General features: G+C 39.7%; 1 protein-coding gene across 1 annotated transcript; it reads right to left on the reverse strand.

Annotated features, from left to right (window-relative positions):
- Window positions 1-2,424: 2,424 nt before the first annotated feature.
- On the reverse strand, window positions 2,425-54,204 carry GMPS (guanine monophosphate synthase). The gene is made up of 16 exons (XM_081301442.1): window positions 53,781-54,204; window positions 45,502-45,683; window positions 42,671-42,785; window positions 28,466-28,563; window positions 26,519-26,622; window positions 23,761-23,954; window positions 23,343-23,508; window positions 20,371-20,522; window positions 19,739-19,912; window positions 17,037-17,142; window positions 14,906-15,021; window positions 10,036-10,161; window positions 9,206-9,321; window positions 4,600-4,730; window positions 3,520-3,692; window positions 2,425-2,547 (listed from the first exon to the last, which is right to left on the reverse strand). The coding sequence occupies exons 1-16, from the start codon at window positions 53,805-53,807 to the stop codon at window positions 2,446-2,448; spliced, it is 2,082 nt and encodes a 693-aa protein (XP_081157568.1). The 5' UTR covers window positions 53,808-54,204; the 3' UTR covers window positions 2,425-2,445.
- Window positions 54,205-72,089: the final 17,885 nt, after the last annotated feature.

Below are 72,089 nucleotides of genomic sequence, written 5' to 3' on the forward strand. Positions count from 1 at the left end.
GGATGTGGCTCAAGCGGTAGACTCGCCTGGCATGCGTGCGATCCGGGTTCAATCCTCAGCACCACAAAGATATTGTGTCTGCCGAAAACTAAAAAAAAAAAAAAAAAATATATATATATATATATATATATATATATATTAAAATTCTCTCTTTAAAAAAAAAAAATTCTTAACTGTATTAGGTAACCATTCCTGAGTTGAGCTTATTTCCTCAGCTGTAAATGGAACTGCAACCTTTCCTTTTCACAGTGGCTTGGTGAATACCGTGGAGGTCTGGGGAACACTGTACGCCATGAAGTAAGGTGTTGTGCAAAGGAAGACAGACATCAAACATTAGGAAAGTTCTGAATTCCAGGAAATATTTTCAAAAACTAAATCACATCACATGAAGGTGTTTTGGAGAAACCATCTTTCTAGTACTGAGGGTTACACAGGGTGGGGCGCAGCTCAGTGCTAGAGCACTGGCCAAGTGTGCGGGGGCCTGGGCTGGATTCCCAGTACTGCGGGGGTTGAAGGCTTTATATAAAAAGGTGTTTAAGAAGAAAACATCACAAAAACACAAAAGTGAGACAAACTTAAAAAACTATTTTTTTAACTTCAAATTTCTCAAGGGTTCTGAACATCATTTACTATGAATGTACAGGATCCAACCTCTGTGGTCACTTGGCCATTTTCACATCACAGTGGAACAGCGTTCTGTGGGACCAGCAGGGGAGGTGATCTTATTATATATTCTTTGTAATTCCCACTGTGTGCTTGAATACAAAAACCATAGGACATGTCTGCAATAAGAGTTTTTTGTGTTTTTTTTTCTGAAAACATCAACATGTATGAATGCATGCTTGTGAGCATTTGATATCTGGTCTATTCTAGCTCTAAATTCATTGTTAAAATTTCTTAAGACCAGGTCACTATCATATCCTCCCTTCTGGAAGGCCACTATGACCGTCTCCTCAGCAGGATGGAGAATGACCCTTCGTGCTCTGTAGGAGATGCACACTCCATTGCCTTGGGCAAGGGTGTCTGCTATGACAGACAGAACCTGCCCTTGTCGGTCCAGCAGCAATTTGGCGAGGGCCTCTGGACCAGCCAGAATGAAAATCTGACTTCTGCCACACAGAAGTTTTTTCTCACTCTGAATCTCAAACAAAATTTGTACCTGATTATTAGACAAGACCTAAACTAGGAAAGAGGCAGCAACCCAAGGTGAGACTATAAAGAAAACATGGCAGCATCTTAAGCTAAAAAGTAAGAGAAATAGTGGTAGAATTGAAGTCTATGACTGTAGGTTTCTGTCATGCTTATATGAATGCTATAAAGGATCAGTTTAACAGCCGGCAGCAATGGCCATCAAGCACACAGATTAGATGGGAGAAAGGATTACAAGGTTTGGCAAATAGCTTGCATGGGCCAAGAGTGGTCACAGACTGAGCAGCAAGTATTGCATCTGTTTAAAGAATGGACCTAAGAGGTCATTTTACAACTCTTTACTGGATGATGAAAGCATCTTCCTCTCTCCTCATGGGCTGCAGGCATGCATCACGGCTTCTGTGCCCTGGGACTCCTCTGACCAGCAAAACAAGGGTTTCAAGTCTCCTCGTGAGCTCCACCTGTGTTACGCTGGACACCACAACATCATGGAAACAGAAGACTCTTCAGGAGATGGAGTAGAAACTCCATGCAAGGCTCTGGGAGCAGCTGCACAGGCTGGGAGAGAGTTCCTTATCAGTTAACAGGCTGGCATGAGGAACATGGCACTGACGTGGAACAAGGGTTAAAAACAATTGAGATCGTTCATATACATTTGAGAACATTCAGAGTTTCTTCCTGCCCATAGCTGGGATGTCATAAAATCCTAATGTGCTTCCGTAAATTCCAGGTGGTTTTCCCATCTCACCCACCGTAGCTTACGTTCAACAGCTCCAGTATCTTGTAAAAGTGGCTGCTGGATCAGCCCACTTATGTCTTTGAGGAAGTTTGTTTTATCTCTTCCTCACCCTTTACAGACATAATGTCACAGGGAAACCCAAATTCTCCAAAAGGTACACACGGTCACACTGATAATCACTGGGTGTTTCTAACTCCTCTTAGAAACTGGCAAGGAGACAAGAGGCCTGCTGCCAATCACCCACCCTCATCCACCTTCGTAGATAGAGACATCATAGCAACTGTGATTCTATACTAAGAATGCACAAGGCAGAGGCAAAAGCAGCACTGGCCTGTCTAGGTGTGGGCAGCAGTGCGTTGACTATCTGCCCAGCCACACTCTTCAGTACCTTTTGGTTATCCATAACTCTGCACTGGAGCTGCAGATCTTTGCTGTGGAGAACTTGGATGTGATGGAGCTGCTCCAGTAACTTTTTTCACAGTACTGAATGTTAATAATGAGAATGATTTCTAATCAATTTAAACTGCACACAGTACTTTAACAGAACAAAAAGTTTATTACTCCCACTCAGTAGTTCCTGGGGGCTTTGAAGTTAAATCATACATAATTCGAGAAATACCAGGAATCTTCTTAATTTCAGTGACCATCTTTAACACCACCTGTGATAAAAAGAAAGATTACAAACACAAGAGTCAGATTCCACTGCACATCCAACAGTTCTAGAGGGTGTGCTTTGCAATTTAACATTCAGATGTCATCTAGTTTTACTACCATCCTTCATGAGCATGGAATGATCTCTGAATAATCTTACAGAGTGAACCTATCTCTATAATAGATATTAGTGACTTCAAATCAGTACTACTCAGTGTAGTCCACGGACAGGTACTGGAAGACAAGAGATGCCCGCCATCAGTCCACAAGTGCCTACATATACAGTGACCTGACACTGCCACGGCACCCAGCATATGGCTCTACAAGTCACCTGTGGCTTACACGTGCAACTCTGAGCCATGCAGGGGACACTGATGCACTATCATCAGTCACTGTAAAGTGCACAGGAAGAGAGGATGGACTGGTCACTTGACTGGCCAAAGATTCAGCAAATTTAAGCCACATTCCCCACAAGCCAGCTATTTAGCTAGAACCAGGACCTCACATTAAAGTCTGAGTTTGATTTTCAGTTGCTATTATGTAAGGGGCTCCTTTGGCCCAATGTGGTGGAAAGACAGAGGGTGAAAGAAAATGATCAAAATTGGAACTGGAAGCATGACAGGCAGAGCCTTAGGCAGTTCACACCTGGCCATGCACCATCAAACCTCATCCTTACAAACTCCTCTTCACTCCCAGGGTTTCCTGCACTTGGAGAAGTACAGGGGCTGGCAGGATTAGATAAAACTGTAGATTACAGTTGGTGACTTTCTACATAGCAATCAGACATCTGCAGGGCATATTAAATTTAAGGGCCTTTTCTGCTGCCAAATATTAAACGGTCAAATAAACGAAGACAGGAAAAAAACCCAAAAAAACAGAGAACCAATCCCAAAAATATCAACTTCAGCACAGCCTATTCAAGTCACTGTATCATGGAATCACGAGGTCCTGAAATACACATTAGAAAGAAACATGCATACCTCCACAGGGATCTCGTTGCCAGGTGTCGCAGGCACACCAGTCATGAAGTCACTTGTGATGAAGGTTCGAATGACCACAGACCTCTGGCATGAAGGCTGCTTCTGAAGTGGGTCTCGATCGAAGTGCAAGGGCGTCAAAATCACTGGCATCTGGCTGATTTTCCCAGAATACCCTAGGGAAACAGATATGCAGAACCAATCCACACATCAGGGAAAAGAACCTAGTTCTGTGACTCCGCCCAGACAAGGTCAGCATGGGCACCCCCAGGCAGGACAGTCATCAGGCACTGGGTTCCTTCCACAGGGCTGCAGACTCAACCACAAATACAAATTCACCAAATTTAACCCCTGCAGCACAGTTCCAGAGAAGGGACATCTAGAGAGGGAGAGTGGATTCTCATCCAAGGCAGTCACGCCATGTCCCATTCTCAAATCCTGAATCTGCAAACAAGGACTTGGTGCTCCTGGGAAAAACCAGGAGGTGCCTCCAAGCTGCTGGGCACATCTCCATCGACTCAGGACACGCAACCACGTTTTATGTGTGTTTCTGTTTGAAGACACCTCATTATTGTAGTTTAAAACCAATAGCACTGTAACTCAGGCCTGACTGACCCACCTAGCACAAAGGTTTTCTCGTAGGGTACATCAGAGCTTCATTGGGTTCAGGACCATGACAGTACTCAAGCAACATGCTCAAGGGTGACTTTACATAGCAAAATCATTTAGCAAAGCACGAAAATGTAAAAAGCATGGCACGGTCACAGTGTAAAGGACACCTGTTTACAGCCTGAGAATGGAGGCAGGCAGTGCTCTGCCTCCATCACACCTTGGCTGCTCTGGGCATGAGCAGGCAATTCAGATTTTCAGCTGCTCTGGCTGTGTCTGCAAATAGCCACAAAGGTAAACACATTTTATTTAAAGTAAACACATTTTATTTAAAGGCAACATCAATGAACTATCAATAATAAATCATAAAACAAAAGTATTAAAAATCAAAAGCTACATCCTTCTGCTAGATACCGTAAGGCCAAGCTTCCCAACACAGTGGGAGTGCAGCGGCCAGCAGAAGGAGCAACTCACCAGACTCCCTGAGGATGTTGTGAGCCTCAAAGTCAGCCTGACGCAAAGTGCTGAGCACCCCTGTTGTTAAGAAAGTGGGCGTCACGTCGGTAGGAGGTTCCTTAACTGGTGGGCCAAAGATGTAGACCACTCTAGAAGGAAAGGGGAAGTTCATGATCAGAGTTCAGTAGGAGAAGGGAGGCACAGTCCACCACTTTTCCACTTGCCTATGACCTCCGACTGGCTTCAGCTCCCAACAGCCAGGACCAGGACAGGCGCAGGATTGTGGGTGGATCTTCAAATACACCTCCCTCCCAGTGTGCCGCCTGGATACCAGCACTCCGTGTGCACAGGTTTATGTGACCACTACAACCTTTTCACATAATGTACTGGTTTGAATGTCCCCCCAAATTCATGACCAGTCAGAACCTGTGGGTAAAAACAGGTATGCAGATGTCATCAAGACGAAGTCATATTACACTTCAGTGGGCCCTAATCCAATCACCAGTGTCCTATAAGAACAGGGAAATTTGGTTTTGTGTTGTTTGGGGGGGTTTTGTTGTTTTGCTACAATGCTAGGGATCAAACTCAGGGCCTTCCCCATGGTAGGAGAGCATTTTACCAGTGAGCCACCTCCCCGCCCAAGAACAAGCAGTGTGGAAACAGACACACACAGACTAAAGTGTGCCACAGGAATATGGAGAAAGACACTGGACTGTACTGCCACAAGCTGAGGACCAGCAGGACACCACCACATCCAGGACCACTACAGATGCTTGGAAGAGGCAAGAGTGGATCTTTCTCTGGAATCAACACAGAGAACATGGTCCAGCCAGCACCCTTATTTCAGACTTCTGGCCTCTAAAAGGATAGGTATCTGCTAGGTTAAGCCCACTCAGTCTGTGGTATTTATTACAGGTAGCATCAAGAAATCAATACACATAGTTAACAAATAAATAGGTTTGTGGGAGACCAACCTCACACGTAACTGAGTCACACTTCCCAACTGGCTGCTGAGGCGCTCAGTCACAGAAATGTGGCAGAGCTTTCCCCACCCTTCTTGGGTTTGAGGGTCAATGTCTCGTGCATGGGTGTCTCTTGCTACAGCCTCATGAGTGAAGCTATGTTCACCTGTTATAATATAACCCCTTGCCCTGTTTAGATAGAATCTTCCATGGAAGTGCCTTGTGTGTGTATCCCCTTCTCTTACTGTGCCCTTGGGTGTGGCCTACCCAGATGTCAGTCAACCTGCTGACACTGGACTCAGTCCCCTGGAACCTGACCCCCTTGCCTCATTTGAATACCTTCTCCTCAATAAAAGGGGTCAGCCCGGGCTCTCGCTCTCTCTTCCTATAGACCCTTAAGGTCAGAGGAGCCGTCACAGCGACCTCAAAGAAAAAGGTATTTGTGTCTCTTGTGTGGTTATTTTGCGCAGCCCAATTAGCCCAATTTAACTGGAGTGACCCCTGAGCTTTTTAGTCGAGTGAACAGAAACCTAGCATAAGTTCTTTATGGTAAGACTTCAGAAATTGTAACATGCTAACATGCATTGGAAAAGCTCGAAGGTAAGACCAATTTCTTCAACCTAGTTAGCCCACGTTTTTTAACCCCATAATGAGAAGAAGTGCTCCTAGATTTTTATTTCCACACTATTAAAAAGTCACTCAAATAGTACTTAGTATCCTGCTACAATTTTCTCAGAAGAGCATCTTACTGACACTTTAAGGAAATATCTGTTTGAAAGACATGAAGACGCTGCAAGTGTTTTAATAAGGGTTTGGAGCATAACTTGAAGAAATCGGGACCAGAAAATTGTAACAGCCCAAAGTGTGCCTTGCCAAGTCACAATCTTTACCAGAAAAACAAGAGGGAATCAGGCAGAGATCTGAGTGCACCCAGTTTTCCCTATGCCAACCACAGCCAGCAGGTAACTGTCGCTGGTCCTCAGGCCAGTCTATCATTAGCAAAGAAAACAAAAGTCTATCATTGCTTAATATCCACATGCAGCAAAATATACAAAAGAAAACTTTAGATGAAAACTACCGCTACCCAACTACTTCACTGACTCCCTCCAAACACACTGTAGAAGAAGGTTTTGTCCCTAGAAAGTAAGCCATACCTCATGTAAACACTGTCACTCCTAAAGCCCGTAAACCATCACAAAGGAGAAGGGAACTGGTTGAGAGCCTCGAACCTGCACTTTTCATCTTCTCCTTTCCTACAGGAGAGGCTGCAACAGCGGACATGAAAATAGATACCCACACTGTGCAGATGAGTAAAACTAGAACAGTCCCTCCATGGGCAAAGGTTCCCTTTCCAAATTAGGAAAAAAACATCATGAAAACAGAAAAATATTTTAAAATTCCAATTTCCAAAAAGGAACTTGGCAAAACATGTAAGCCCACTGAGACTCAAGGGCTTGCTGGGTTCATGTTTTAAGATCTAGTTGTTAACTTGCTGACCTTTTTTCTTTTTCTGAGGGGTGAGGGAAGAAAGGTCGAGAAAGGAAGAAATAGATAAGGGAAAAAGTAGCACCTGAAAGGATAAAGCTTATAAGTAAAAGTGAATGTGCTTTAGCAAAGAACATAAGCATGAGAAGAAGACTACCACTAAATAGGGAAGAGAGGTGGGAGGGAAAAACAGGGAGAAGGGGAACTGCACGGAAGATGGAAGGAGAACCTCATTGTTATTCAGAATACATATATGATGTTGTGATGATAAAAAGAAAAAAAATGTGTGTCACATTAGATGGGATAGAAAGAAATGATGGGAGGGGAGGAATAGGGGGGATAGGAAGGGCAGCAGAATAGAATAGACATTATGATTGATATATGTATATAGGTGACTCTATGACCAGTGTGATTCTGTAATCTATACAATTATAAAAATGAGAAATTATACCCCAATGATATGAATTGCCAAGATCATTGTAATGTCATGTGTAGATAAAAAAAAAAAAGAACACAAGACATAAATAAAAAACATGCTACTTATTAAAAGCAATCAGAAGACACTTAGAAATATGTTCCCCAGGCGCAGTGGCGCACACCTGTAATTGGTAGGCTGAGGCAGGCAGATCGAGAGTTCAAAGCCAGCCTTAACAAAAGTGAGGCACAAAGCGACTCAGTGAGACCCTGTATCTAAAAAGAATACAAAATAGGGCTGAGGATATGGCTCATTGGTCAAGTGCCCCCGAGTTCAATCCCCAGCCCGCCCCAAAAAATAAAATGTTCTGACATACAAAGTTTATGGAAGCTATTAGCATGCTTCAGAAGATAAATTATAATGTCCCAAACAACATTCCCTATAACTCCTCATAACTATGCAGACTCAGCTAAGTTAATGCTAACGGGGAGTTTTCTCATTTCTATAGCAAACTTGAGGAAAATGAAGCCCCAAGTGATTATTTTGGGTTGTTAACTGCCTAATACCCATAAAAAATTGCAAAGTGCTAACAACTGTGAAATAAAAACATTTAATTAACAATCCAGCACTAAACAAGTGACAATTTTAAACTGTAGGAGTATCGGGAATAGTCTATAAACCATCTGTTGGTATTTCTAATGTAAGACATTGATGTAAAATGAAAGGAAAAAAAGATGTGAAAACTGCCAATCATACACTTCAATGTTACTATTTAATGATATCTGCCACAAGCCTATTTCTTTTAACTTTCCAATCTGGTATGTAATTCTAGAACCCAACAAACTTTTTTGCAGTCTCCCTGGAAAACAGCATGTTACCATGAAACTGAGTTCATACCACTAATATGGAGACCCATGTTGTGGTCCACACATAAGGTGTCCCCCAGAAGCTCATGTGTGAGACAATGTGACAATGTTTGGAGATGAAGCACTCACTGGGTGTGCAAGCCTAGATACTCAGCAGTTAATCCACTGATAGGAATGGACTGGGCAGTAGCTGTAAACAGTTGGGGTAGCTGGAACAGGCAGATCACTGCAGGGTGTGCCGCTGGCAGTTATGTCCATGAGCAGAACTCTTGCCTAGTGTCATGTCCTGAGCTGCTCTCCTCCTCCACCCTTGTCCACCATGATGTTCTGCCTCACCTTGAGCCCAGGGCATTGACCATGGACTGAACCTCTAAAACCATGAGCCAAAATAAACTTTTCCTCCTCTACATTGTTCTTTTCAGGTGTTTTGGTCACAGTGATGTAAAGCTGACTAAAACAACATGCTTTAAAACTACCTTTAATATTTTATACTAAAATTAAAATCCTTCCTATTTCTACTTTAAATAACAATAAATGAGGGCTGGGGCTAGGGCTCAGCAGTAGAGGGCTTGCCTAGCATATATGAGGCGCAGAGTTCGATCCTCAGCACCACTTAGAAAATAAATAAATAAAGGTATTGTGTCCAACTACAACTAAAGAAAAATATTAAAAATAAATAGATAGATGATTACAATGGGATGATCAAAACAGGAGATAATACTCAATATCTACTTAACCCTAACCAAAGCATATAACTGAAATATAAACAGAGTCACTAGCTTTTCTTTATCTACACTTGAACCTTTTGGTCTTTCATCTAATAAGACGACCTTAAAACACTGTCCTTCCACGTACATCTCCGTGCTTCCCCCAACCCCACCTCCTGCAGAAGATACCTGTTTATGTTGTGACACATCCGAGGAATGAGCCGGGCAAGGAAGATGAGCGATTCCCAGTCAGGTTCATCTTTACTGGAGATTCCACAAACATAACTGTAGGACCGACAGTCACCCTGAAAAGAGAAATGTAATCCATCATTTCTAGTAGCTTTATAAAGCCAAAAAGTAAGCCAGAAAATGTTTCATGTATAGTGACACTAACAGCATTTTTTGGTTTTGTTTTTTAAGAACATATTTACAAATAAAAGTACATTCTAGATGGTTCTTTAAAGATATGAAGAAATCTGGGGGCTGGGGATATAGCTCAGTTGGTTAAAAAAAAACAGTGCTTGCCTTGCATGCACTAGGCCCTGGGTTCAATCCCCAGCACCACCAAAAAAAAAAAAAAAAAGAAAAGAAAAGAAAAAGGAAAAAAAATGATGTGAATAAATCCCATATTAAATTCCACCAGTTTAAAGAGAGCACCATGGTAATTTCAAGAATTTAACTGAAATATGCCAGAGGTCCACTGGGATTTAATTCCAAATGCCTGCACAATTATGGAGAGCCAGCTTGCTTAATCTAGAAGACAACATCTACCAACATTTATTAGGTAGATTAAGAATTTAAATGGTAGACCAAAAAAACCTTAAACTTATTTACTTAAAAATAAAAAGTTATGAACATTTACTTAAAAAGTTCACATCACAGTTGAGAGTAGAACAGTGGTTTCTAAACCTGGTGTAATACTTTCACATTTCATTTTCCTAAGCAATTCCTACTCCACGATTAGTATAAGCAGCAAATGGCAGAAAAGTTCTGCCAGTCAGGGAACTTGCACAACTCACCTGCACACCCACAGTTTTAATGGGCAGCAAGAAGGCACTCAGGGAATGCAGGCTTGTAATCTGCATCAGCTTCTCCTGATCCTCCTCGGTCGTGCAGGCCTTGACTCTTTGTAACAGTGTATGAGGCTGAGAAGAGCAGACACAGATTCAGGCTTCCATCAATAAGGCATCCATCCCTCACGCAGCTACACTGACCAGCTCCTAACAGGGCCCATGCGGGGCGTCTCCTGACCTGCACATGCCACACACTACACCAGAAACTCATTCCTGAGAGCTGGGCCATGAAGGAGGGAAGCCTCAGGTACGAAACACAGACAGAATTTACACCCCTCAAGTCACCAGCAAGTGAAACACCTAAGTCCAACTTGTATCTTATCCCTAATAACTTTTGCAACAAGATCAATTTTTTTTTGAAGTATAGCTCTGTCCAATTCTTTTATTTGCTTGTCTTTCTCTACTTTTTAATTTCATTCCTCTCCAGAAATTAGTAATATCTTATAAACACTATACTTTTCAGATTTATTGCCCATAACTGACTTAGTAGAGATTAATCATTCATTCAAGCATCTATCCTGCAATTCACATTTGTCCCATTTTTATGTCTATTTTCCCTTTTTTCACTCTCCTTTGAACTGGGGATTCCTCTTGGCTGATTCCCATTCACTGCTGGTGTGCGTGGGTAATGGAGATCAAACCCTGAGCTTCGCACCCAGCAGCCCTTACTGGTTAGGTTTAACCCACCAAGTTTTCAATTCTATAAACATAATAAATATTCAAATATTACTTCACAGTTGACATAAGTAGCAGATTTGTTGCTTGATTTATGTTTCTACAGGTGTTCTACATCTGGGACAATGGAACAAAATGAATTGAGGTTAATTCCTCTATTTTAGTACTTTGTCTCAAGTGTTAACAGTATATTGAAAAAGAGAATCATCTCAGTCCTGGCAAATAATTCAAGTATTTTTTGATGCTTTGAATATTGTTACACACTTTTAAATCAACAACAAAAAGGAGAGAGATTTTTATTTTTACACAGTCCATGTTTGTTTCAACTTTCCCATTTTCCAATTTCTTTGCTTACCAATCCTTTGCATATCTAAGACCTTTCTACTGGAATGCATCCCTCTGCTTCTCCTGTACTCAGTTACTTTAGATCAGTTGTTCCCAACCACCACTGCAGAGGCAAATTACATGGGATGTTCAGGTCTCATCCCAAACCAATCAAATAAGAAATCATAGGGAGATTGGCCAAAGAATACAGCAAAAGTTCTCCCCAGATGATTCTAATATAAAGCCAGGGTTGAAAACATTGCTTTTAATTCCTCAACTAAGGGACTATTGGTAACAAATTCTGCTTATCTGAAAATGACTTTACTTTGCTCTCTTCTTACAAGGCAGTTTAGCTGCATATCAGTTAATAAGTCTTGCTGTCACTCTGGCTTTCAGTAAAGGGGTCTTGCCTTTGTAACCGTCTCATCTTCTCTGCAGCTTCTTCCCTGGCAGCTATAATTTCACTAGGACACGCCTCCTGGGTGTCACCTCTGCTTGAAATGTGTTATGATGCTGAATCTGAGACAGTGCCTTCCATCAGCTTGGAAAAATTAATTAATTCTTGTCTACTATCTCCTTCTCTCCTACCCATATTTCTTTTTAAGGACTAATCCTACTTTGGGGCAACTTCCTAATATCAACCTTTGAATTCATGAATTCTGTTATAATCCCAGTTATTATTTTCACTCCTGGAACTTGGGTTTTTGTTTTCTTTTTAATCTGCCCATATTTAGTAGCCAACCTCTTATTCCCTCTTCTTATCAGCAATGGGTTCTTTTATTTCTATTCATTTTATACACTGTTTGCTAATTTGGTATCATTTATTCTGCTAGTATTTCTGCTCTTATTCATGATGCCTTACTTCTATATGTATTTGGTAGTTTTTTGATAAGCTCATAAGTATGGATCTCTGTCTATGGGGATTTTTCAGCGACTAGCTGAAGATCATTTCAAGGAGAATTCAAATTATTACCAATCTAGGTCCGCTTCAAATTAAAATTCTTATCTTGCAGTTTTCAGAACAGAGGTATAAATTAACACCCTAAAATTGCAGGACTAGGAGACTCTTCCACTCGCCCTCAATTTGGAGCTGAAGTGTTGCTCAATGTGAAGACCTGATTCATTTTCCAGCCTTCATGGAACAGTTCTCCCATTGAGACGCCAATTCATAAATGGCAGCGATCAGCCCAAGCCCTAGATCACAAGGGATTACTGGCTGCCTTCAGAGAAGGAAACAGCTCTGGCTTGAACTGATGCTTCCAATTCATTCCTGACTCAAAGTATTTTCCTTACTTTTTTCCAATACACATGAAAGAATGTTTTAAAATGCTTCAGTGTTTCAGAATATCATTTTATCTGCATCTAAGTCTCTGTAGAATACTTTCTCAGTCATTTCAAAGACTTATATTACTCTAAATTTTCTTCCCATTTTTATGATGACTATAGACATAATGAATTCGTCTTTATATATTCATACATGACAATATAATTTGGTCAAGACTGTTCTCAGTAATTCCCCTTTTGCTCCCCTAATGGCCTTTCCCTCTGTGCTGTTCTTCCTTCTGTTTCATGAAAACCTAACCTGCTCCTGCTCCATGACCTTCCTTCCTTTCCAGCTTCCACACAGGATAGAAAGCATACCACCCTTAATTTTCTGAGGATGGCATATTTTGCTTAACATAATGCTCTCTAGTTCCATCCACTTTCCTGCAAATGCCATATTATTCTTGAATGGCTGAATAAAACCATGTGTGTACACACCACAATTTCTTTAGCTATTCACCCACTGACAGACACCTAGGCTGGTTCCACAGTCTGGCTACTGGGAATTGTGCTGCCATAAACATGGAATGTGTACATTCCTTAGTGTGATGACTTGGATTGTTTTAGATAAATACGGAGAAGTGGGAAGCTGGGTCACAAGGCTATTCCATGCTAGGCTTTAGAGGAAATTCCATACTGATAACCACAGTGGTTGTACGAATTTACAGACTCACCCGACAGTGTAAAATGTTCCTTTTCTCCACATGCTCTCCAGCACTTATCATTGTATTGGGTATGGATGGGACAGGAATAAACCTGAGGGTATCATATTACCACAGAGCTTCATCCTTAGACCTTTTCATTTTGAGATAAGGTCTTGCTAAGTAGCTGAGGCTGGCATGGGACACACAATCCTCTCGTGCTACCATATCAAGCTGTTTTTTTGTATTCTTGACAGCTGCCATTCTAACTGGAGTGAGATCAAATCTCAGTGTAGTTTTGTTTTGTTTTCTTTTACTAGAGATTGAACCCAGGGATGCTTAACTACTAAGCAACATACCCAGCACATTTTTCTTTTTTATTTTGAGACAGAGTCTCACTAAGTTGCTGAGGTTAACTTTGAATTTGCCATTCTTCTGTCTCAGACTCCTGAGCTACTGGGATTCCAGGCATATACCCCTACACCCAGCTCTGGCTGTAGCTTTGATTTGCATTTCTTTGACTCTCATGTAAGTTGGTCACTTCTATTTCTTCTGTTGAAAATGTTTAATTATTTCATTTGCCTACTTATTGACTGACTTGTTTTTTAGTATTAAGTTTTTTTAAATTTTTTGTATACTCTAAATATTATTATTAATACTCTACCAGAAGAGTAGCTAGCAAAATTTTCTCCCACTTGGTTATGTTCTCTCTTCACTTTTTTTTTTTTTAGTTATAGATGAACACAATTCCTTTATTTTATTCATTTATTTTTAATGTGGTGCTGAGGATCAAACCCAGTGCTTCATATGTTCTAAGCAAGTGCTCCACCACCAAGCCACAACTCCAGCCCCACATTCTTGTTTCTTTTGCTGTGCATAAGCTTCCTAATTTAATGCCATCAGACTCACTAATTCCTGATATTATTTCCTCAGCCCAAGTCCTATTAAGGAAGTCATTACCTGCAACCATACTTTGAAATGTTGACTCTACATTTTTTTCCAGAGTTGCAAACTTTCTTGTCTAATTTCTAGGTCTTTGATATATTCTGAGTTGACTTTTGTGCAGGGTTAAATAGGAATTTAGTCTTATTCTTCTACACATGGATATCCAATTTCCCCAGTACCCTCTGTTTTAAAGGCTGGGTTTTATCCAATGTATGTTCTTGGCACCTTTGTCAAGGATCAGATGAACAGATGTACGGATTCCTCTGTGTCTTCTATTCTGTACCATTGGTCTACATGTCTGTTTTTATGCCAGTAGCATGCAGTTTTTGTTACTATTGCTCTGCAGAGTAATTTGAAGTTGGGTATTGTGATGCCTCCAGCATTGCTTTTTTGGCTTAGAATGACTGTGGCTATCCCTGCATCTTTTATTCTTCCAAATAAATTTTAGGACTATTTTTCCCAGTTTTGTGAATTCTGCCCTTGGTATTTTGATAGTAATTGCACTGTATATAGCTTTTGGTAACATGGCCATTTCAACAGCATTAATTCTACTTATCCATGACATGGGAAGTCTCTTGGTCATTTTTCCAGTGTCTTCTTTAATTTCATCAGTCTTTTAACAGTTTTCATTCTAGAGATCTTTCACCTCTTTGGTGTTGTGTTGCGTTTTGTTTTTTAAATTCCTAACTTTGGGGGGGGGGGGGGGGTTGAGGCTATTGTGAATGGGACTGTTTTCCTGATTTTTTTTCTCAACAGATTTGTTATTGGTGTATAGGGAAACTATTGATTATGTATGTTGATTTTATATCCTGTTGCTCTCAATTTCCAAATAATGAAACTCCACTTAATTGTAAATACAAGAGTATTGACATTCATTTCCTTACCATATAGATATGTCAAATTATTACCTTCTTAACACTTGCAGAAAAATCAGCTACTATTTTTAAAATATTGTTGGTTTCAGGGAAGTCCTTACAAATATAAGGTTCTTCAGCACATATCACTCTGATTGCCAGGCCAGGACCTAGGAAATAACAATAGTATTTAATATAAATTTTTACATTTAATATAAAAACACCAAAAAAATTAAAATTAAAGTGCCATTATTCCAAAAATATAAAATTCTTATAAAATGAAAATCATAAGGGAGCTGGGGTTGTGGCTCAGTGGTAAAGTGCTCACCTAGCACATGTGAGGCGCTGGGTTCAATTCTCAGCACCACATAAAAATAATAAAATAATTATGTCAAACTATGACAAAAAAATGAAAATCATAAATTTTTGTTTTGTTTTTCAGTGTTGGGGATCAAAAGCAGATGCTCATACATGATAGGCAAGTGCTCTGCCACTGAGCTATATCCCTGGCCCAAGTAAAGTTTTTAAAGAATTTAATTTCAGGATTGGAGGTATAGATCAGTAAAAGAGCCCATGCTTAGCATTTGTAAGGTCCTGGGTTCAATACCCAGTTCCAGAAAATAAATTTCAAATCACAAAAATTTTTAATAAAGGAATTCTCTAACATACACAAAATTAAAGAGAACAGTGTAAAGAACCACATGATATTCATTATCCAAATTCAACTACTAAAGAAAAATAGTATGCTCTTTAAAATAAATAATGACAGTGTTTAATTCCAAGAGTTGTTAACCAGTAGTATTTCTAGTTTACCAAATACTTTCTCTTTTTTCTATTTTACTAAATACCAAATACAGGTGATTAAAAAAAAAAAAAGGTACACATGAATCTCATAAAAACTAGATTCTGTTGCTTTTCTACAACAGAAAAAAACATGACTTAAGGTGTCTGGTTGTAGGTGAAACCATAGCAATTAACTATCAATCATCCTTACTCTCATTCCTCAGCTTATTTTAAGTTGTTTTTAAAGCAGCAAAATCCTTTTGCAAGAGAAATTTTATAGGACAGAAAACACAAAATATAAAGTAAATTTGGAGAAAATCAAATGATCCTACATGAAATGACAACCAAGGACACAGGACCACTTGACTACCCTCCACTAACATTAACCAACCATCTTTCACCAGCCTACAAGTTGGGGACTAAAGATGTAAAATTGCTAAGCTTGATAATGTGCTATTCACCACATAGGTTAGACACTTTAATTACTGTTTGTGGAGGCAGTTCAGTGATTAAGAACAGAAACTTTGATGTAAAGACTATTGAGGATATAACCCTGACACTAAACCTTCTATTTTGTGTAACTTAGGGCAAATTAGCCTCATCCCTACTGTCCTCATCTGGAAAACAAGGTAATAAATACTATTTTCTATTGTGAGGATCAAATAAGAATGTTTAAAGTATTTAGCAGAGTGCACAGCACATCAAAAGTACTCATGAAATAGTAGCTATTGCTATGTTTTTAATTAGACCATTCTCCCAACTTACCACCTACACATGACTATAGAAAGCTAAAACTGAGATTTCAAGACTTGCCCAAGCTCAAAACAAAAATAGGTTAAGACTCTCAGTCCTAACAAATACCTCTAATGTTTTTTTGTGATGACAGTCAAATGACTATCTAGAATTTTGTTATTATTCATGAATTAGTTACACAGAGCATTGTGCAAAGAGCTTTGCAGGTGAATGAAGCAGTCCAACCATTCAGACAATTCAGACATGGATAATAATGTAAGAGCACCAAGCCAGCCACAGTGGCATATGCCTATCATCCTAGCTGCCAGCCTGGGAAACATGATGAGAATCAAGTTTATTTTCACTTCTGTAGTACACATCAGGATATATCGTATGAAGAACATATAAATCCTACCTCAACCATTAAGAATCGAGTGGCAATGTTATTAAAATATGCTGGACTCCCAAGGATCATTTAATATCTAAATACAAATATAGTAGAAAATGAGAATTTAATAAAATAAATTTAGTAGATATGCAACAGAATTTGTTCTCAATCCTTTTCTTCCTCATATTAAAAACTCCTCAAAATGATAAATTATTCAAAATTGATTTTTCTTTATCATGAAGATCTAAAGACAAATCAAATAAAATCAATTCTGTTTTTTACCTGGAAATGGATGTCTGGAAACTAAATCTTCTGGAAGTCCAAGTTCTCTGCCTAAAATTCTCACTTCATCTTTATGAAAATCTTTCAGAGGTTCTATTACTTTTCCCTAAAGGAAGGTGGAAAAGCCAGTCAACATAGTTAGGAATCAAAATGAGACAGAAAACAATGGGAAATAAGTAAATAGTGTTCCTGTTGGCATTTTCCTTAGCTTAAAGCATTGTCTTTAAAAACACATCTTTTCAACTGGTGATGTAGTTCAAAGGTAGAGCACCTGCCCAGCATATGCAAGAACCTGGGTTAAATTCCTAGCACCACAAAAACAAACAAAAACATTCACTTCTTAAAGTATTTCCTCCTATGTGCATACAAGGAATCAGATGAATATTTCAGTGGTATATGTACTTTTCTCTAAAATACATTAAAACTTAAAATATTTAAAATAAAAATCACACACCTACCATCACTCATCTTGCCCTCAAGGCAAATAGAAAATATCACACAATATTTCAGTATTAAAATCCTCTAAATGAAGCTGGACACAGTGGTGTACACCTATAATCCCAGCAGCTCCGGAGGCTGAGGCAGGAGGATCTTGAGTTCAAAGCCAGCCTCAGCAAAAGCGAGGCGCTAAGCAACTCAGTGAGACCCTGTCGCTAAATAAAACACAAAATAGGGGTCACATCATCCTGTGCAGGACTCAGGCTCACAGCAGGCCTAGGTCCATCCCCTCTACCGGTGGGGCAGACACCCACCGGGGCCCAGCCTCTGACACAGGACTGCCCCTTCCGACCAGCAGACAACTGTGGGAGGTTCAAGCCTTAACACAGGCTCAAGACTACCACAGGAGCCCAGGCCTGGCCCAGATCTACCCACACAGACTTGCACAGGACCCAGGTCCAGGTGTGCATTTATTTATGGCCTGATTTTCTAATGAAGAAAACCTGATTGGCAGAAGCCCTTATTGCATTTTAAAAATACAAATCAAGTTGTGTCACAGCAGGTCAGTGGGCTCAATTTAAATGCTTTTCTTTCTTTCTTTCTTTTTTGAAAGATAACACAGATATTTTTATTTTTCTTATTTTTAACTAATGTAAAAGAAAACTTGCTTCAATTACTAATGATGACAATGTATTGTAATAACCAAGCTGTTTAAAAAAAATTACAAAATAGGGCTGGGGATGTGGCTCAGTAGCCGAGTGCCCAAATTCAATCCCCATTACTGCCTCCCCACCCAAAATTCTCCAAATGATAAGATGAAACATCAACTCACAAAATGGGAGTATATATCTAATTTAAAGACTCATAACTGGGATATATATAAGGAACACTTACAAATCAATAACTTCAAAAAGGTCAACTAAAAATGAACAGACATTTCTTCAGGATACATAAACGACCAATATACCCATGAAAAAGTATTTAACATCATCAGCAACTGGAGATATACAAATCAAAATCACAATTAGGTACCAATTCACACCCACTGGGATAACTAAAATCAAAAGCAACCACCCATGGCTACCACCAAAAGAACAGAAAATAAAAAATGTTGGTGATTATGTGGAGAAACTGGGAACCTTCCATAATATTAGTTTGACTGAAAAATGGGATAAATGCTATGGAAAATAGTATGGAGGTCCCTCAATAAAGTTAAAAATATGACTATCATGATCCAGTAATCTCGATTCTGGGTATACGTGCAAAACAACTGCATGTACATGTATGTGTTCAAATGGCACATTAACTGATAATATTTGACAGATGGAGTAACCCAGATAACCACCAATGAATAAATAGATAAACAGAATGTAGCACCTGCACACAATGTGTGTTATTCAGATGCAAAGAGGAAGATGATGCTGTTGTGTCCCACGTGGATAAACCTTAAGAACATTATGCCAGTTCTGCAGGACAAAGAAGTTCCACAGATCCGATTCACAATAATATGAATGTACTTAACTCTACTGAAATGTATTTGAAAATGGTTAAGATGGTAGATTTTATGTATTTTTATCACACACACACAAAAAGACATTTAAGAACAAATCTTGGTGAGGATATGGAGAAACTGGGACCCTCACACACTGCCAGGGAGAAGGTAAAATGGAACAGCCATTGGATAGCAGCCTGGCAGTTCATCAGAACGAGGAACAGAGTTACCACATGACCTAGCAATTGTACTCCTGGGCACACCCTAAAAAAAATAAAATATACATTCACCAAAATCTGTACACAGCATCATTTTAACACTAAAAGGTGGAAATGACCCAAAGGTCCACCAGCTGATGAATGAATAAATGCAATTCTACATGATGAATATTAGCAATGAAAATAAAGTTCTCAAAATAAAAATAATGAAAATAAACCTTGAAAATATAATGTAAGTGAAAGAAGCCAACCACAGAAGATTGCATATTGTATGATCTGATTAGACAAAACATCCAGAAAGGACGAAACTGTAGAGACAGAAAATAAATTTGTGGTTGTCTAGAGCAGGCAAGAGGGGTCAGGGGAATGGTTCAGGCAGAATTCAGGTCAACTGCTGAGTATGAGGTTTCTTTGGGGGGTAGCAAAAATGTTCTAAAATCAGATTGTAGTGATGATTGTTGTACAACCCTGTGAGAACTGGGAGGGAAGAAGGACGGGGAGGAGGCAGAGAAGGTACCGGCATCACTGTAAGTCAAGAGTCCTCTCAACCTTACCTCTTCTCTCAACTTTCTGATGAGCTCTGTGTCATTGTGATGGGTTTTGATGAGCTCAGCTTTGCCACTGGCAACAAGGGATGCACTTTCAATTAGATCAGGTCGTAAAGTACCTTGGGCAAGGAAAACCTCCTCTGGCTTCAGATTCATCTCTCCAATTACCTCATTGGCAATCTATAACCAAGAAGAGTGAAACAGCCTTACAGATGAATCTTCTTAAAAAGATAGCAACATTTTATACTTAAGCTGAATGATTCGGTCTTTTGCAATACCAACCAGGATATTAAATTCACCAGCCTTTAAGAACATATGCTTCATCATTCAAAAGGTATGTGAACTTCAGGAGCTTGAAATCTAGCTAGAGATACCCAATAAATTAAAATCCAATATCACCTGAAAACATCTATTTTTAAATTTTAAACAATAACCTGGCAACATACATGTTTTTAAACATCACAGTTTCTAATAATTTGTAAAAACAATATGTAAAAGTCTCAGCGACAGAAATAGACATCCAAAATTAGCAATATTTTTATCCGACACAATGACAAAAAAACAAAACACCAAAAAACTAGAACAAATACCAAGATCCACATAAAAAATAGCCCAGGGACACAAAAAAAGAAAGGTACCTTAACAAAAGTGTCGCCAATGATTTTTCTTTTCTCCTCAGGACTTGTAGTCATATTTAATGTTTTGCTAATTCTTTTTCGAGGGGTCCTGTCTTCATCTGATATTGGTAAAGTAGTTGTTCCATTGTAGAAGGAATGAGCAGCATTAATCACTGAGGGAGAGGAGATAAGTGTTTTAACCAAGAGACTAAAAATTATAAGGAACAAGTTAAACAACATAAAACCTAGGTTGCTCCTCTGATCTCCCCTAAACCTGCCTATTTGTTCAAGAACTTTCAAGCGGGGGCTGGAGTTGTGGCTCAATGGCAGAGCGTGTGCCCTTCAATGTGTGAGGCCCTGGGTTCGATCCTCAGCACCATATAAAAATAAATAAAGGTATTGTGCCCATCTACAACTAAAAAAATATTTTAAAAAAGAGCTATCAAGCCAGCCAGGCACAGTAGTGACCACCTGTAATCCCAGCAGCTCAGGAAGCTGAGGCAGGAGGGTTACCAGTTGGGAGGCCAGATGAGGCAACTTAGCAAAACCCTGTCTCTAAATAAAAAAATAAAAAGGTTTGGGGATATACCTCAGTGGTAGAGCACCCCTGGGTTCAATCCCCAGTACCAGAAAGAAGAGAATAAAGGGGGAGGGCACAGCTCCATAGCAGGAGTAAAAACAGAAGCAAGCCACACAGGCCTCATCAATGAATCTGTGGGTCTTTCCCTTTCGTTGGTCCCTTACCCAAGCAAAAACACCTCCAAACTCCTGTTTACCAGCCTTCCAGCTGTGGAACACAGGATGTGCTAGGAAGCAATCAGTCTTCAGCATACATATTTTTACTTAAACCTCTTCACAGTACTATACCCAGTACACCAAGCCAGAGAAAAAAAATCCAGTCTTCCAACAGGGAAGGAAAGCAATACTTTGCTCCTATATTCAGGAAAATGATGTACTTCTCATATTTTCAATGAACTACTACTTAGGCTCATCCAGAGACCTGTGTCCCAAAGAAGCCCAAGGCTTCCAACTCCTGAGCCTCCCCAAAGTCAATAGTGCTGAGAGCCATAGCTGAGTTGGAATGATGCATGGCATTTTTGCCAGAAAGGAGTGGTTGAGAGGTGATGCCAGCAAGCTATTGAGATGATGATGATTATGTTAAGCTGTGTATTCAATTGTACATTAGACCCCTTCTGTCCGCCTCAGCCTGCTACTTTGGAGTTCTCTCAGGGATTCCTGGAGAGTTCCCATTGGTTGGGGAAGTGCCGGAGGAGGGATTTTCCAGTTGGTGTGTAGTGTGTCCTGGGCCACTTGCGTGGCGGGAGTTCAGAAATAAAGTTTGTTCCTGCTGGGCTCGTGATTTGTGCCCAGCCAGACTGCGGCACAATAGCACAGACCTGCTTGCTTTTGTTGTAGGTTTTCCCCCATATTCTCCCCCGGGACTCTGAATTCCTCATACTACTACACCAACCACTAAGGACAGGTTTGTGTGGGTTATTAAAACTTCTACAATTTGAAGACCCTCTTCAAGAAAGAGAATAATAAATAAGATACCTTAAATATCACAAGTCACACTAGAAAGGCTAACAAGAGCTTGGATGCACACAGAAATAATTAGAAATCATATATATACCACTAAATCCAAACTAAATATATCTCCAGCTCAATGTTTTCTTAGCCTGATCCCAAAAGGCCTATAGCCAGCCATGTCTGTACCACCCACCAGAGAATAAATTTGAATGGACAGAGATAATAAAGTCAACCAAATACAAATTACTAAAATATTTGCCAATTTCACAAAAACATGGTCCTGTGAAGATGCTGCTGGGGTTCTCCGCAGGATTTTCCAAGAGGGCTGACTAGTCAGGGCCTCTCAAGCTTAACTCCCTTTCGCTTAGCTGAGGAAATCCAGCAAAGCCTGTTTTCTACAGTCCAACAAATCCTGTCTGCTATACCTATTCCTTATCTTGCAACACTTGAACTTGCTTTATGTTTACACCGCTATTTTAGTGAATTTCGAAAAGATAAAATTATGAAAAACCTTTTTTGAAAAGTTTTTAAAAGAAAAAATTATTAAGTAGACTGTCTACTTCATACTTACCTACAAGTCTTCATTTTACACTCAACCTTTTGCCTTCAATTCTAATTAATTAAACAATATTTACAATTTGTATTATTAAACCTCTGAACTCATTTCACTGTAACCATCAATAATACCTTTGAGTATAAATGATATCCACAAATGTCAATATCACTAAGGACTAGAAGTCTACTGGTGGTTACGATTGCCCTTTAAAAGTATGAGAGACTGTGGATTTTTTTTTTAAATATCTTTTTAGTTGTAGATGGACACAATACCTTTATTTTATTTGTTTATTTGTATGTGGTGCCGGGGATCGAACCCAGTGCTTCACTCATGCTAGGCAAGCACTATACCACTGAGCCACAACCCCGGCCCCCCCCCCCTTTTTTTTAAGATGAGGTCTTCCTATGTTTGCCCAAGCTGGATCCAAACTCCTGGGCTCAAGTGATCCTCCTACCTCAGCCTCCTAAGTAGCTCACACTACAGGTACATATCACAGTGCCCGGATGACTACACACCTAAATCCTTCTTCTCTGTACGAGCCTTCCTGTTTGCAAAATAATCTGTGTATTTGTACCTGTTGTAGGAGGGCTTGGGCATTCTCGTGCAAGAATAACAATACAAAATCATTTGGGGAAATATAATTTACGACTAGAGAACAGAATGACAGTTACAAAATGGTTAACTTACCCATTTAGCATAACTAGTAGAAATCAACACTTCTGAAAATTTATACAGGGAACACTCTTGAACCAGAGGTAATTATAATATAGAAATACGAAACATTTTCAACTTCGAGCTTATGGGAAAACTACAACTGGTTAAGGCAATGTGCTCCGTTAAGCACAAAGCTTAATCCCATTAAACAAATCCCGACAGGTAAATTCACTTTTCTTTGGCCCATTAATACCTTTGACCTGAATCCCAAGCTTTTTGAGGGCTTCCTCCACAGACTGGCTTTCTCGTTTCCTCATGAAGCCATTATCAATGTGCACAGCAATGACTTGATCTTGGTTCAACGCACGATTCAGCAAAGCTGTACAAACCGTTGAGTCTACACCACCACTGAGTAAAACCTACAAAGGAAAATAAAGGGGGAAAAAAAAATCAAACTGAGCAAAATAAACAGAAAGAAAATAAACACCATCCCTTCCCCAGATCATCCCTAGAAGCACGGTTTATATTAAAGATATTAACAAACAAGAGCTGACGAGCAATGTAGCATACCCGACTCACCCAGTCAACACCCAAGGCTGTTAAGAAATCCAGCTATGGATTCCAACATCACCCACATAACCATGTAGCATTGTCAGATGATAATTGCTTACCAAGACTTTTGATGTGCCAACTTGCTCTTTGATCTCCCGAATGCATTCACGTTCTCTGTTCTGCACAGTGAAGTTCCCACTGCACCCAGCAATATCATAAAGGAAATTCTTCAATATTACTTTCCCATTTTCTGTAAGGCCAACTTCAGGATGAAACTGTGCTCCGTATAATTTTTTAGACTCATTTGCTATACCTTTATAGAAAAAATAATCACAAATTTTTTTTCAGGTTGCAAAGACTCAACCGATACCCATAATTCATCCTCAAAATCTCTCTAAAAATGTTTAAACTAATGTACTTTACTGGACTTTTATAGTTACATGGAAAGACAAAACACAAAACAAAATAACAATGCCACAATCTTTAAGGTTTTTTTTCTTTAATATAACAATAAGCTATAGTACACTGCAATGAGTCTTCAAGATTATTTCACAGTACTGTCACTTCTCCACCAATACTTTATTTTTTTAATATTTTTTTTAGTTGTAGTTGGATACAACACTTTTCCTTCAACCATGTATTTTTATGAGGTGCTGAGGATCGAATCCAGGGCCTCACACACACTAGGTGAGCGCTCTACCACTGAGTCACAATCCCAGCCCCTCCATCAATACTTTAATTGTCATGCAGTTAATGCAATAACTTAATTTTGGTTCTTAGTCCCATATGGCTTTCACATATAATGTGCAATGGCCAATTTCTTATATAAATGGAATCTCACACAATTAGCATTTCAAAACACTTTAAGTGTTTCTCTTAAATGCCATTCCAGTGTCAGTCCTTCCCCCACTCTTCCCCTCATTGCACTGTCACCTTGAAATTAGATCAAGTCTTTCCTTTGTTCAAAGCCTCACCTAACTAAAAAGACTGGAAGACTACAATGGGTCAAAAGTCCTGTGCTGTGGACCACAATTACCTAGTCTCTACCTTATACCACTTCTTCCACATTACTGTGCTCTATGTTGTCTTCCTTTTTTTTTTTCCTCCTTGCAGGGGGAGTCGGGGGGTACCAGAGATTGAACTCAGGATCACTTGACCACTGAGCCTCATCCCCAGCCCTATTTTGTATTTTATTTAGAGACAGGGTCTCACTGAGTTGCTTGGCACCTCGCTTTTGCTGAAGCTGGCTTTGAACTTGTGATCCTCCTACCTCAGCCTCCTGAGCTGCTAGGATTACAGGTGTGTACAATCTCACCTGGCTGCTCTATGTTGTATTAAATGTGGTCCCATCCCAGGGCCTCTCTACTACTATTTCTTCCTTCATCAGATATCAAGAGTGGTCACTTCATCTTCTTCAGGTCCATTATGTCTTATAGGAATACCTTCTCTGAACATCCTAGATAAAACAGTCATGTGCAAGCCAGGGGTGGTGGCACATGCTTGGAATCCCAGCTTCTTAGGAGGCTGAGGCAGGAGGATCTCAATTTCTTAGTGCTTCAGCAAAAGTGAGGCACTAAGCAACTCAATGAGACCCTGTCTCTAAATTTATTACAAAAAATAGGGCTGGGGATGTGGCTCAGTGGTTGAGTGTCCCTGTGTTCAATCCCCCCACCCACATTAAAAAAACCAGTACCATTCCTAATCACCTTCTGCAACACCCCCCCCCACACCTGTTTTCGATGTTCATACTATCTAACAGCTCACCTATTCTGCACTGTGTTGTCTACCCTCCCCACTCCCCAGGTTTCTGCCCATTTTGTTAATTCCTGATCCTTGACACCTAGAATGTGCCTGACACAAAATAGGTAGTCAAATCTGTTAAATGAATAAAAACACTGAGCCCACCCTCCACTGTACAGCTTTTACATGAAGAGGACAACTGTTCCTGATCACTCCTCTGCTAAAGTATGAGTTCTTTGAGTAAGTGCAGGCAGATTACTCGACTCAGTTCATCCATGACAAATCATTTCTCAATTTATCAATTAGGTTTGATAACTCAAACAAAAAGAGCTTCATTGGGCTGGGACTGGGGCCTAGTGTAGAGCACCTGCCTAGCACGTGGGGTCCTCAGCACCACATAAATAAATAAAATAAAGGTACCATATCTGTCTACAACTAAAACTACACATATATATAAAAAGAGCTTTACTGATAAACCCATTTTTTTTCTTTTACTGATTTCCAGGGATATCAGTGATTATTTATATAACAATTTTTAAGTAAGCAAATCCAAACTCTGAACTGCCAAAATCCCTCTTCCTCAAAAAAAGTCGAGCATGAAAATAGTTTCTAGAAAGGACAAAACACTGAATTGAGTATGAAGACTTGAGGGACACATAGGGTTCCTGTGTTTTATTAAAGCCCATTAATAACATAAAAACCACCCTTATATGGATACCGCCAAATCTAGGATACACGCTAGATTTGACCCACAGGTCATAGCTGGCCAATCCTGGTTGAGAAAAAAGTCTTGAGTGCTTTGGTATTTTGTAAAAATCTAAGACTTACATTTAAAAGGCATTAAAAACAAGCAACTGTGAAAACAGCATGGAAAGAGGAGAGGCAATGTTTCCTGAGTTATGCAATACAGTGATCTATATTTGAAAAGCTTCTACTAGGACACCTTTGTCAAAATGTTTTAAAGTAAGCTAATGTGATTTCTGGATAGTTCTTCCAATATTAAATTCCCTACTAATTAACAGTTTATCTTGCCACATCTGCAATATCTTTAAAAAATAAGATCAAAGAGGACAACACACAGAAACATATGCATACTCTGCAGATATGTAGATGAGATCTACAAATGTAGATTTCTACCTGCTACAATGTTCCCAGAACGTGCCACAACCTTAAATCCATCAGCTACTTTGTCAACACTATCTCCATGAGTAAGCAGAACAATTTCTTCCTTTTGAAGGCCCCTAAACATAAAAAAGTAAAACATCACGAATCTCAATTAAAAGTGATTAACAGACTCTTTTGCTTTAGAAATGACATGCGTGGATCAAGAAAATAGATGTAAGTATATATACAGTGCAACACAGTTGGAATTCAAATTTATTACATATAAGGCAAATAAAGGATATCAAATCTTAACAAAAAACTAAAAAGGAAATCCATAAAAACAGAATATGTGAAATGGTAGTTTAACCACACACAAAATAATTTCTGGAGTCTATGAAACAAAAATTTCAACATTACAACACAATAAGAGAAATATTTCAAAGACCTTCATGCTTCACTCAGTAGCATGGTAGTCGTACCAAGAATGACAGTACTAACACTGATACTGCTATCCTACAGCTGTATGTAAATACAAATATATGTGTATTGTCAGTTTAAAAAAAAACATAACTATTGTAATCAGTAATCTAAATGTTCAGCTTAAGAGTAATGAGATTAAAAAAAATAGAGTTAGATAAAAACTATAATCTGTCATTTTAATTAGAAATTATATATACTGATAATTTTCTCTTTCTAAAAGAAAACAAACTGTGTCACTCCATTCATTGAAAAGTCCTACAAACAGTAACAAACTTGTAGCAACATGGACCTCCAGTGCCAAGTGAATCAGGGACAATTAAGGTGGGAGGAGCTACTATAGATAAAGAGACTTACATAACATTATACACATATAATGTGTAGATTTTCTCTGGACCCTGAGTTAGACAGACCAATATGAAAAGATACTGCTTACATTACAGGAAAATTTGAATGAGGACTTGGTATTAAATAATGGTAGGGAACAGCAAATGAACCAGAAAGACAGTAAAAAAGATCTCTTAATTTATGTATAAAACTTCTTGTGCCGGCACAAAGCATAGAAAATCCAAAAACAAAGAGACTAAAATATAAGTGTCTGGTCTTTTAAAAAAACAATGAAAATTCAAGCCAATCAATGATTTGAGGAAACTTGTAAGCAGCTCATTCACTTTTGGATGGGTGGGGCCGGGGAGAGAAAGGCGGGTTGAACCCAAGACCCTGCGCATGTCAAGCACACACTCCCCTCACCAACAAGCTGCACCAGCAGCCATCATTCATCAAGTTTTAAATAGATTAGAACTACAGCAATCTTATCACCTAGCAACAAAACCAAATGCATTCATCGAATTAAAAAGACTATACCCAGGCCACAGTTCTGCCTCCACATAAAGAAGGTGAAGGAGGAATAAAGAGTCCGAAAATTGAATGGCTTGTTAAGAATCAAGAAACAAAGGAGTGCATGCCTGGGGCGGTGGCATATGCCTGTAATCCCAGCAGCTCAGGAGGCTAAGGCAGGAGGATGATGAGTTCAAGGCACTAAGAAACTCAGCAAGGCCTTGTCTATAAATAAAATGTAACAGAGGGCTGGGGATTTGGCTCAGTGGCTAAACACCCCTGGGTTCAATCCCAGATACCAAAAAAATTAGGGGGTGGGGGGGTGGGGGAGGAGTGCAGAAGGAGGTTTGTGCCTGCATACAGTAGACCCAGGACAGTTTAAGTCATGACTCACTTGCCACATGTGGCACACTAACATATAAGATCCACAAATGCTGGCATCACATGACAAGGTGCTAAACCACACAGGTGCCTTGAGGTCACTTCCTAAATATTCTTCTTAGTCCTAACTAGCTTCCGGCTAGCCTGTGCTGCCTTGACATGCACCTGGGAGGCACACACAGCAAGCACAGGGGCTGCAGAATTTGAATTACACAGTCTCCAATTTTGAACAACAATAATATCAACTTTTTAGTTAATCTACAACCGTTATTCTTCTAAAAATACCTGAACAATGAGCATGTATTGTCCACACTGATGTTGAAGACTCCATCTTCTCTAACACTTTTTTTGTGCACCGTACCTCCAAATACCTTATTCATCATCTATTCAAAGAGAAAATTAATTGATGTTAATGTGAAAAGAAAAACACTCATTGTTATGCTGATTTAATCATTTATATTCTGTTTTCCAGATTATTGTTATATTTGTACCCCCAAAATACAGGGAGTTTGATAAATGTAGATAACTTTATATTTTACATATAATTATATAGTCATTAAAAAGCATGATTATAACAAAATTGGATTAGAAATTTGACCTGAGGTTAATTTCTGTTAAACACTGGAAGACTTTCTACTTAGTATACTTTAATTAATTCATCTTTTAAAAATAGTAATTTTGGTATTTAAATCACTTTAATTTAAAAAGTGACTGAAACTGGGGGTGGTGGCTCACATCTGTAATCCCAGCGGCTTGGGAGGCTGAGGCAGGAGGATCACAAGTTCAAAGCCAGCCTCAGCAATGGCGAGGTGCTAAGCAACTCAGTGAGACCCTGTCTAACTAAAACCCAAAACAGGGCTAAGGATGTGGCTCAGTGGTTGAGTGTCCTTAGTTCAATCCCGGGGTCTTAAAAAAAAAAAAAAAAAAAAAAAAGTTACTTCGAGCTGAGAAGAAAAGCAGAAATCACAAATTTAGACAAGTATAAATTCCTCTAAGCTTTTAATTCTTTGGCACCAAAGGAGCCGTCTTAAAGCTACAGGAACTGTACTGCAGATGGGGTCAGCAAGAAAATCCAGCCTTTCAATCAGCCATCTGTTCAAATCCCATACACCTACAGACTTCTTAATTCAAATGGTTTCTTCATTCCACCCTTCCTTATGTTCACCTTATTTTTTTTTTTTTTTTTTTTTTGTATTGAGGATTTAATCCAGGGGTGCTTCACTACTGAGCCACATTCCCAGCCTTTTTTATTTTGAGACAGGATCTCACTAAGTTGCTTAGGGCCTTGCCAAATTGCTGAGGCTTGAATTCAAGATCCTCAGCCTGCCTCAGCCTCCCAAATTGCTGGGATTACAGGGTGTGCCACCATGGTAGACATTCTTTTTATTTTTCCCATATAACCCGAACCCTCCACCCACACTAAACACTCGTAAGATTGTGCAAACCTCAAATCTGCACTGCCAGACTCGCTTCAACTCAGTCTGCCTTCTGCACAGCAGAAGCCTAAGATGGTGGCCTGACACGAGCCACAGATACCTGCCCTCCAAGGTGAGAAAGGCAAAACACAGGCTGACCAGCCCCCCACAAAGAAGCAGGCAGAGAGCTAAGAAAACATTCCTAAAACTCGGAGAGGAGTATTTTTCAAAACCCTTAGCAAATGCTGCCACCTCTATAATCTCTCCTAGGGATTCACACTAAATCTGACCACAATAAAGCTTCAGATTACATCCAGCAGTAAAGGAACACACTTTGTCTAACCTGGGATTTTTCAAACTAAAAACTCAGACATATAAAACTTTCTACAGCAGACTAGTTAACATGCAATTTAGGAAACACTGGTGGTGCCTTTGGGGTTTCTATTTTGTCTCTGGGGAGCAGACATAGAGTCTCTCTGCTTCCTGGGTGCTACTTCTGGAGCTGCTTTCCTCCACCACACCCTTCTGCCATCATGTGTTGTCCCACCTAAGACACAGAGCAATGGAAGTGACTGAACTCTGAAACCAAGAGTCAAACTTTTCCTCTTCTAAGTTGTTCTTGTCAGGTCTTTTGGTCAAAGACAAAAAGCTGACTTATTTAATTTTTGCTTTCACCTCTCATTTTCCCCATTCTCTAATCTAGTCATTGAAACTAGTAAAATTGTCTGCAGGTCTCTTCACAGTCCAGGGGCCTATTAAAGTTTATGGCCCACAGCTGTCCTTTAACTTTGCTGAATGAGAATGAATACTTTCTTCTTTAGCATCAATAAACCTCATTGTACTTCTGCCTCCCATAATTTGCAACTATAATTAGAAGACAATTGAAAAACCAAAATAACTAAGACTGTTGGAACTCTACATAACTCAGGAGTCTCAGGAATTCCTACAAAGCCCAGGGCTTGCAACAGCACTTAAAACTGTTCTACTTGGCAAAAAGCTTTTGTGCTTCTTTCTGGTTCTTTTTTTTTTTTTTTTTTTTAAAGAGAGAGTGAGAGAAGAGAGAGAGAGATTTTTTAATATTTATTTTTTTTAGTTCTCGGCGGACACAACATCTTTGTTGGTATGTGGTGCTGAGGATGGAACCCGGGTCGCACGCATTCCAGGCGAGCGTGCTACCGCTTGAGCCACATCCCCAGCCCCTTCTTTCTGGTTCTGTTACTCAGGACTAAAGGGACAGAGGGCAAGCAACCAGGAAAGTGTGTATTTGGAGGAGCAGGGAAACTATGTACACTAAAAAGTACTTTGTAGTTATATTTAGGTTTTAATATTCTGACTTTTTTTTTTTTTTTAGAGAGAGAGAGAGAGAGAGAGAGAGAGAGAGAGAGAATTTTTTTTAATATTTATTTTTTAGTTCTCGGCGGACACATCTTTGTTGGTATGTGGTGCTGAGGATCGAACCCGGGCCGCACGCATGCCAGGCGAGCGCGCTACCGCTTGAGCCACATCCCCAGCCCCTTAATATTCTGACTTGAAGTATGGATTCCTGAAAACATCAAGGTTTCATCTCAAAGAAACCCTATAGTTCCCCAAGTCTACCACCTAAAATTCAGGTCAGCTCCTCTTCTCTGTCTTAAGACAAAGTTCTACAATAAGGCTCTGAATGGGGGAAAGAAAGGGAGGGAAATTCTAACAACAAAAATAACCGGACAAAGCAGTGCGTCACAGCTGATGGCGCATGCCAAGTTCCAATCCAGCCGGAGAAACAGAGCGAGACCATGCCTCAAAAATAAAAGTGACGGGAAGTTATACTCCTTGTATGCATAATATGTCAAAATACACTCCAGTATCATGTACACCTAAAAAGAATTAAAAAATGAAAAATAAATAAATTTTTAAAATTTAAAAAGTAAAAATGACTGCAGATGTAGCTCACTGATAAAGCTCCCTGGGTTCAAACCCCCAGTATCAAAAAACTAAAACATAATAATGTCATAAAACCTTGTGGGAATATCAAAGAAGCTAAGTGGAGAGGGGAAACAAAATAAATTGCAACTGGATTACAATTCACACAACAAGCAAAAGTTCCATATTCGGCATCTACAAAGAACTCCCACAAGACAATTAAAAAGGCAGTTCAGGGCTGGAGCTGGAGCTCAGTGGCAGAGCACTGGGTTTGATCCTCAGCACCACATAAAAATAAACAAAATAAAGGCATGCTGTTCCGTGTATATAACTACAAAAAATTAAAAAAAAAAAAAAGGCAGTTCAGAGAAATGAGCAAAAGTCACAAATAAGCCTTTACAGTAAAGAGGCAGCATGAGTGGCAAATAAATACACTAATAAGGAGAAATAAGGAAAAGAACATCCGGACTACAATATCTTCCCTAAATGTGCAATACAAAAAAAACTAAGCTCTGGTCATGCCAAGGATTGACAGGGATACAGACAGAAGATATTTTTATATACTACTATAAAAAATGCAAAATTAGAAGATGACCAGGAACACAACTCTGTCCCGTATGTTGAGATGTAGAAATAATTTGTGTTATATTCAAATGAATTCAGTGAAAATGAAATTACAATTAAATGTATTAAAATGAATAAACCTCAAAACTGAAGCTGAAAATACAGGCAGTATGATTTCATGTATATAAAGGTCAATGTACAAAACTAAACATATTATTTAGAGATATAAACATGAATATGGCTATACAGGAAGAGAATGGGGGCTGAGGTTGCAGTTCAGTGGTGGAACACTTGCCTCGCAAGTGTGAGACACTGGGTTCGAACCTTAGCACCACATAAAAATAAACAAAATAAAAGCCAGGCATGGTGGCGCACCCCTGTAATCCCAGCAGCTGAAGAGGCTGAGGCAGCAGCAATGCCAAGGTGCTAAGCAACTCGTGAGACTCTGTCTCTAAATATTTAAATACAAAATAGGGCTGGGGATGTAGCTCAGTGATCGAGTGGCCCTGAGTTCAATCCCCAGTACCAAAGAGAGAAAGAGAGAGAAAGAGGGGGGCGGGGAGGGAGGGGGAAGAGAGAGACAGAATGGGTAAATTTCTGCCCAAAAGCCTAATTCCATTATCATACTATGGAAGCTCAGATAATCATAAAAGACAACATTTTTTTACACATTTAACATCAGCAGGCCTGGCTTCTCTCACCACGACAGAAAAATCTGGTCTTGTAATTATACAGAAAACTGATGTAATGGGGAAGTACTAAGCCACTGTCTCTTACATTAAGGGATCCAATGATCTACACAGATTTCATAACAAGCAGATTTTTTTAAAAAGCCTCATGAATGCCCCCCTTATATAATGTTATAACCCTCCCAACATTCCAGCAGCCATCCCACTTTAATTATCAAGTTGTACTACATAGTTAAAGTGGACCACTCGGGACCCGAGATCAATACATCACAAGCTGGGTGGGACAAAGGCATACAGAAAGAAAACAGCCAATTTCCAATATTCAACTTAATCAGGATGTGAACTCTTCTAAGATTACAGATGGACTTTTCAGAGAACATTAAATTAGAAAAAAAAATAGCGGGTACACAGTGGCACATAGGAATGAGACACAAGGATGGCAAGCTCAAGGCAACCTAGGGAGCCCTGTTGCAATCTTTTTTAAAAAAAGGGCTGGGCACCCCTAGATTGATTTTTCCCATATTACCACCAAAAACAAGGCAGAGGATACTAAATATTTACTATAAAATATTTATTGGCTAGAAGATGATTCAGCAATTTAGCGAGGCCCTAAGCAACTCAGTGGGACCCTGTCTTTAAATAAAATATAAAAAAAGGCTTAGTGGTTAAACACTCCTGGGATCAATCCCTGGTACCAAAAATAAAAATATGGACTGGGGTTGTGGCTCAGCAGTAGAGCCTAGCATGTGTGAGGCCCTGGGTTCGATCCTCAGATCACCACGTAATAAATAAATAAATAAAATGTATTGTGTTCAACTAAAACTAAAAAATAAATCTTGCTTCTGACTTTTTGAAAAAGGCAAAACATGTAACTGTAACATGTCAATTAATAATAAATTACTTTTAGAGACTAGTTTCCTAGCTAACTCAATTTTCAGATGATCTAATGAAGTAAGATACATTGTTAAAAGTTTTCTTAAGTAGATAACCATTTTTCTTATAATCACCAGTAATAACTTTTTGTAAAATTATCAATTTATATTCCTATCCTCTTTGTAAATAAATCTTGATCAATATCATCTCTGTTACGTAAGAATTTCACATGTTACTGACTCATTATTATTTTTCTATCATCCTAACCAATGACATTGAACTTATCTGGTAAACATATACTGTATAAACTTAAAGCAAGCTATATAAAGGCCCAAATCTAGAACACTTTACATCACCAAATGTTGGCAAAAATGTGGCACAGAACTCTCATTTTAAAAAATGAAATGCCTGTTACGAGGACTGGTATGTGAAAAATGTTGCAAAACTTCAAAGATCATGACTTATGAATCAGAGAATTTGTAGGGAAAACAAGCTATACAAATGAGAACATCATGCCAACACATTTAAGGATGGTTCAACCCTATTCCACATGAGAGGAATCATAGCAGAGAGAAATTATACCAATGTAAAAAAAAATGTGACAAAGTCTCCAACAGCTTTTTACACCTTACTCAACACCTGAGAATTCATACTGGTGAAAGATGATACAAGCGGAAAAAATGTCACAAAGCTTTACGCCACTGCTGAAACATTACTAAACACCAGAGAATTCATATCCAAATTCCACATTATTGTTTCCTTTACTGAGAAGAAGCTTTTTAGTTTGAATCCATCCCACTTAATAATTCTTGATTTTATTTCTTAAGGAGTCTGATAAAGGAAGTCAGGCCCAAACCACCATGATGAAGATTTGGGCCTACTTTTTTCTTCTATTAGGAGCAGGGTCTCTAGTCTAATGCCTAGGTCCTTGGTATACTCTGAGTTGAGTTTTCTGCATGGTGAGAGATAAGGGTTTAATTTAGTTTTGTTGCATAAGGATTTCCAGTTTTCCCATCACCATTTGTTGAATTTCTCCAATGTATGTTTTCAGTGCCTTTGTCTATTGTAACTATTTACGTGGGTTTGTCTCTTTGTCTTCAATTTTGTACCATTGGTCTACAAGTCGATTTTGGTGCCAATACCATGCTGTTTTTGTTATTATAGCTCTGTAGTATAGTTTAAGGTCCGGTATTGTGATGCCTCCTGCTTCACTTTTCTTGCTGAGGATTGCTCTGGCTATCCTGGGTCTCTTATTTTTCCAAATGAATTTCATGATTGCTTTTTCTGTTTCTATGAGGAATGTCATTGGGATTTTAATTGGAATTTCATTAAATCTGTATAACGCTTTTGGTAGCATGGCCATTTTGATAATATTAATTCTTCCTATCCAAGAACACGGAGATCGTTCCATTTTCTGCGGTCTTAATTTCAAACTTTCTTCAACCTCCAAAACTTCGTATATGTACGTAAATGTAGTAAGGCATTTGTCCAAAATATATGCCTTAGACAACAGCAAAATATTTACCACAAAGACAAAACCTTGAAACTTAATTAAAAAAAAAAGTCCTTGGCGGCCAGGGCGGCGCTGGCTGTGAAGGCCGCGGCGGAGAGAGGCGCGGGAGCCCGAGGCTGAGACACACCGGAGGGAGTGGAGCCAGCGCCCCGCCATCATCCCGAAATAGCGAGAAGAGGAAGATGGCTGCGGGAAGTGAGTAAGCCGCTCCGTGCTCCGCACTCCGCGCCGCCGCGTCTGACTCAGCATTAATCCATCCGGCTGAAACAACCGATCGGTTGTTTCAGCCCTTCTCATCATACGGAGGTAAATGCCTACCGAGGCTTCATAAGTAGTGGCCACAGGTTCCAAACGGGGCTTGAGAGAGACAGTAAGGACCCACCCGTTGCATTGGTCGCCCGGCAAAGGGAAACGAACTGTCGCCATTTGCAAGAGACACCACTATGGCAGAGAACTGACGTCACCAGACTGCGGCGGAGGAGATAACTTCATTGAAACCTGCTGCTACAGGGGTGTAACCCCCTAGCTTTCCCTCTCCACACATCGGGGAAACCTTAAGGGCCCCTCCCAGTTCTCCCGTGAGTGCTACAGCCAGCCCAAGGGAATCAGAGGTGGTGCGGGACCCGCTGCGCGGGACTACCGCTCCCACCAGGGCTGACTGCTGAGGTCTCTTGCACCAGCTACGGGGGAGTGGCTACCGGAGGGCAAGTAAAATTCGCTGAGGATTCTCAGCCCCAAGATCTACAAACTTAGGGTCTGAGGGAATCGCAAACTGGAAGAGTGAGCCCAGTCGTTCATGAAAACAGGGCTCCCGGGAGCAGCAGACCTGGCGTGTAGCCAGTATTGTGGTGAGAGGGGCCTGGCTAGAGGAAAAGTGGGAAGTGACTAGACACAAGAGGAGGCCCTAGGCACGCAGGATTGGAGACTCGCCCAGTCTGGGAGGAGCTGCTGCACAGTGATTGGTTCCCGCGTACTGACAGGAGAAACTTGACCTGGTGGGCACAGCGCTACCTACTGGAAGAGAAGTTAATCAAACTCTAAGACGGCATTTATTAGTTTTTTTTTTTTATTTGGGTTTTTCTTTCATCTTCATTTTTCTATCTCTTTTTTTTCCTTTCTTTTTCTTTTTTCTCTTCTAATTTTAATTTCAATTTTTTTTAATTATTATTATTTTTTTATAAATTTTTTTCTTTTTTTAGTTCCTATTTCTTTCTTCTTTTGTCTTTTCATTTTTCTTATCCCCCCTTCCTTGAATTCTACCTGCCTACTCTCATTCTCTTTAGTGACTTCTTCCCTTCCCTTCTAATACCTTTCCTCCCAAGCATCAAATAAATTTACAGGAGTAAACAGTAACTCAGCAGTCAAACAGAACAAGAAGCAACATGAGCAGCTTCAAGAAGCAAGGAAGAAAAGGAGTACAAACAATGCAGGACAGCCTAAATATTCAGGAGGACCTAGAGTCATCAGAAAAATGGTCATATAAAGACCTCAAGGAACACCTTAGACAGATGGAATGGAACCTTAAAGAGGATACAAGACAGCAAATTCAAGCAGCGAAAGAACACATTGAGAATGAATTACATAAACAGATAAAAGAAGAAGTTAAGCATCTTTATCAGGAGATAGAGATTATAAAAAAGAATCAAACAATAATTCTAGAAATGAAGGAAACGATAAACCAGATTAAAAACTCAAATGAGAGTATCACTAACAGAGTGGAGCAAGTAGAAGCCAGAACGTCAGATAATGAAGACAAAATATACCATCTTGAAAAGAGTCTAGCCAACTCAGAAAGGCTGGTAAAAAATCATGAGAAAAACATCCCAGAGTTATGGCATAACATAAAAAAACCAAACTTACGAGTCATCGGGATAGAAGAAGGTACAGAGAATCAAACCAAGGGAATGAGAAACCTGCTGAATGAAATAATTACAGAAAACTTTCCAGAGATAAAAAAGGAAACAGATATACAAATTGAAGATGCATACAGGACACCGAGCACACAAAATCACAGTAGACCAAAGCCAAGACACATTGTTATGAAGATATCCAATATACAGAGCAAAGAGAAAATATTAAAAGCTACAAGAGAAAGGAGACAGATTACATTCAGAGGTAAACCAATAAGGTTAACAATGGATTTTTCATCACAGACACTGAAAGCAAGAAGGTCATGGAACAATGTATTTCAAACACTGAAAGACAATGGATGCCAACCAAGAATTCTGTATCCAGCAAAATTAAGCTTCAGGTACGACAACGAAATAAAAATCTTTCATGATAAACAAAAGCTAAAAGAATTTGTAGCCAGAAAACCAGCATTGCAAAGTGTCTTGAGCAAAACACTACACGAGGAAGAAATGAAAAACAATAACCAAAACCATCAGTGGGAAGTACCTCGGTAAAGACAGAGGACGGGGGGAAAGCTAATCATGGAGAAATGAACTAAATTAGAAAAAAAAGATAAATAATCAAACATGGCAGGTAGTTCAAACCATATATCAATAGTAACTCTGAATGTTAATGGCTTAAACTCTCCAATAAAGCGACATAGGCTGGTATCATGGATTAAAAAAACAAATCCAACAATATGCTGCCTCCAGGAGACACATCTGATTGCAAAAGACATACACAGGCTGAAGGTGAAAGGATGGGAAAAAATATACCATGCACACAGTTCTCCTAAGCAAGCAGGGGTGGCCATCCTCATATCGAATAAAATCGACTTCAAGACTAAGTTAATCAAAAGGGATAAAGAAGGTCATTATATACTGTTAATAGGAACCATTCACCAACAAGACATAACAATTATCAATATTTATGCACCAAATCATGGTGCTGCGACATTCATAAAACAAATTCTCCTCAAGTTCAAGAATCAAATAGACCACAACACAATAATTATGGGTGACTTCAACACACCTTTCTCACCATTGGACAGATCCTCCAAACAAAAGTTGAATAAAGAAACTATAGAACTCAATATCACAATCAATAACCTAGACTTAACTGACATATATAGAATATATCAACCATCATCAAATGGATATACTTTTTTCTCAGCAGCACATGGATCCTTCTCAAAAATAGACCATATATTATGCCATAGGGCAACCCTCAGTAAATATAAAGGGGTGGAGATAATACCATGCATTTTATCTGACCATAATGGAATGAAACTGGAAATCAATGATAAAAGAAGGAAGGAAAAATCCTACATCACATGGAAAATGAACAATATGTTACTGAATGATCAATGGATTACAGAAGACATAAAGGAGGAAATCAAAAAATTCTTAGAGATAAATGAAAATACAGACACAACATATCGGAATCTATGGGACACAATGAAAGCAGTTTTAAGAGGAAAATTCATCGCCTGGTGGTCATTCCTCAAAAAAAGAAAAAACCAACAAATAAATGAGCTCACACTTCATCTCAAAGCCCTAGAAAAGGAAGAGCAAAACAACAGCAAATGTAGCAGAAGGCAAGAAATAATTAAAATCAGAGCGGAAATCAACGAAATTGAAACAAAAGAAACTATTGAAAAAATTAACAAAACTAAAAGTTGGTTCTTTGAAAAAATAAATAAGATCGACAGACCTTTAGCCATGCTAACGAAGAGAAGAAGAGAGAGAACTCAAATTACTAACATACGGGATGAAAAAGGCAATATCACAACAGATGCTACAGAAATACAGAAGACAATTAGAAATTATTTTGAAAACCTATATTCCAACAAAATAGAAGATAGTGAAGACATCGATAAATTTCTTAAGTCATATGATTTGCCCAGACTGAGTCAGGAGGATACACACAATTTGAACAGACCAATATCAATGGATGAAATAGAAGAAGCCATCAAAAGACTACCAACCAAGAAAAGCCCAGGACCGGATGGGTATACAGCGGAGTTTTACAAAACATTTAAAGAAGAATTAATACCAATACTTTTCAAGTTATTTCAGGAAATAGAAAAAGAGGGAGCTCTTCCAAATTCATTCTATGAGGCCAACATCACCCTGATTCCGAAACCAGACAAAGACACCTCAAAGAAAGAAAACTACAGACCAATATCTCTAATGAACCTAGATGCAAAAATCCTCAATAAAATTCTGGCGAATCGAATACAAAAACACATCAAAAATATTGTGCACCATGATCAAGTAGGATTCATCCCTGGGATGCAAGGATGGTTCAACATATGGAAATCAATAAATGTTATTCACCACATCAATAGACTTAAAGATAAGAACCATATGATCATCTCGATAGATGCAGAGAAAGCATTTGACAAAGTACAGCATCCCTTTATGTTCAAAACATTAGAAAAACTAGGGATAACAGGAACTTACCTTGACATTGTAAAAGCTATCTATGCTAAGCCTCAGGCTAGCATCATTCTGAATGGACAAAAGTTAAAGGCATTCCCTCTAAAATCCGGAACAAGACAGGGATGCCCTCTATCTCCACTTCTATTCAATATAGTTCTCGAAACACTGGCCAGAGCAATTAGACAGACGAAAGAAATTAAAGGCATAAAAATTGGAAAAGAAGAACTTAAATTATCACTATTTGCAGATGACATGATTCTATACCTAGAAGACCCAAAAGGGTCTACAAAGAAACTACTAGAACTAATAAATGAATTCAGCAAAGTGGCAGGATATAAAATCAACACGCATAAATCAAAGGCATTTCTGTATATCAGCGACAAAACTTCTGAAACGGAAATGAGGAAAAACACTCCATTCACAATATCCTCAAAAAAAATAAAATACTTGGGAATCAACCTAACAAAAGAGGTGAAAGATTTATACAATGAAAACTACAGATCCCTAAAGAGAGAAGTAGATGAAGATCTTAGAAGATGGAAAAATATACCCTGTTCATGGATAGGCAGAACTAACATCATCAAAATGGCGATATTACCAAAAATTCTCTATAGGTTTAATGCAATGCCAATCAAAATCCCAACGGCATTTCTTGTAGAAATTGATAAAGCAATCATGAAATTCATATGGAAAAATAAAAGACCCAGAATAGCAAAAGCAATTCTAAACAGGAAGTGTGAATCAGGTGGTATAGCGATACCAGATTTCAAACTATATTACAGAGCAATAGTGACAAAAACGGCATGGTACTGGTACCAAAACAGGCGGGTGGACCAATGGTTTAGAATAGAGGATAACAGAGACTAATCCACAAAGTTACAACTATCTTATATTTGATAAAGGGGCTAAAAGCATGCAATGGAGGAAGGATAGCATCTTCAACAAATGGTGCTGGGAAAATTGGAAATCCATATGCAACAAAATGAAACTGAATCCCGTTCTCTCGCCATGCACAAAAGTTAACTCAAAATGGATCAAGGAGCTTGATATCAAACCAGAGACTCTGCGTCTGATAGAAGAAAAAGTTGGCTCCGATCTACAGATTGTGGGGTCAGGCTCCAAATTCCTTAATAGGACACCCATAGCACAAGAGTTAACAACAAGAATCAACAAATGGGACTTAATTAAACTTAAAAGTTTTTTCTCAGCAAGAGAAACAATAAGAGAGGTAAATAGGGAGCCTACATCCTGGGAACAAATTTTTACTCCTCACACTTCAGATAGAGCCCTAATATCCAGAGTATATAAAGAACTCAAAAAATTAGACAATAAGATAACAAATAACCCAATCAACAAATGGGCCAAGGACATGAACAGACACTTCTCAGAGGAGGATATACAATCAATCAACAAGTACATGAAAAAATGCTCACCATCTCTAGCAGTCAGAGAAATGCAAATCAAAACCACCCTAAGATACCATTTCACTCCAGTAAGATTGGCAGCCACTATGAATTCAAACAACAACAAGTGCTGGCGAGGATGTGGAGAAAAGGGTACACTTGTACATTGCTGGTGGGACTGCAAATTGGTGCGGCCAATTTGGAAAGCAGTTTGGAGATTCCTGGGAAAGCTGGGAATGGAACCACCATTTGACCCTGCTATTGCCCTTCTCGGACTATTCCCTGAAGACCTTAAAAGAACATGCTACAGGGATACTGCCACATCGATGTTCATAGCAGCACAATTCACAATTGCTAGACTGTGGAACCAACCCAGATGCCCCTCAATAGATGAATGGATAAAAAAAATGTGGCATCTATACACAATGGAGTACTATGCAGCAATAAAAAATGACAAAATCATAGAATTTGCAGGGAAATGGACGGCACTAGAGCAGATTATGCTTAGTGAAGCTAGCCAATCCCTAAAAAACAAATACCAAATGTCTTCTTTGATATAATGAGAGCAAATATGAACAGAGCAGGGAGGAAGAGTAGGAAGAAAAGAGTAACATTAATCAGTGACATGAGATGGGAGGGAAAGGGAGAGAAGAGGAAAACTGCATGGAAATAAAGGGAGACCCTCATTGCTATACAAAATTACATATAAGAGGTTGTGAGGGGAATGGGAAAATAAACAAGGAGAGAAATGAATTACAGTAGATGGGGTAGAGAGAGAAGAAGGGAGGGGAGGGGAGGGGGGATAGTAAGGGATAGGAAAGGTAGCAGAATACAAAAATTACTAATAGGGCATTATGTAAAATTGTGGATGTGTAACCGACGTGATTCTGCAATCTGCATTTGGGGTAAAATTGGGGGTTCATAACCCACTTCAATCTAATGTATGAAGTATGATATGTCAAGAGCTTTGTAATGTTGTGAACAACCAATAAAAAAAATAATAATAAAATTTAAAAAAAAAGTCCTTTTCAAGACCTCACATCTTGATGTATGAGAATTATTAAGAGAAAGAAGGCATTTAAATATAGAAATTGATTAACTGCCTTTTACTTTTGATTAAAATTCATTAGATATCACTAGACAATGTGTCAGAAATAATGAAATGCTCACAAATTTCACTGTATACTGCAGACAGTTCATCTCTGAATGAATATAAAAAAAATCAAAGACTATTAAGTATCTTCACTTTTGAAAATTGGAGGAAACCTAATTCTTACAGTCCATTATTTCAGAGGAAGACTTGTCCTGATTATTTTTAACCTGTGTTTTTGAAGATTTTATAGATTTTTAATTTTAATTTTTGTACGGAGGATTGAACTCAGGAGTGCTTAAATACTGACATCCCCAGTCCTTTTTTAAAAGAAGTTTGAGATATGTCCTACCTAATTTGCTTAGGGCCTCAGTGAATTTCTGACGCTGCCTTTGAAACCACAACTATCATGTGTCAGCCTCCCAAGTCACTGCAATAATAGGCACCTGCCATCATCATACACAGCTAACTGTAAGATTTTACCATATTCACATTATTATGCTATTTGTTACTAAAGAAAAGTGAATTCCAATATAGTCACACACAAAAAAGGTAGTTACTTTTCTGCAGATTCCCTATAAGGTCCATTCTATCACACTAGTATAGCAATTTATACACAGCAGTAATATGCAACCCAACTAAATAGAAATATAAATCATGAAAAGAATAAAATATAAGTGGACATCATAGCAAATTTATAGATGTACCTGCATGCCATAGCAAATCCCAAGAACAGGCTTGCCAATGGTGAATATTGCTGGGTCAAACCAGGGAGCATCTTCTGCATACACAGAATTAGGTCCTCCAGAGATGATAATGGCACTGCAGATTTAAGGAAGAGTCAGTGGATACTCCAGTAGAAACAATTTCTTTATATTCTCAGCAATTTCCCTTGAGATCCAGGAGAGGGCGCTAATATCAATTTTGCCCCATTTTCTAGGCTCTCAGAATTTAGGCCAGTATTATAATTGAGCTAAATACAACTTGCAGAGCATCCTCTGGGTTTTACTTAGCAGAGGAACTTTGTGAATAAAGAAGAGGTACAAACTCAGGTCTATGTTCCTCACTTGGACACTGATCTTATTTTTATTTGGCCCTCAACGTTCACTCAAAAAAATTAAATCATTTTAATAATAGGAGTATCACTTAAATATTCATGTTTCTGACAACACCAGGCCCCACTCCTCCAAGCTACAAGAGTGTAGTCACAGCAGCTTTGTTCCTTCAGACTGCACTGTGAAGATTTGCCATACATGGTGACTCACAACCAAGGCATACACGCGCCCTGTATGAAACTGAAAGTACCAACAGGTTTGCAGATAAATCCAATTCATCTAATTCAGTTTCAATTAAATTAATTCATCCAATTCATCTAAAAAAGACAAACTGCAAGATCTAACCAAAAGTCTCCATAAACCTGGGTTAAAATTTACCCTTTACCTAGGGGCTGCCAGCCATGTAAAGACATGAAATATACTGCTAAGCTTCTAATAATTCAAAATAACATAAAAAAGCAACTCAGTGGGCTGGGGTTGTGGCTCAGTGGCACAGCGCTTGCCTCACATGAGGCACTAGGTTCAATCCTCAGCACCACATAAAAATAAACAAACAAAATAAAGATATTGTGTCCAAGTATAACTAATTTTTTAAAAATCAACTCAACAAGCTAGGGCATGCAAATATATATTAAAAAACAATAATCTTTGGGAGCTCAAAAATCACTCTCTTAACTCCGTAGGTAACATGAGATATAGTATTCAATGTTTCCTGTAAAAGAGAGGTGCAAGACAACCTACCCAGATAATAAATGTGAAGGGGTGTAGGATTAGCCCTACATGTAGATCTGCAACCTAGATCCTTAAAAATATAGAAGCTTAAATTCTATAAAACATTTTTACCATTCAATAATATTAGTTAAGTTACTTTTTAGTTTTGTAAAGGGTAACCTCCACTCTGGGACCACCCATGATCCTTCATTAACTTACTGAACAACTCAAGGAGATAAGATTCTTAGTACAATTAAAAATATGATGGCCTAAAGCCAGGATAAAACTTAAGCAGTACTTGGGCTGGGGGTGTGGCTCAAGCGGTAGCGCGCTCGCCTGGCATGCGTGCGGCCCGGGTTCGATCCTCAGCACCACATACCAACAAAGATGTTATGTCCGCTGAGAACTAAAAAATAAATATTAAAAATTCTCTCTCTCTCTCTCCTCTCTCACTCTCTCTTTAAAAAAAAAAAAAACTTAAGCAGTATTTAAACCAATTATGAAACGTCTTGTCTCAATAAATCTTGAGAAGAGCTTTCCGAGTTCTCAATTCCTACTCTATTTTGAAACTAACTTGCAATTATAAGGCACAACAAGCCACAAGTCATTATAAATACCAATGCTATGTATCAGGCAGATCAAGATCTTTAAAACAATTAGAATGTCTCTCATGCCACAAAACTAACATTTATTATATAAAGGGGTAGTCAGAGAGCAATGCCAGCAGGAGGATGATAGTGACCTGAAAGGCAAGGTGCTGTAGCTCCTCTCCCGTTGCAGAGAGCATCGCTGGGTAGCTGCACCTAGCAACTGTTAGGAAGCACGCTTAAGAATTTGGTGATCAAGCATTTGGGTCTCCATATTTTAAAACCTTTGTAGTCTGAGTTAATTTAACCGGGTATTTTTCTGTGTTTCAAATGAGGTGAACAATGAAGCTTGGATTTGACAGAATGTTTCTGATTTCTCAATTCTTACTGGTAAATCGAAGACAACAAAGTTAGATGAATTCAAGGATTCCTTCTTGCCCTACAATACATTTCAGAGAGAGTCATCTTTAATCTGTATCCTAAAACTAGAATAGAGTTAAGTTTAAGCCTGCCTTTTTGATTTCCAATTCATTCTACTTCAGAAACCAAAAATCTCACAGGATAGCATATACATATCGGTGAGGTCTTCAAAAATTCTTTGAACCATTTTTCTCTTGAAAAAATTAATTTTTTACCACTCAAGCGGTAGTGCGCTCGCCTGGCATGCATGCAGCCCGGGTTCGATCCTCAGCACCACATACAAACAAAGATGTTGTGTCTGCCGAGAACTAAAAAATAAATATTAAAATTCTCTCTCTCTCTCTCTTTTAAAAAAAAAAACACATTTGGGGAGAAGCACAGCACCTCCAATATTAGATTTAAGGACAGTTACAGGCAAGAAAGAACTGCAGCCGCCTGCTTCTGGAAGACTCTTAACCAAGAAAGGTGAGCATGCCATAAGAAAAGGCACAGCATTCACCAAAGTGAGGCACTAAAGGAAGGAACCACATATAAACCAAATGCTGCCTGACCACAAGGGTACAAGATGTTGCAATTGGCCCTTATATTAGACAAAGATCTAAAATTTTTTCTTTGCTTTTACCCCAAATCAAAGTCATGGGAAATTTCTTGTAAAACCACTCTGCATGGTTTTCATTAAAAAATTCAGTGTCCAAGCAAACTAATAACAAAATATTCCATCCTACAAAGTCAAACCCCTCTTAAAAACATCAATGAAAAGTCTACCGGAATCCTTGTTCCTTTATGGCAAAGGCCGGTGTTTCCAAGGGGAATATTTCAGACTGCACGAAGAGTTCCCGCACTCTCCGGTCTATGACTTTCCCATACTGAGCACCAGCGTCCAAGATGACAACAGCTCCTTCGTAGTGGTGGCAGCCATCCTTGAGGTCTCCTCCAGCATTCTCCAGCTGCAAACATTGACACAAACATCTGAATTATGAAAATCACAGCTACTTAAAAGGGGGGGGGGATGGTCACTATCAGTGAATTGCCAATTTAATTTTTCTTTTTTTTTTCCTTTTTTTTTTGAGGACAAGATACTTTATTTATTTATTTTATGCAGTGCTGAGGATCAAACCCAGCGACTCACACATGCTAGACCAGCACTCTGCCATCAAGCTACAACCCCAGCCCATCTTTTAAAGGGAAGATTTGAATACATATCCATGTTATTGGCATCCAAACCAGATATGAAGACCAATGGAACAGAAGACACAGAGACAAACCCATGTAGTTATAGTCATCTGATACTCAACATAAGTATCAGATGCCAAAAACATGTTGGAGAATAGACAGCCTTTTTAACAAATGGTGCTAGAAAAACTGAATATCCATATTTAGAAGAATGAAAATAAATCCATATCTCTCACCCTACAGAAAATTCAACTCAAAGTGTTATCAAAGACCTAGGAATTAGACCAGAAACTGCAACTTTCTGAATAAAACATAGGGTCAACACTCCAATACATTGGCACAAGCACTGATTTCCTTAGCAAGACATTTAAAGCTCAAGAAATAAAATCAAGAATCAATAAGTGGGACAACATCAAATTTAAAATGTTCTGCACAGCAAAGGAAAGAGCATGAAGAGAAAATCTAAAGAGAAAAATCTTTGCCAGCTACTCCTCTGAGAGGGAATTAATATCCACCATATATACAGAACCCAAACTTTTAACACCAGAAATAAATAGCCCAATCAATAAATGGACAAAATAACTAAACAGATATTTCTCAAAAGAAGAAATACAATGGCCAACAAATATATGCAAAAAATGTTCAACAACTCTAACAACCAGGGAAATACAAATCCAAATTGCATGGAAATTTCATCTCACTCCAGTTAGAATGGCAATTATCAGAATACAAATAATAACAAATGGTGGCAAGGACATGGGGGAAAAGGTACACTCATACAGTGCTGGTGAACTACAAATTAGTACGACAACTCTGGAAAGCAATATGGAAATACTACAAAGGACTAAGAATGGAGCCAGGCACAATGGCGCACTCCTATAATCCCAGAGGCTCGGGAGGCTGAGGCAGGAAGATCACAAGTTCAAAGCCAGCCTCAGCACCACTGTGTTCAATCCCTGGTTCAAAAACAAAAGCTAGGAGCAGTGGCTCCAGAGGCTGAGGCAGGAGGATGGCAAGTTCAAAGCCAGTTTCAGCAATGGTGAGGAGCTAAGCAACTCAGTGAGACCTAAATAAAATACAAAACGGGGCAGGGGATGTGGCTCAGTGGTTAAGTGCCCCTGAGTTCAAATCCCTGATACCAAGAAAAAAGAAAACAAAAGACTTAAGAATGGAATCATGGTAGTGTGACCCAACTATCCTATTTATCCTATTATCCTATCCAAAAGAACTAAAATTGCCATACTATGGTGATACAGGAACATCAATTTTTGTTTGTTTCAGTACCAGGGACACTTAACCACTAAGCCATATACCCAGCCCTTTCTATGTTTTATTTTAAGACAGTGTCTCACTAAATTGCTGAAGTTGGCCTCAACTTGTAATCTTCCTAACTCATCCTACCTAGTCTCTGGGATTACAGTTGTGCACCACCACACCTGCACAGAACATCAATTTTTATAGCAGCACAATTCACAATAGCTGAATTATGGCTTCAACCCAGATGCCCATCAATAGATGAAAGAATTAAGAAACTGTGAAACTGTGGTATAAATACACAATAAAGTTTTAGTCCATCATAAAGAATGAAATCACGGCATTTGCCAGTAAATGAATGGAAATAGAGAATACTATGCTAAGTGAAATAAGCCAGACTGGAAAAAAATCAAGGGTCATATGTTTTCTGGTCACAAGGGGAAGCTAGAGCAAAATAAGGATGGGGAGGGTTGGCATGTAGCTCAGTGGTAAAGCCCCCCTGGAAGGAAGGAGAAAGGAAGGAAGGAGAGCAAATATTAACTTGCTTGTACAAAATAATAAATAAATCACAGAACAAAGTTCCAATATTATTAATAAGATCAAAACAATGATGTATCTGCCAGTATTTCTGTTCATTTAAAATTTCCTAAATTAAGGGCTGCTCATCAAAAATTTGTTCAAAACAAGATGTCAGAAACCTTAAGTCCTAGCTGGGCATGGTGACCGGAGACTCAGGAAGCTGAGGCAGGAGGATCAGGAGTTCAAAGCCAGTCTCAGGAAAAGCAAGGCACTAAGCAACTCAATGACACTCTGTCTCTAAACAACATACAAAACAGAGCTGGGGATATAGCTCAGTGGTTGAGTATCCCTGAGTTCAATCCCCAGTGGCAAAAAGAAAAAAAAAAAAAAAAGAAAGAAAGAAAGAAAGAAACCTTAAGTCCTAGATTGAGTTCATAATGAGACTAAAAAGAACTCCTGAGATTAGTTCTCCACATTTCAGATGAGGTGAAGATGATTTAAATTACATGGCACACTGTGAGGTTTTATTTATTTTTTTAAAGTTGTAGTTGGACACAGTACTTTTATTTATTTATTTTTATGTGGTGCTGAGGATCGAACCCAGGGCCTCACGCTTGCCAGGCAAGTGCTCTACCAGGGAGCTACAACTCTAGCCCCAAAATGTTTAATATCTTTAGCAATAAGGGAAATGTAAATCAAACCTACAATGAGATTTCATCTCACTTCAGTCTGAATGGCAAAAATCCAGAATACAAATAATAACTGCAGGTAAAGATGAGAGGGGAAAGGCACACTTAGTCACTGCTGGTGGACCCTGAATTAGTACAACCACTATGGAAATCAGTACGTGGTTCCTCAAAAGACTAGAAATGAAACCACCAGATGACCCAGCCCTGCCACTCCTCAGTATTTATCACAAAAAATGTAAAGTAAGCAGAGTGCAGTGGCACACACCTCCAATTCTATACTCAGGAGGCTGAGACAGGAAGATTCCAAATTTGAGGCCAGCCTAGGCAATTTAGAAAGACTGTCTCTCAAAATAAAATGAAAAGAGCTGAGGATGTAACTGGGTAAGTGCCTCTGGGTACAATCCCCCATATCAAAAAAAGGAAAAAAAATCCATTTATTAAAAAAAAAAGAATTTTAAAATCAGCATACTATGTTTAATGCAGCATGATCCACAATAGCCAAGTCATGGAACCAGCCTAGGTGACTATCCACAGATGAATGAACAAAGGAAATGAAGTATATGCACACAATGAAGTTTTATTCAGTCAAAAAATAATGAAATGTGGCATTTGCAGGAAAGTAGACAGAACTTGAGAGCATTGTGTTAAGCAAAATAGGCCAAACTCAGAAAGTTAAGAATTGTATATTTTCTCTCAAATGTAGAAGCTAGAGAAAAAAATGTATGAAAGGCGTGGAGAATCTCATGAAAACAGAAGGGAGGCCCATAGAGGAAGAGGACTGGGGAGGTGTGAGGAAAGGGCAAGGGGAGGCATCTCGGCATAAAACCAATCAAATATGTGTGTATGAATATGTCACAACGAATCCCACTATCATGTTTAATTATAACACACCAATAAAACTGATTTTAAAAAACAAGTAATTTATGACCTCAATTTTCAAGAATTTTATAATAGCCTTGTTATTAGCACAATTATTAATTCAAAAAATAATCCTAACATATATACATTAGGTTTGAACTTTAGCCAAATTGTAAATACACTTCACTAGAAACCAGAGCCAGACTCAGAACAGCAAGTGGTCCACAGTGAAGTGACTACGCAGACCAGATCACCCAGGACTGTCCAGTGTATCTCACAACTTAACATTTGTCTGAGATCTTCCATTTTTAACAACATATTATCATGTAAAATTGCATTAAGGCAGGATGAGAGGAGCTTGCTGGACTTTCACTATACATTTCCACCTCCTGCCACTGCCTCAGCCCTCTTTAACTTCTGGTTCAGTCTGAGAGCCAGACAGACAACACAGCTCTTTCTGTATACAATACAGCACACTTGGACACTGGCATTACATTAGGGGTAGCTAGCTACCTGGTCTCAGGTGAGAATGTACACATATGAGAATTTGCAGTGGGGCTGGGGATGTGGCTCAAGCGGTACCGCGCTTGCCTGGCATGCGTTCAGCCCGGGTTCGATCCTCAGCACCACATACAAACAGATGTTGTGTCCACCGAGAACTAAAAAATAAATATTAAAAAATTAAAAAAAAAAAGAGAATTTGCAGTGCCCACGAGACAGTGGGTCCACCTGCCAGTTGTGGCAGAGCCATTCCACAGCGTGCAGATGCACAAACCCTCTAGGCCATCATATTCTGGGTGGAGTGGAAAAGGTCAGATTTTGAGAAATACAGATAGGAAAGATGCTGAAGGCTCCTGTGCATTGTACAGAAGAGAGTAAATGAAGCACTCTTGCAACAGGTGTTTTGCCATTTACTGAATTGCCTGAAGCCACAATTATTTATTTTGTTTGATAATATTTTATTTTGCAGCGATATTTATCAATTATTTCCACACTTCTTTTTATGCTTGTGTCTCCATTTAGGCACTGAGAGTATGTAGTCATGCTGCTACAACCACTTTCTTCCTAGCACATTATTTTACTAAATAATCTTGAGTATAAAGACTTAACAACAAAAAAGTATCACCTGGATCCTCAAAACATAAACCTGAAGCCATGGCAAGGGTCCAACAAGAAAAACAACTGTTAAGGTATTACTATAGCAAAGCTATATTTATTAAATCACTGTGATTTTGAATACAAAAAAGTCTTTATTCTATAACAAGCACAAAAAAATAAAATTCTACCTAACCTGTCATTAAATATATGCAAAATTTAAAACTCTATGAAAAAATTCCTTTCTTGATTCAGAATTATGTATTAACCCTGAGGGCTTCACTCATTTTAAGCATCTATATAGAGTTTAGATAGAGGCAAAAAAAAAAAAAATACCATAAGAAGAGTTTATTTTTCACAACAAATAATCATTCCTTACTTAAAATAGTATCCTCCAGATTATACTTCAGTTTATCTTCAAAATAAGTATAGGACAAGTCTATATTTAAAAAACATGCCAGGAGCTGTGGCAGATGCCTGTAATCACAGGTTGAGGAAGGAGGATGGCAAGTTCAAAACCAACCTCAGCAAAAGCGAGGCACTAAGAAACTCAGGAAGACCCTGTCTCTAAATAACATACAAAAGAGGGCTGGGGATGTGGCTCAGGGGTCTTCGATCCCCAGTACCCCACCAAAAAAATAAAAAGAGCTAGGGATGTAACACAGTGGCAAAGTGTCTAAGTTCAATCCCTTATACCAAAAATAAATAAATAAAAAGGAAATAAAACCCCAAAATTCTATAATTTTATAAAAATAAAACCTAAAATTCTTGGGTTGGGGATGTAGCTCATTGGAAAGGAACATGACTACCACATACAAAGCCCTTCTTGTTCAATCCCAGCACTACACACACACAAATTTTTTTAAAAAGACAATTATTTTTCCTAAGTGACAAGTTGGCCTACTCTAAAGGTAATGTCATCTGAGGTTCCTGGAAAACTTTCAAAATCTTTCAAATCTAAGAACATACTACAATAAAAACCATTCTTTTTGCAATATACTTACAGAACAAAATAAGAAGGTAAAAAAATCCATCTCTGAACTTTGAAATTTTTTTCACATAACACATTATTATAAAAGGTGATAACTGGGCTGTTATGGCTCAGTGGCAGAGCACTTGCCATGCACTTGTGAGGCACTGGGTTCAATTCTCAGCACCACACAAAAATAACAAACAAAATAAAAATATTTTTTAAAAGGTGATAATTGTTTGATTCCCAATACATCCCAGATAAAAAATCCAGGTTATAGTTCCATTAAATTTAAAACCTTAGTTTTGAAAGTTTTAACTTTAAAGTTAACATTATTAGGGCTGGGGATATAGCTCAGCGGTAGTAGAGTTGCCTAGCATGCATAAGGTCCTGGGTTCAATCTCCAGTAAAGAAGCAACAACAAAAATTCACACTGTTAGATACCATTCAAGAGTCTATATTACCCAACCAATAGATAATACCTTTAATCCAAGCCTCATACACCCAGTCATCACATCTCAGGGAAGGTACCACCCTACTCCAATCAAGAGCCTTCAGCTTAGACAAGGGGACAAACAGCAGGAAACTAGACAAGTCATACAAACAAGCCCACTGATAATGCTGTCTTCTTTATATACAACCTTGCCTTAGTGAGAAAAAGTACTTCCAGAAACACTCTCTATGCTTGTGTTGATATGAAATGAGATCTTTAACTTAATAACATTACATCAGTTCCTTAACTATAAACAAACTAGTCTGCCTTGAGGTTAACCAAGTAGCCTGGAAGAGAAAAGATTCTAATCCCAGCTATGACATACAGGTCCTTCCTTCCCAGCTCTAAAATGCTATGTACAAAACCAAAGAAAATATCCGAATTATTTTACAGCATTTAGGTCACTCCCTAGTCTGTACTGTACAAAAATGCCATTTCAGAAAACTCTGATAAATGTACCAGAAACAGAAATCAAATCCGGCCCTTTCCCAATTTTTAATTTATAAACTAGGATGTGCATATAATGTACAGAAGCATAATTAATGTCCCTTTTTTAAGCCAGAGTTAAGTTCCTCAGTATTTTACTGGTATTTTACTCTCATGGGACAGTGGTTCAGTGGTAGGCTCTGGAAAAGTGACTCCTACTCAGACTTCCAGGTGGGTCTCTTAGAAAATCTTACTTCAATTATTTACTGTGCATATTTCCCTATATTTAACATATCTTTAAATACTTAAAATCAGGCATCAGGGAGTCTCCCTCGCCCTTAGTACATAAAAATTACAGATTTGATTAAATGTGTTAATTCCCCAATTGCTCCTCTTGAAAATGCTTCCAACTTGATCCACATCCAATTTTCAAAATACTTTTGTAAAATGGTTCATTACACTATAAAGATATCGAGAGCCTTGAAATAAAACTTAGTTCACCTTGGGCTCAAACCTATCAAACTGATCAAGATTCTCTTTAAAATTCCCGGTCAAGTCAAAACAAAAGGAGGGGGCCTATCTTAACGTCAGTCTTCCTCTTCTCGAACGCACTAGGCAATTTTCAAAGCATGAAAATTAGGTCTGAGTCCTTCTAATGCTAACAGTTGATTCATCTGTGAGCCTAAAGATGGATCTTTCCGCGAGTTGTAACGATCAATATTAGGGCAAGTGGAGAGAGCTGCACTCGGGTTCACATCAGCTTCTGATGTATGAAACTAAAGGGTTGAGCGTCTCGTCCGGCTTTAGGATCGGAGGAAGCGCTCCAGCCAGCCTGCGCAACACCAGTACCTCATGACCGGTCTCGTCCGTTCAGCAAACAGGTCGTGATCAGGTACCGAGCGCCCGTCCTCCCACAGAGGCCCCACCAGGACCTGCAGCCAGGACTGGACACCGCAGCCCGCTCGGCCAGGTCACGTCCATCGAAGCCAGCCTTCCACGCACCCCAGCGACCTTGACCCACGTGCTTCCGAAAGCCTGGCCACAATCGTGCACCGCGCACACCTTGCCCCGGGAAGGCGCACCTCGCACCCGGGCCAAACGCCTCGAGGCGGGGCTGGGCCGACTCCGGGCCACTGAGCCCCACGCCGCGCGAGAGGTGGCGGCAGGCTCGCAGCGGGCAGGAGGCCGGTGCCCGAGCAGGGCGCGCGGACCGGGCGGCCCCGGCTCACCTGCCAGCGCGCGGGCCGCGGGGAGGGGCGCAGCGGCCGAGGGCGGCAGGCGGCGCGTGGCGAAGGAGGCCGGCCCGAGGCGGCGACCCCGCCGGGCTCGGGCTCCGAGGGCCTCCGAGGGCCCCCGCCGGCCCTGCGCCCCCGCCGGAGGGAGCTCGCCCGTCCCGACTCGCAGGCGGAACCAACAAAGCGCCGCCGCTCCCGGAGCAGGCTCGCGGCGGGTGGGACGGGGGGCTGCCCTGAGCCAGGCCCGGCGCGGGAGGTGAGAGGCCGCCGAGGCTCGGGGTCGGGCCCCGCGCCGCGGCGGGCGGGAAGCGATGAGCGCGCCCGAGGCTGACCTTGGAGTCTCCGTTGCACAGAGCCATCGGGGCCGCAGCGGCAGGCGCACGAGACGCGCTGTGAGCTGCCAGAGGAGCGGACGCCGCGGAACGAGGCCGAGCGCAAGGCCTGGAGGCGGAGAGTGTAGGGCCTGATCCGCGCGCGAGCCCAGCGCCACGGGAGAGCAGCGCCGCCGCGCGCCGCGCTCGCTTCCGCCCGAGCACGGGGAGGCGCCGGGGCGTGGCCAACGCTGGGACCTGCCCCTGAGTGGGCGGAGCCACCTCCGAGGACCGCCCCCGCGGCCGCAAAGAAGCGGTCCCCACACACCGCCCTGGGGAAGAGTTCGCAGGGCCTCACGCCCCTCGCCTCCGCTTGGAGGAGGATCCCTCTCGCCTGCGCCTCTGCCCCTCCAGCCGCAAGGCCCGGGAGCTGCCCTGCAGCGCTCAGAGCCCGGCGCAGGGAGAGCACGCCTCTGCAGAGCTGCACTGGGGGCCCTCGGCGGCTGCCGGATACCGGAGGGGCCCTGGCCGCGTCCTGCTTCGAAAAGTCTCGTGGTCAATCAGGGGGCATCAGTGTGGGACTGGACCATTCGATCCATCCAAAGGCCCATAGCCAGGAGCGGTGGCACACTCCTGTAGTCTTGCGGCTCGGGAGCCTGAGGCTGGAGGTCAGCCTCAGCAATTTAGCGAGACCCTGTTTCAAAATAAAAGCGTTGCGGCTGGGGTTGTGGCTCAGTGGGACGTGTGAGACTTGATCCTCAGCACCACATATAAACAAATAAAATAAAGACATGTCCAACTACAACTAAAAAAAGATATATATTTTAAAATATATAAATGCATAAAAAGCTCCGGGTGTAGTACGGTGGTAAAGTGACCCTGGGTTCAATCCCCAATGGATGCCGGGCTGGGGAAGTGGCCACAGCAGGAGCAGCATTTACAAAAGAACGGAGTTGGGGAGCAGCTTTTGGATAGGCTGCTGAGCCAAGAGACTGCTCTTGCAGCTCTATTTATATAGCAAACAAACTTTTTATTTTTATTAGGATCTTTGGAGGGAGAGAGCTGCAGTCCCTCTACCTACCTATCAAAACAAGTATTGCCTTGAATTTCGTTATCCAGGGACTCAAATTGGGGTCGAAACGACACTAACAGTTTTGTTTTGTTTTTGGTAGCGGCGATTAAACTCAGGGGCCCTCAACCTCTAAGCTACATCCCCAGCCCTATTTTGTGTTTTATTCGGAGAGGTCTCCCTGAGTTGCTTAGCACCTCGCCTTTGCTGAGGCTGACTTTCAACTCGCCATCCTCCTGTCTCAGCCTCCCAAAGCATTGGGATTACAGGTGTGCGCCACCTGACTGACACTAACACTCTCGAAATTCTTCCCCTAACAAACCCTTTCTACAAATACCCAGCTCTTTCCATACAGGGGGCTCATGCTTTGCTACCCGAGGCACACACCTGTAATCCCAGCAGCAGAGGAGGCTGACAGGAGGATTGCAAATTCAAAGCCAGCCTCAGCAATTTGGAGAGATCCTGTCTCAAATTTTAAAAAATAAATAAAATAAAATAAAACAAGAAAGGATGGGGATGTGGCTCAGTGGTTAAGCACACCTGGGTTCAATCCCTGGCACCAAAAAAAGAGAGAGATCCAGAGGAAATGCCCATGCTTATAAAATCCACCTTAATCTAGAATTGGAGTTTCTTAGCCTGGCACTGTGAGCACACCTCCTAGAGTGAGAAAGGATAGTAGGAAGTTGGAGGCCAGGCTCGAACCTTAGCCAGGTCCTAAGCAACTTAGCTAGACCCTGTCTTAAAAAATAAAAAAGATAGAGGATTTAACTCATCCTGCATTCAATCCCCAGTGCCAAAAAAAAAAAAAAAAAAGTTTTTAAAAATAAAAGAGAATTGGTATTTCTGTCTCCCTGATACAGAGGAGAAAATCAAGTTTGAGTGAATTAATATGCTTCTCAATACAGAAGTAAAGGTTACCCAACCTGGAAAAGAATAGTTTTAGACTCAAAATATTCCACCTACCTTTTTTTGATCTGAAAAATGAATATTGGAGCCCTCCAAAGTCATGGATACTGGGTTGTCTTGGTGAGTCTGTGTGAACAATCTGGAGAATACTCTGGTAGCCAATAGGAGCGTCTCAGCTTGCCTAAGTGTTCACCCCTGAGGGCATGGAATGTGAGGTGATGTGCTGACATCGAGGATTGGCTAGCTCTCATCCATATTAGATAATGTCTACTTTAAATGATTTCTAGAGGTCACTTGTGTTTATTAAGAATTTCAGCATACACAAGGATCCCTGTTGAAGTTCCTCTTGGACTTTGGACTCTGTTGACCCCTGCTGTCTTGAAACTATTTCCCTTACAGTGCTCTATAGTGGCATCTTTTCATACTATGATTACTCTTAATTGCCTTTTTTACCTTATCCATATCCTCCCTAGTTGTCATTGTAGTGTTCTTCAGTATTTGCATTTCTAGCCCCCTTCTCATCTTAACTCTTCAGCTGTTTCCCTTTAGCACTTATTTAAAAAATAAATTACTCCTAAGAGGCTCCTGAGATCTCTTTTCTGAGCTCCAGATCTATTTAACTGTGTATACTCTCAGTTGGATATCCCAACATTGTTTTGGACCCCAAACACAACAAATACAGCACACTAATTTCTGTCCCCAAATTTTTGTGCCTACTCTCATTGGCGCCATGATATTATTACCAAAAGCTCGGCCTTCATAACCCAATGCCAATCCAATAACAAGGACACAGTTTTGAGAAAAAGGAAAAAGAAGTTTTATTGCCAGGCACAGTGGTGCACACCTGTAACCTCAATGACTAAGAAGACTGAGGCAAGAGATTGACAGGTTCAAAGCCAGCCTCAGCAATTTAGTAAGGCTGTAAGCAATTTAGGGAGAACTTGTCTCAAAAAATTAAAAAGGGCTGGGGATATCTCTCAGTGGTAAAGTACCTGGTACCAAAAATAAATAAATAAAGTTAGTTTCATTGCTTTGCAGGCAAAGGAGAAACACAGGAGACTTCTGTCCCAGAGGTGTGATTCTCTCCATCAGAGAGATCAGGGGATTTTTAAAGAGGTGATTCAAAGGATACATTCCTGATATTCCCTGTCCAGATTTGTAATTCACTTGTTAATTTGACAGGTAGTCATTTCCTAGATCTGCTGGTGCCATCTCTTAAATCTGAGTTACTTGGTTGGAGTGCTAGTGAAAGGGTAAAGTTTCTAAGCTGGAAAGCTTGAATTAAAATGTAAAAGATTAGGTATTATTAAGTTCCTCTGTTACACCCAGATTCCTGAGATAGTTAAGACAACGCCCGACTGACCATTCAGCCTAGGGCCCTGTGCAGTTTGTCACAGGGCTCGAACCAATCAGTTTGAATGTGTATCCCGCTTATGAGTGACCAATCACCCCCGCCCGACCTGTTCCCGCCAATGAATGTGCCAATCACGTCTCAAAGTTGTTGTTCAATTTTCCCGCGCCTCATGATGATTTGTTCTGATGTATGCAAAGCCCACCGCCCTCTCCAAAAAGTGTACTTAAGCTTGGCTTGACCTCTGCTCTGGGCTCTGGGCTGCTCTCCCTTCTTGAGTGAGCATGGAGCCCCAGCGCGCTGGAATGGATCCCCAATAAATCCCCCTTGCCATTGCATGAAGCTAGTCTCGTGTGGTCTCTTTCTCCGACACTTCGCCGGACCCTTACACTAGGTGTGTGCTTAAGGACAGATAATTTTGCCTAGGATGGGAAAGAAAAGTAATCCTGTTTCCCTTGAGATTAAGAGAGGGTAGGGATGAGGAGGAGAAGAGGGAGAGGAAGAGAAAGAAATATATATTTTTGATAAAGACCCTTTATCAAGTTGAGAGCATTCCTTACTGAGAGTTTTTATCAAGAATGGATATTGTGCTGGGCTTGGGGGCACACACCTGTAATCCTAGCAACTCAGGAGATGGAAGCAGGAGATTGCAAGTTCAGGGACAGCCTGGCCAACTTAGCAAGACCCTGTCTCAAAATAAAAAATAAAAAAAGGACTGGGGCTGTAGCTCCATAGTAGAGTGCTTCCAGGTTCGATCCCCAGAACTGAAAAATAAAATAAAATTTTAAAATACTAGGGACTTGGAAAGTAGCTCAGAGGTAGAGCACTTATCTAGCATGCGAGAGGCCCTGGGTTCCATCCCCAGTGCCTCACAAAAGAGATTGACCTTGTCCAACTCTGTTTCTGTAGCCACAGATAACTAAATAGTTTTGTTTTTCATTTTGTTAATGTGGTAAATAGGGTGATTGATATTTGACTATTAAACCAGGCCTACATTTTTGGGATAAACTTCAGTACATCTTTTTTTTAAAAAATTTTTTTAATTGTTGATGAACCTTTATTTTATGAGTTTATTTATTTATTTATTTATTTAGATGCAGTGCTGAGAATTGAATCCAGAGCCTTCACATGCTAGGAAAGCACTCTACTTATTGAGCCACAACCCCAGCCCTCAACACATCTTGATATACTTTCATTTTTATATGTTGGACTTAATTTGCTAAAATTCTGGTTTTGAATTTTTGCATCTACAATTGTGTAAGTCAATTTTTTGTCACTGTGACAAAATACCTGACAAGAATAACTTTGAGGGGAAAATTTTATTTTGACTTAGGGTTTCAGAGGGTCAGTCTATGTTGGGCCTGAGATAGGGATTTAGGATAAAGAAAGAGAAATAGGGAATCTTAAAGGATCAGGGGCTGGGGCTAGGGCTCAGTTGTAGAGCACTTGCCTAGCATGTGTGAGACACTGGGTTCGATTCTCTGCACCACCTATAAATAAATTAAATAATAAAGGTCCATTGACAACTTAAAAAAAAAAAAAGAAAAAAGAAACACCCATAAGCAGAAAGCATAGTTCTAAATCTTGAGCAAGAAGCCCTTGGCCCATGCCCTTTTAAAATGAGGAAAATACACAACGGCAAGGGAAAACTGGCGGAATTGTGCAGCTCTACCTTGGATCCACCTCTGGTCAGCCCCTGGTATAGCCCTTCTATAAATGTTGGATCCTCAGTCCAAGTGAGGGGTGCTTCTCACTCTCAACACAGCCCACACACTCCCTTGAATGTGTATCTGTTATGCTCGAATTCGGGACTCACCAGAGTACTTATATCCAAGATGGATATAAGCAGTGAAAGGGTAAAGTTTCTAAGCTGCAAAACCTGAGTTAAAATGTAAAGGACTAGGTATTGTAAAGTTTCTGAACTGCACACAGAACCAGAAATTCCTGAGGCAGTTAAGAAAATGCCCGGTACTGACCATTTAGTTGTTTAATAACCTGGACCCTGTGCAGCTTGGCATGTAGGCATCTCAGGGCCCAAACCAATCAGTTTGAATGTACCCCCCTCCTCAGGACTGACCTATCACCCCCGCCCCACCTGTTCCCGCCAATGAATGGACTAATCATGTTTGAGAGTTGTTGTTCAATCCATTCACCATTCATTGAACATCCCAGACAACAGTATGATGCACATTCTTCTCAAGTACACACAGAACCTTTGCCAAAATCAGCTGGATTACAAGCCATGAAATAAGGCTTAAGATATTTAAAGGGTTCAAGTTGTATAAAATATATTCTATGATCACAGCAGAAATAAACTAGAAATGAATGACATAGATATAGCTGGAAAATCTCCAAATCTTTGGAAATCAAAAGATAAATAATATTACCAGGGGTCAAGAACATCATTGACTTGGTCAATGATGCTGCTCAAAACAGATGCTGACTTTCTGTTCACTTGTTCTACTCATTGGTTAGAGAGGAGTGTTCACATCTCCAGCTGTAATTGTGACTTTTCTTATCAACTTTTGTTTGATTTATTTTGAACCTTTGTTATTAGCATCCTAAATGTTCAACATTGTTGTTGACCATGTTATCATTATGAAATGATGTTCTTGACCCCTGGTAATATTATTTACTCTAATATCTACTTTATTCAATATTAAAATAGCAATGCCTGCTTTTTTTTTTTTTTTTTTTTTTTGATCCTGTTCTGGGGATGGAACATGCCATATGCTAGGCAAACACTCTACCACCAAGCTACCTCCCCAACCCTCTTCATTTTGAGACAGGGTCTCACTAAATTGCTGAGACTGGCCTTGAATTTGTAGTCCTTCTGCTACAGTCTCCTAGGTGGCTACCACACCAGGCTGTGCTTTCTTGACTACTATTGGCTTGGTGTATCTTTTGCATTCCTTTAACTTGTTTGCATCTTTATGGTTAAAGTGTTTCTTATAGGCAGTATGTAGTTGGGTCTTGTTTTCAACCTGTCAATTTCTTTTAATTGGCATGTTAAGACCATTTATATTTAACATGATTACTGATATAATAAGGGTTATGTTTGTGCTCTGGAGACTGTTGAGGAAGTCAGCTGGGGCAATCAAAGTGCTCTCCTTTTTTTTTTTGTACCAGAGATTGAACTCAGGGGCACTCCATCACTAAGCCACATCCCCAGCCCTATTTGCATTTTTGGGGGGGGGGATTTTATTTTTTTAAATTTATTTTTATTTATTTATTTATTTTTATTGGTTGTTCACAACGTTACAAAGCTCTTGACATATCATACTTCATACATTAAACTGAAGTGGGTTATGAACTCCCAATTTTACCCCAAATGCAGATTGCAGAGTCACATCGGTTACACATCCACAATTTTACATAATGTCCTATTGGTAATTGTTGTACTCTGCTCCCTTTCCTATCCCCCACTATTTGCATTTTATTTAGAGAAAGGGTCTCACTGAGTTACTTAGTGCCTCATCATTGCTGAGACTGGCTTTGAAATCTCAATCCTCTTGCTTCAGCCTCTAGAGCCACCGTGCCAGGTACGCTCTCCTTTTTTATTTCCTACCAGGGATTGCTGTCTTTTGTTGCCTATTGTTCAATACCTTGAAACCATTGTTCCATATATTTTGTCTGAGTGTTAGGTAATAGCTAGCAATGAGCAGTGAAATGCAGGCAAGGTCACAAGTATTCTTTAAGGGTTCTTTAAGGGTCTTCTTTAAATTATTCACAAAGTAAATGAGAAAGCAAAGTGTGGTAGTTAATTTGTAGAAAACAAACAGAAGCAAAGAAGCTAATGTGGAAGGCACATCAAGAGAAAAGGATTCATGGGACTAATTCTTGACAGAATCCACTGAGGTTGGTATGAAGCTAGGAATTACGGCTAAAGGTGTCTCCTTTGTCTGGGAAGAAAGATTCCTTTATGCCGCAGTCTGGCTGGGCACAGAATCACGAGCCACCACACACCTTGTAGATTCAAACACTAATTCTTTATTCCCGAACTCACACCGGCCCTCTACACGTTCTGGGGAAATCCAAGTTCTGCCGCAAAATTCACATACTCCACCAGGCTTTGAATCCCAAATACTTTCTGAATCCCACGAGAACTCAATGGGAACTCAGGCAGCAGGATATGCCCTATTCCCAGCAGGAATAACCTTAAACCTGGAACCGCCCTAAACCCAGATTGTCCTAACTTTTAGTTAATTTTTTCAATAGTTTCTTTGTTTCAATTTCGTTGATTTCCGCTCTGATTTTAATTATTTCTTGCCTTCTGCTACATTTGCTGTTGTTTTGCTCTTCCTTTTCTAGGGCTTTGAGATGAAGTGTGAGCTCATTTATTTGTTGGTTTTTCCTTTTTTTGAGGAATGACCTCCAGGCGATGAATGTCCCTCTTAAAACTGCTTTCATTGTGTCCCATAGATTCTGATATGTTCTGTCTGTATTTTCATTTATCTCTAAGAATTTTTTGATTTCCTCCTTTATGTCTTCTGTAACCCATTGATCATTCAGTAACATATTGTTCATTTTCCATGTGATGTAGGATTTTTCCTTCCTTCTTTTATCATTGATTTCCAGTTTCATTCCATTATGATCAGATAAAATGCATGGTATTATCTCCACCCCTTTATATTTACTGAGGGTTGCCCTATGGCATAATATATGGTCTATTTTTGAGAAGGATCCATGTGCTGCTGAGAAAAAAGTATATCCATTTGATGATGGTTGATATATTCTATGTATGTCAGTTAAGTCTAGGTTATTGATTGTGATATTGAGTTCTATAGTTTCTTTATTCAACTTTTGTTTGGAGGATCTGTCCAATGGTGAGAAAGGTGTGTTGAAGTCACCCATAATTATTGTGTTGTGGTCTATTTGATTCTTGAACTTGAGGAGAATTTGTTTTATGAACGTCGCAGCACCATTATTTGGTGCATAAATATTGATAATTGTTATGTCTTGTTGGTGAATGGTTCCTTTTAACAGTATATAATGTCCTTCCTTATCCCTTTTGATTAACTTAGTCTTGAAGTCGATTTTATTCGATATGAGGATGGCCGCCACTGCTTGCTTACGAGGACCGTGTGCATGGTATATTTTTCCCAACCTTTCACCTTGAGCCTGTGTATGTCTTTTCCAATCAGATGTGTCTCCTGGAGGCAGCATATTGTTGGATTTGTTTTTTTAATCCATGTTACCAGCCTATGTCGCTTTATTGGAGAGTTTAAGCCATTAACATTCAGAGTTACTATTGATATATGGTTTGAACTACCTGCCATGTTTGATTATTTATCTTTTTTTTCTAATTTAGTTTATTTCTCCATGATTAGCTTTCCCCCCGTCCTCTGTCTTTACTGAGGCACTTCCCACTGATGGTTTTGATTATTCTTTTTCATTTCTTCCTCGTGTAGTGTTTTGCTCAAGACACTTTGCAATGCTGGTTTTCTGGCTGCAAATTCTTTTAGCTTTTGTTTATCATGAAAGATTTTTATTTCGTTGTCGTACCTGAAGCTTAATTTTGCTGGATACAGATTTCTTAGTTGGCATCCATTGTCTTTCAGTGTTTGAAATATGTTGTTCCAGGATCTTCTCGTTTTCAGCGTCTGTGATGAAAAATCCATTGTTAACCTTAATGGTTTACCCCTGAATGTAATCTGCCTCCTTTTTCTTGTAGCTTTTAATATTTTCTCTTTGTTCTGTATATTGGATATCTTCATAACAATGTGTCTTGGCATTGGTCTACTGTGATTTTGTGTGCTCGGTGTCCTGTATGCATCTACAATTTGTATATCCTTTTCCTTTTTTATTTCTGGAACGTTTTCTGTAATTATTTCATTCAGCAGGTTACTCATTCCCTTGGTTTGAATCTCTGTGCCTTCCTCTATCCCGATTAGTCTTAAATTTGGTTTTTTTATGTTATCCCATATCCCTTGGATGTTTTTCTCGTGATTTTTAACCAGCCTTTCTGAGTTGGCTAGACTCTTTTCAAGATGATATATTTTGTATTCATTATCTGACATTCTGGCTTCTACTTGCTCCACTCTGTTAGTGATACTCTCATTTGAGTTTTTAATTTGGTTTATAGTTTCTTTCATTTCTAAAATTATTGTTTGATTTTTTTTATAATCTCTATCTCCTGATAAAGATGCTTAACTTCTTTTATCTGTTTATGTAATTCATTTTCAATGTATTCTTTCACTGTTTGAATTTGCTATCTCATATCCTCTTTAAGGTTCCATTCCATCTGTCTAAGGTATTCCTTGAGTTCCTTATATGACCATTTTTCTGATGGCTCTAGGTCCTCCTGAATATTTAGGCTGTCCTGCATTGTTTGTACTCCTTTTCTTCCTTGCTTTTTCATGCTGCTCATGTTACTTCTTGTTCTGTTTGACTGCTGAGTTACTGTTTACTCCTATAAATTTATTTGATGCTTGGGAGAAAAGGTATTAGAAGGGAAGGGAAGAAGTCATTAAAGAGAATTAGAGTAAGCAGATAGAATTCGAGGAAGGGGGAATAAGAGAATTGAAAAGAAATGAAAAGACAAATAATAATTTTAAAAATGAAAATTAAAATTAAAAAAAATAAAATAATAAAAAAATTTTTAAAAAAATTTAAAAAATATCTACAAAACAACAACAAAAAATGAAAATGAAAAAAGAAACCCAAATTAAAAAAAATTAATAAATGCAGTCTTAAGAGTTTGATTAACTTCTCTTCCAGTAGGTGGAGCTGTGCCCACTGGGCCAAGCTTCTCCTCTCAATAGGAGAATCACTGTGCACCAATCACTGTGCAGCAGCTCTTCCTCCCAGACTGGGCGGGTCTCCAATACTGGGTGCCTAGGGCCTTCTCTTGTGTCTAGACACTTCCCCTCTTTTCCTCAAGCTAGGCCCCGCTCACTGGTGACGCTCACCACAATATTGGCTACACGCCAGGTCTGCTGCTCCTGGGAGCTCTGTTTTAATGAATGCCTGGGCACACTCTCCCTGTTTGCCATTCCCTCGGACCCTAAGTTTGTAGAGCTTGGGGCTAAGAACCCCCAGCGAATTTGCTTGCCCTCCAGTAGCCACACCCCCGGTAGCTGGTGCAAGGGACCTCAGTTGTCAGCACTGATGGGAGCGAAGACGGGAGTTCCGTGCTGCGAGTCCTGTGCCACTCCTGATTCCCTCGTTCTGGCTATCGCGCTCACGGGAGAGCTGGGAGCGGGGAGGGGCCCTTAAGGTTTCCCCGCTGTCTAGAGAGGGAAGGCTAGGGGATTACACACCTGTTGCCGCTGGTTTCAATGAAGTTATCTCCTCCGCTGCGTTTTGGTGACGTCAGTTCTCCACCATGGTGGTATCCCATGCAAATGGTGACAGTTCGTTCCCTTTGCCGGGTGACCAATGCAACGAGTGGGTCCTGACTGTCTCTCCCAAGCCCCGTTTCAATCCTGTGGCCACTGCCTATGAAGGCTCGGTTGGCATTTACTTCCATAGGATCAGAAGGGCTGACCAGTTGTTTTGGTGGGATCGTTAGTGCTGAGTCATAGCGGTTTGGCTGCGAGAAGCAGGTGAATGAGAGCTTGAATGCAGCCAATCCCGGCTCGGTGTGTGTTCTGAGAGGCCCGGACTGTTCGCCCCAGTTCCACGTCAGCTCTGCATTGCCTAGTGATCCTGAGCAAACAGTGTTTAGACAGTTTACGACTCCCTATGCCCGCGCAGCTGGAGAGGTCAGAGATTTGATCTCTCCGCGCCCGCCGCCATGTTGAACACAACTTCAAATGAGCTGAAGTCTGGCCTATTTTGGAGGCATTCTAACATGCAGTAAGGTGGGAGAGAGAGCCTTATCTCAGGTAAGGTGGGGCTCTTGACAAATCTTAGGTAAAATAATCTAGTTCTGAAGCTAATTTTGCCTCTTTCTTAAATGTCATTTTGCAAAGTTAGTATATATTGCTTCCTGAGTGTATATGAATGTGAGCTAACACAACATTACATTTAAAGCATGAATCAAAGAAAGGCTGAGAGAGCTTTTGACTTTCCTTTTGTGTGGAAAAATGCTTTCAAGTTTCACAAAACTAACATGTGAACAGATCAGGCTTTCATTGTCTTTTAGAAATATTTACATTATTACCCCAGTGTAAAAAGTAACATAAAATTCAGGTCTACTTACAGAACTTTAAATGATATAAATAAATCCCCAATAAAATTTGCAATTTGTTTAACCACAAAGTAAAAAAAGACCATCGACTCCAATTCTGAATCAAACTAAAGCAAGCTTGTATTTGTGTATACAGGAGCTGGCCAGGACTGTCTCTCCCAAAATCCCGGGCTAGATCCCAGCTCTCCAGAAACGTGGTTTCATAGCACAAAAAGTTGCAAAGGGGGGGTATCTTGAGAACTTACAGATAACAGGGTTTTGACAAGCATAATACAAAGGCAGATAGCAGATTAATGATCTAAATGGCATGATATTTCAAGGTAAGGAGTAAATTCAGATCCCAACATCAGAATTTATGAGGCACTGCTAAGGTTTCAGAGAGGGTTGTTATCTGCTCGGGGGAGCCAGGTGAGTTCAAGGCATGGGCAGGAATTCCAAACAAGTTTAGAAATTGTAGTAATTTATAGTAAAACAGAAATTAACTTTTCATGACTTTGTGATAAGATGGCTCCCAATCTTGAGATGGAATTAGGCTGGGTTCATCATTCTCCCCTTGTCTTATGTGTCCCTTTCAAATCTTTCATAGGGTGGAGGACAAGCTCTAAAGGAATTTTAATCCCTCAGGGGAAAATCTCCACCTTCCAGACTTACTCAAAATTGGCCTCCTTGATCTGACCTGATTCAATCTACCTATCTATACTGTCTGTCCATCTAATTATAGTTTTATTTCCTCCTTTCTAATTTTGGGAATTTTCTACTACCCTAAGGAAAAGGAGTGATGACTGTTCTGGCTGCTTCAGAGCTGAGAGGTGGTAATGTGAGAAAAGGCAAGAAGTTTATAGTTCCCTTTTAGAAGTCAGGTTGGATTGAAGTCTGGTTGGGGAAGAACAGGTTGTAAAGTCTCTGGGGATGAGTGCTTCCATGAGAGAGAAACAAAAAACATGAATACTAAATAAATATTGCAGCCTCCAGAACATGTCAATGAATATCATGAAGACAATGGAAGTTAATATTTTCTCACCAGGAGGTATGAAGACTGAGAAGCTGTCCCCATAATAAGGCCAGAGGGAACAAGATCTTTATATAGGAATGTAAATCTTTAACATCTTTAGAGTTATCAGGAACGCAAACACAACATTTCACTTTTAACTTTGCAGATGTCCATCCCCATGAGATGTAGTTAAGCTACTCAATGTTATCTGATCTTGTAAAATTTTTACTGGTATGACCTCAGTTCCTAGTACATAACCCTTTGGTTATTTCTGTTACTTGGGGTTAGATAATTATGTTACCAAATATTGATCCTACGTGTGTAGGAGGTTAGGAAGAGCTATAGGCCTTAAACTGACCAAAACTTCTGACTTGGCAGTTTCACTTAATAATTATCAGGCCATTCCTTCCTAAGAATCTCTCTTTGTAGCCTCCAGTCTTAATTATTTTGGGGGGCAAACATAAATGTATTTCTTAAATTATATTTAACTATTATTATTTATCTTTAAATGCCCAGGAGTGGCTATATTTTGATTTTAACTTGTTTTGCTAGGTGTTAAGATGAAGCAAGTCGAACTTTCTTTTGTTTCTAATGTTAAGAGTCATCTGAGTTTTCATGGGAGTCACTCTCCAGGGAACTTGAGTGTAGCTCAACCCCAGGGGTATGCATACAAAGAAGATGGCCTTGCTATCTGTGATGGGTCTACACCCAAGCCACAAGGAATATAGTGGTTGGTCATTGCCTTGTGTATCAGGACTAGAAGGCGTGGCCATTCAGAGTGACTCCCCACAATCTATGACACTAAATGCCACCTTTAATGGAATGGTGGGGTCAGCAGTTAACATCAGCACCAACACTATGCCACCATGAACTAGATCATGAATTAGCAGGTGTCTGCTGTGCAGTCCACTGTATTAATAATCACAGTACGAATGGGTAGAAATTACATCAACTACATAATTCTATCAGATAGTGGAATTATAGCTTCTCAAGTGAAGAGAAAATAGAGTATGAAGGCAAGAGATAGTTTGAAATATTTAAAAATTAGAGGAGAGGCAGGAAAAAGGTAGCAGATGATAGCTATAAAGATGGAGGAGTAGCCTGACACATGGCACATGCCTGTAATCCCAGAGGCTCCAAGGCTGAGACAGAGGATTGTGAATTCAAATTCAGCCTCAGCAATGATGAGGTGCTACACAGCTCAGTGAGACCCTGTCTCTAAATAAAAAAATACAAAAAATAGGACTGAGGATGTGACTCAGTGGTTGAGTGTCCCTGAGTACAATCCCTGGTACCAAAAAAAAAAAAAAAAAAGGTGGATGAATAAAAAATAACTGAAAGTAACAAAATAAAGCAGGAGAGGAAGATGGAACAAGAACATTTGAATATTAGTGGGGGAAGAGAGTGATGAAGGGAATAAAAAGAACAAAAAACAAGGTACAAATATAAGATCAAAACCAATTAAACCCAACTAAAATTTTACCCCACCAAAGTCAAACCAAGGCCAAATAGTAAACAGGTGATGAAGTCAGCAAACAAAAGAAAAATTGTATGCAAAAAGATCTATATTACACATACACGCGCGCACACACACATACACACACACACGTGTCACAAAATCAGGCAGATTGGAAAAAAGTTTAAAAAATAGAAAATTAAAAATTAATAAGTTAAAAAAGTTAAAGGGGAAATAGGAAAAAAATTCTTAATGAGGAACAAAGGGCTTGTTTCCACTGTGGAGTCAAACTGTTGGCAAGGACGGCTGTGCATGGCTTATGTTTTTGGGCCTTCCTTTGTTTTGTTTTGGGCTCTGTAACCCTGGGACCAAGGGCTAGGGTTTGTCAAGTCCCATTCTTTATGCAACCTGCCAGCCGTGGTGGGCAGGGGCCGGAGCTAGTTGTGGTAGCTCTCAGCTTCCAGCTCCCAGCGCAGGATGGGACAGATGGGGGCTGGCACATGACGTACCCTGCAGCCAGCTGGGCAGAGTTCTCTATTGGAAGCTCCAGGAGCTGCGGCTGGGTATCGCCGACCTGCTGATACCTGCTGGGGACCTAGGAAATAAATATCTTCCAAATTAACAAGTGAATCCTAACATGCCATTAGGGTGCCCTGGGAACCCTTACTGAAATGTAACTCTTGAAAAATTCTTTTGAAACCCCTTGTCCCTCCTGATCAAGAGAGTCACAGCCTTTTTGACAAGAGTCTCTTGTGTTTCTCCTTTGCTAGCAAAGCAATAAACCTTCTTTTTTCTTTTTCTCAAAACTGTGTCCTCCTTATTAAATTGGCACTAATTGACTTTGGGGACAGGGACCAAGCTTTTGGTTACAAATTTTGACATCCCAGGTGGGACTCTAGAGCAGCCCCCACTCCGCTTTCTTGGGGAGGCTTAGCACTCCGAGCAACTATATGTAGATGCCAACAATGAAAGATGAACTTTTTTGAGGCTGACTACTGGAAAGTTAGGAGACAGATGATTGTGCCTGAGGTCTGACTGAACCAGAGAATCTATGCCTTTTATGGGGACATCCGTAGTGCCCATTGGTGTAGGAGTCATAGTTAAATGGGAGTTGGGAACTTGGGGAGAATTTTTTTCCCCCATCTGGTCTATTTTAAAGTTTCCCATCTGTCAGCCATAGATTGGAGATTCTCTCTGTTTGTCTGTCATTGTATTTTTGTTTGTAACTGTTTCTGGACTTTTAAGACATGGGCAATAGTGTGTTGATATTATAGATTGTTTCTTGGGAATGATCTTGGCTTGAATGGGCCACCTATAGATGTAAATGTGTCTAAAAAGATGATGTTTTGCTATAACAATCTAGTTATCTGAATAAGATGATGATCATGATAAGAATATACAAGAACTTTGGGACAACACCAGAGACCAAACCTGAGAGTCACTGGGATAATATGGAGATATAAGCTAATGGCATTTAGAAACTTTTCAGAGAAATAATAGCAGAAAATTTTCCTAACCTTAAAAACGAGATCGACTTTCATATGTATTATACATGCAGAACCCCAAATAGACAAAAATCAAAAAAAGAACCTAAGACATCATAATCCAAATGTCTAACATCAAAAATAAGTAAAAAATATTAAAAGTTACAAGAAAAAAAGGTCAGGTCACATTTACAGGAAAAACAATAATTCTGAATTCTCAAATCAGACCATAAAATCAAGGAGGGCTTATAATGAGATATTCCAAGCTTTAAAAGTGAACAATTGACAGCCAAAATTGATATATCTTGCCAAGCTATTTTTCAGTATCAATGATGAAATAAAAACTTTCCATGATAAGGATAAACTAAAAAAAAAATTCATGACCACGAAGAATACTTAAAGGTCTGTACTACATACAGAAAAAGTAAAAAACATATCCCAAACTTCCCAAGTGATGCTCACTATAGAGCAATTAAATACAAGAAAATCAAGACCAAATTAAATACAGCAAACAAACCAAATGTCAGGATATTATAAATATCTATCTATGATAACACTAAATGTAAATTGTCTCAACTTCCCAATTAAAAAATATAGATTGGCAGATGGGTTAAAAAAAAAAAGATCCATCTGTATGGTATTTACAAGAGACTAATATCTTATGCAAAGACACTCACAAGTTAAAATAAAAAGATGACAAAAAATATTCCACACAGTCTGAAACAAGCAGGAGTAACTATTCTCATATCTGACAAAGCATATTTCAAGCCAAAATTAATCAGAAGAGACAAAGAAGGCCACTATATACTGATACAGGGAATAATCCAAAGAAGATATAATGAGAGTAAATATTTATGTCCCAACTGTCAGTGTACCTAATTACATTTTTAAAAATGCTTCTTGACATTAAGTCCTTGATAGACCCCAACACAATAATACTAGGTGATTTCAACACATCCCTTTCACCAGTAGACAGGTCGTCCAAACATAAAATTAATAAAGAGATTTCCAACCAAAATAATACTATGAATCAAATGGGTCTAACAGACATCTATAGAATATTTCACCCCAAAACAGCTGAATTCCCTTTCTTCTCAGCAGCTCATGGGAACTTTTCCAAAATAGACTATATATTAGGTCACAATGGAAGGTTTAGCAAACACAAGAAAATTATTTTTTTTTGTGACTAGAAATCAACAGAAAGAAAAATTATAGAAAGCTCATAAACACATAAAGATTGAACAATATTCTTTTAAATAAAGAAGGGATTATTGAAGAAATTAGAAAAGAAATCAAGATATTCTTAGAGAAACTGAGAACAAAGATGTAGCATATAAAAATCTCTGGGACAGTATGAAAGTTCTAGGAGGAAAATTTACACCATTTAGTGCCTTCATTAAAAAAAAAGTAGAAAGATCCCAAATAAGTAATCTAATGCTATACCTCAAGGCCTTAGAAAAGGAAGAACAAAATAATGCCCAAATCAGTAGAAGACAAAAAATAATTAAGATCAGAGCCAAAGGGCTGGAGATATAGCTCAGTTGGTAGTATTTCCCTCGAATGCACAAGGCCCTGGGTTCAATCCCCAGCACCCCCTCAAAAAAAAAAATCAAATCAATAGTTGAGCAAGGAACAGTGGCCCACTCCTGTCATGCCAGTGGCTTGGGAGACTGAGGCAGGCAAATTGCTAGTTCAAAGCCAGCCTCAGCAACTTAATGAGGCCCTAAGAAACTCAGTGAGATCCCTGTCTCTAAATAAAATACAAAAAAGGGCTGGGGGTGTGGCTCAGTGGTTAAGTGCCCCAGGGTTCAATCCCCAGGTACCAAAATAAATAAATAAAATAAAATAAATAGTCAAATGTTTTCTCTCATATGCAGAAGCTAGAACAAAATAAAGGGAAGAGGGCAGGGAGGTCAGGTATCATGAGAATAGAGGGAAGATCAGTACAATAGAAGGAGGCTGAGGGGGAGGGAGAAAATGCAGAATGAATTTGACAAAATTACTTGATATGCATGTATAAATATACCACAGTGAATTCCACCTTTATGTATATCTATATACCAGCAATTAAAAATAAATAGATAAATAACTAGAAGGAAGACTACTAGAGCAGAGGAAGGAAAATAGAGGAAGAGAGGAAGGGAGGAAGTAAGAGAGAGAAGAGGCACCGGAGACTGAAATGGAGCAAATCAAATTTCAGACTTGTATGGTCATGTCAAAATAAACCTCCAAATTATGTATAATTATAATGCACTAATACAAGCATAATAAAAATTATAAGGAAGTTAATAGTTCAGAATTATAGATATAGTTCAGGTGATCTTGGATTTAGGGGGAAATATCAAACCAGACCTAAGTACAGGAGCGAGCCACTAGATGGTGGCATTGGAGCTTGTAATAAAGGCCAGGAGAGCATTCACACCGAGTGGCAGCAGTGGAGACCTGTTCTGGAAAATTTCTTGTAAACCCATAGCTGACACTCCTGCCATGTAGCCTATAGCTCCTTGGCATCTGTATTCTGACCAAGTCAGGTGTCCTGGCCTTCCACTGATTCTGGGAGGCCATCACTATGCTTCAGTAAGATTCTCCAGTAAACAAAATATAAGCTTACTAGGATTTTCAGTAACAAAAAAAGAGGGGGGAAGGGCTGGAGATATAGCTTGGTTGGTACAGTGTTTGCCTCACATACACAAGGCCCTGGATTCAATCCCCAGCATCCCCCTCAAAAAATAAGGGGGGGGGAATATATTATTTTAAAAATTTTCCCTAAGTTCAAGAAAGATTGGGAACTTTCTTCAAAAATGGTCTAATGTCGCAGTCTGTCTGGGCACAAATAACCGGGAGGTCACGAACCACTTGTAGATTCAAGCAGGAGGGAACTTTATTCCAGCATCTACGGGAACTCAACCGGAACTCTGAAAGAACTCAAAAGTAGCGGG

Source organism: Spermophilus citellus (genome assembly GCF_964194105.1).
Source record: "Spermophilus citellus genome assembly, chromosome: 7".
NCBI classification, from domain to species: Eukaryota; Metazoa; Chordata; class Mammalia; order Rodentia; family Sciuridae; genus Spermophilus; species Spermophilus citellus.

Bases quoted from the DNA above. Each gene is read 5' to 3' on its own strand.
- GMPS (XM_081301442.1), bottom strand. From the start codon at position 53,807: ATGGCTCTGTGCAACGGAGACTCCAAG. The intron at 23,955-26,518 runs GTAGAAATCTAC...TTTTCTATAAAG, and splicing joins TTCTGGGAACATTGTAGCAG to GTATAGCAAATGAGTCTAAA. The intron at 23,509-23,760 runs GTAAGCAATTAT...TTTCCTTTGTAG, and splicing joins TTGGCACATCAAAAGTCTTG to GTTTTACTCAGTGGTGGTGT.